Genomic DNA, 66,832 nt, shown 5'->3' with positions numbered 1-66,832 from the left:
TGTGTTGTATTAAAAGTACATCGCTTAAGCTATAGGGGGTATTAAATGCAATTGGCACGTTTATGAGGATCGAATGACTCGCTAGGATGTGTCGGGTAACGTAAAAAGCTGCTGACAAAAACGCGATCTGTCAGTTCTGGTATTCGTGAGTGTCCCGTTCAATCGATGGCCCATCTAGCTGTTGATGGCAATTTAATACGACGTTCAATGACGTTACGCTCGTTCTCGCGTTGTTTTCTCTTTCACATATAGCTCGTATTAAGCTTCACCTTAACCGTACTTGAACAATTCCATTTTCTTTTTATATCAACTTTTGGTCGCTGGAGGCCGATCTTCTTTCCATTTTCTCACCATCAGGATGTACGTGAGTTTCATTTTATTCCGAGAATGGGTGGGGGAGAAAATTGCGCGGCAGTTTTAGCTTTTTATATCGAATAAAAACAGCGACATTTCCGTCTAGACTAGAGACAATTTAAGAGAAACCAAGAGGTAAAAACGTAAAAAGGGCGTCTTTTCTTCAATATAGGATTAGTCGACGACGCGAAACCTTGTCGAAATACCAACCACAAGACAAATTATAATAATAGGCTCAGATTGATGTATTAGCTCTTCAGAAATATTTTTTAAGTACAGTATACACGATAGTACAAAAAAAATTTTAACTTAAAAAGCTTCATTACGAATTTCACTTTTGCAATGTTGGAATCTTGGAGAAGAGAGGCGAGATGGAGCAGTAATTTCCATATAACTTAGCCTCTGTGTCCCCATCTACTGTAACGAAGTCCTAGCATTTTGGTAGAGATGTTCGGTACGAAAACGTTGATAATGCCAACTGAGTCTTGAAAAACGAGAACTAGCATCTATTTAAATGGCGCTACAACTCTACGTACCTTTCATTGCCGAACATGCTACTCCATTTCACCTCTCTCCTAGTTGGAAACGACTTCAACGCAATGAATTCAGCATCACTTCGCTTCAAATATTGAACTGATGGGTTTAAAGACTGAAATGGGGTAAAATAGGCCTATAAGCAGATGAAAACTAAGTTTGGTGGTTTGGCTGTGGTCTCCTCCGAATTGAAGCGTAGGACCAAGTGACCGCTCTAGGCTTAGAAGATGGTGCGCTGTGGAAAGGCGCTTTTTCCGACTCGTGCCACGTTTTCTTCCGGTTGGTACGTGCGTCGACTACCGATTTCCGAAATGTTTTTTATATTTGGTGGTGGTAGGTATATGGTCTCTCTCTCTCGGTTTCATTTCTTTTCTTCTTTTCGCATGGGCGACGCCGTTTCGCCTCACCGACTGCGGTGCGGGAGGGTCAACGTGTCTATTTTTTCAATGGGCCGCAAAATAGAGCCGTTCGGGGGATTCCGTCATGTCGATACCGGACCTAAATGGTTTTTTGAAAGACTTCTAACCAAGGTTCTCTAGCAGCCTTAGCTTTTTTGGGGTATCGCGTCACGATCGCCTGCCTTAGAAAACGAATACATTCCCTAACATTTCGAATGTATCCATCATTCCTAGACCACTCGGACTGAAAACAAATATTTGTACCCGATTTAACAATTGAAATCTTTGTTGCCCCATGAGGAATATTTCTAAACTGACGCTTCACTTCATATTGAATAGAGCTTAATAAATCGAGAGGGTTTTTAAAATTCAAGTAGCGTCTTGTATCAAAAGTGTATAAAAACAAAAAGTACATACCATTAACAATTCCCAGAATTACATGTAAACTGAGAAGCAAACTACCCTCCTCTAAACCCCCTACACGAACTGACCAATCAAGGACAACGAACATTGCCAATATGGTTTCCTTAAAATATGTTTGATAAATTAAATGATATTATGTCACGTGACAGTAAAATGGCGGCAAAACACGCTTGAGCGGCGATTTAAGCAATCGATGCGAAGGAATGAAGACTAGTCGGAATATTATCGGGGTCTTATTATTCTTTCTTGAGCTAAGACATCTATATTTTAATTTTTTCCCAGTTTAGTAGGGGATTATCGATTGAAATAAAGCTTCTATCGATGCTGAAGCATTCCTATTTTTTCTTTTGGAAGAATATTGCCCAATTACGATCAGGGGGCGCGGAGCTTGCAATGGTATATATGAACTAGAGAGGAACAAACCTGGGCCCAACCCCGTGGATTTTTTTTATGGGGATAGTATAGCTCGGGACTCATTTGGCTTTGACAAATGGTACATCGCATCCATTAAAGGTTCCGAGAGAATTTATTACGCTAAAGTTCCCGATTCACTTGCCAAATTACTCTTGGCCGATAATTTCCTCTTACGCCCCTTTAGAGGAATTTTTTTTCCAAGACCTTTACGGAATTCAATCTGCTTCCTAAATGGAGTCCCGTCCCAAAATGAGCAAAAAAATTTGGAAATTCATTGACCTATTAAAGATAACAAAAATTTAATATAAATTAACAGCTTTTTCAAATAGACCAGGAAATCGTATTAAGTCATTAAAAATTACTTAGTTTATTAATATTAAAAACTTAATCCAATATCATAGTATTGAAAGCACACGTAATTGTTAACATGAATTTATAAATAAAGAAGTATACAGTTGTAGTGACGATAGTTATTTTTCCTCAACCATTGATTTTAATACTAATCTGTTAAAGCCATCTGTGAGGAGTTTCTTTTATCATTGTAACAATTACGTAAGAATGTTTTTAAATAGGAAATATATTTGTACAAAGTATATTATACAGTCATTTAATTTTATTTAATTTGACGTAACATGATATGTATTATTTTAAAAAATACGTAAATAAAATTATCAATAGAAAATAATTTTATTTTTGCGCTATTTTTCTTTGGGTAATTTAATTTAGGCATCCAAAGATTAAATTAAATGATTTAGAAAAGATTTAATATTTTAAATTAATTACAAAAAAAGTTGGTGTATACGAAATAAAACTGGGTAGATCGCGCTTCAAGATGAACCAATCAATTTATTGATCCCTGAAAAATGAGATCAATTAAATAGTTTATTTTAATACTATTTTTATTATTGATAAAGATTTCAATCACTTGCAATATTTTTCAAAATTAATAATTTATATTATAAAAATAATGTAAAAATCAATATATCGATTAAAAGAAAATGCTCTTTCATGGCATTATTATTATCTACTTTTATGATAAAATAATTACGCATAATAATAACGCATTTTTTCTGTGTGTTTAAGTTGTTTGAGGAGATCAGATAGAGCTTGTACCGCATTTGAAAGAAAGACACCGCACGCCACCAATGTCAAAAATGTTCATAATTTAAATTTTCAAATGAGTAAAAGATAAGTTAAAATGGAAGTTAACATAGAAAACTTCGAAAGGCAACATGTAGAAGAGTATAAGAGTATATATAAAAGTAAGGAAAATGGTTTGTTGGGGCAGAAACATCCTAAAAATCTTCGGAGCATCGGGGAGAAGTAACGCAAAGAATATTGGACAGAAGCGTTCTAGATCCGTTTCTTCTTTATACATAGAATGCCATGGATAGTCTCATGGTGTCGTGTTGGGAGAAAAAACGGGTATGAACCAGCGTAGTGTGGTGGGTATGTAGGTGGCAGTTAGCTCTCGGTGCAAGATGTTCTTTATCCCTAAAAGCTTCTTCCGAGCGAGAAAGCATCACTTCCGATTAAGTTGTCAGCAAGTTAGAACGGAAGAGCATATACGTTACATTGCTCTATTTTACCCATTTCCTATATCCATAGGATCTACGCAGCTTACACCGCCTCTGGCGAAGGTAAAAAACGTTTTCTGTTTCTCTCCATCCCAAAGACAAGACATCGAATATTAAAAAATTCGGAAAGACATCCGTTCTGGCTGGTGATTTCAATGGACATTTTTCTTACTGGATCCATTCAAGAAAAAGACTATATTTATATTAAGTAATACGATTGCATAATATATGTTTAGGTAATGTATGTTTTCATATACATTACTTTAAAATAATAGCTTCGAGGGATCAATTTTCTATTGTTTACAATACGACCAATCAACATTTTCAGGTCAGAATTGGAAAAAAATGTGTTTACTACAATTCAAAGACATTTTCATAAAAAACAATATAAATATTAACTTCTATTTTCTTGGTTTCTCTATTTGCTTATTTGAAGAGATATCACATTAATGTTGGTGTCATAGTTTTGTTCAAAAATTTCGTAGTACTAAAGTGATCTAACACCCAAGTCACTCAGTGTCCAAGTGTCATTTGATTTGAGGTCTATAAAATGATATTTTTTAGGAAACACCAGACATATTTTCAAGTGCTTGTAAGGCTACTGCCAAAATGTACAGTAGTACAAATTTGGATAATTTTAATCGCAAAGAGAATCAAGGCAAATAGGTGGAGATAGTATATGCAACTCTCGGATACTAAATACGCCATGCTGGTTATAGAGATATTCAGCGAAATATGAGCTGGAACCGCTTAATCTAATCGTTCCACAATCAATAGCGAAGCAGGTGTATAGGCGTTCTTATCAACTTTTCCGCCTATAAGGATATACAGCGAAGCGTCCGCCCTTGAATGATAGATGAAGGGCTTAGTCTAATTGGCCTATAGGTACAAATCTGCCTTTTATCGGGATAAGGGCTATACTAATTACAATAAATACTATACAAGGCTGGTCGTTGCTCCTTCGCCTTTGATATACATAGACGGTATACACGGCTAGCGGACCAACGACTAATTACCAAAATTTGATTAATTACTCGAGAGAAGGTTCATTTGCCCGCGTGCCAAAATAGCCTTATAACTTTGGATATCAAAATTAACGAATTTATTTTTGTGTCTCATTGCGTTTGATTTTCATGCATACAACGTGGGTTGATGAGTCTATACAGGGTGTTTCAGATAGGTGTGCCATAAATTAATGGGGATGTTCATTGGGCGAAAGATTTTGAGAAGAAAATGTAACTTCTATCTTCATTTTGCGGTCCGGGGTCTCTGTTTTTAAGTTAAGATTGTCCAGAGTATTTTACGGATGACCCCTTAAATTCAGTTAAGAAACTGATTAAGACAATGATTTCATTTTTAATTAAGGGGCCATCCCTAAAACACTTGAATCATAACTCGAAAACCGTCGCCCGGACGGAAAATGGAGATAGAAGTTACATTTTTGACTCAAAATCGACCAAAGAACATCCCCCTTAATTTATGGCAAACTTATCCTGTATAATTTATCCAAAAGAATCCAATCATTGATTATTTTACAAGGAAAAGCATCATAGTAGATTAATTAAAAAGAAGGAAAAACTATAATATTAATCCGACCAATTAGGTCCACGAAAACATTATTCAGTTCAGCTTATATTCTCATTATATTCCTCTCCTTAAAAAAACTATGATAATCCTCCATTTTTTTTCCTTTTCAATCTTTTCGTGTTTCAAAGCATAAAATACGCCCTGCGTAATTACTATCAGTGATTGTAACGAGAAGAATAATCCCTGGGTTTTCCCTATCATCCTTCTATGGAATTAGTCTCGAATATTAATTTCGGGAGTGGTGTGTTATAGAGACGGGAACACAAAAAAAGGAACCAGGGTAATGGTAAGACCCACAAAACCTAATCTGGGTGGGTGTAAGTCGAATTACAACAGAACATCTCGCAGCAAGCTTTTAATCCTTACGTTATAATCACTCCGAGGGGTTCTACGTAGCCTACCTTTTAATCTCTTTGCAAAGATATATTATCACTAGGATTAATTTTAAATTAATACTTTCAATAATGAAAGAGTTTCCTGGAGAACTTGTTTCTCCATCGCATTAATTCCTCTTAGTTTTATTTCCCGCGATGCAATTTTCCTAACCCAATGTATTACGTATTCAAAGAAACATCCACTTCGTATAACACATAGCAACTTATCAAGAAAAATACCATTCCTAAGGTGGAAAAAGAAAACTTCTTTAAACGAATCACGTGGGATTTTTCCCCCCTCCCCCCATTTCTGGTTCAAGAGAGGATCTTTTTAAACGCGTTGAAAATAACAGAATTTAGGGAGTGTTTGATTGGGTTTTATATATTTTTGGCTGTGCACATATTTGTGAAAACATGAATATGTTAGCGACTCACGTGTGTAGTTATAAAGAAATACCATAAGTTCATATGATATGTTCGTTAAGTTTGTCACTGGTTACTGAGAGCGTGTCATAGATTCGAGGTAAAGCGACGCCTGGTGTGGCGCTGTCAAAGGCTTAGTACAAACTAAATAGTAAGATGGACTGCAAAATTAACCGAGTGTAGTCAATTCTCGCTTGTCGTTCTCGAACTAGCTCAGCATAGGTAACTTATGGAATATTTCTTATAAACATATGTAAATACCTCTGGTTTTCTTTGAATCTTGGCTAGAATGAAACCTCTCGCTTCATTGTACTATTCAAGGGTTAAGGTAATGTCTTTAACAACTTGTTTGCGGTAAGGGAATGAAAGAAAAATCCCTATACAGCCCTTGAACCCTAGATCTTCATACGAACCAAAGAAGATTATAAGTTTGGCTGGCTCTCCAGTTCTGTAGGTTTGGTTTTGGGGCCTTATATTCCCCCTTTAAGAGCAAAAACCCGCTTTTTCCTATCAGGAACCCAAATTGAATTTACCAGAATAATAAAATTATTTACATCATCTTCCTTTTGGGAGATAATTTTTGGAAAGCGTACTTTGGCAGCCCTCGCTTCCGAATTATGGATGATGAGACCCGGAAATTTAGTTTTATTCAAATATGAAAAGGTCTTTTGTTCTTCGGAGAAATACCATATATTTTAGTGCTAATAAAATAAAATAAAAATATTTGATTAAACCTAAATTAAATTTAAGGGTTTTTTTTATGCTAATCATGAATTTTATCAAAAAAGTATCCGAATTGCATGATGTTTGCAGAGATCTATTTTTCTACTTAATTCAATTCACACGATATCTAGCTTGTAGTCATCAACTATTAAAATGTCTGGCAGACCAGCTTTCCTCACATAATTACAATGATAAACGAGCTCCAGGATATATCCAACCGACTCGATAGCAGCTGACACAGCACCGCGGTTGAATATTGCGGGTCGTGTCATAGTTATAAGCGTCCGGCGTTTGGCGATAAGCCATAGCGGGAACCGTTGTATACGATTCTATGGAGCCGGTTTTCTTGGTTAGCGGGCCAAAACGCACGCAGTTACGGGCCCGTAAAGGGGGATCGAGGTTAGGGATGTGTAAGAGATGAATGGGTTGGTCCTTCGCCGTACATGCCTCATTAGCTACTGATTGCGCCGCTACATTCGCCATCCTTTCATTCGCATTTTCCCCTTCACATTCCGAAGTATCCTTAAACCCCCATACTCACAATTTTTCTAACAGCAACCGCTATAATGTCATCTATAAAAATGTTTCAAAAAACAGGGGCTATTGCCGTCTTGGTGTCTTGTTTACCGAGGTTAATGTCTGTGAGATTGTTACAGTTTTGTTGTGGAAAAACACCTTGATTTTACAGCTAAGGAAAGTAATAGTAAACAACGTTATTTTAAATCTTGAAAAATTATTGTAAAATGCCTAAGAAGCATACACAGATGCAATGCAGTATAGTACTTTTACAGGGGCCTATTGAAAATAGCTTAGGACGTTTCAGCCTGTAAGTTGGCTTCTCTCTGAAAGGATTTTGCCTGTAAAATTTAATATTTCTTTTTAATTTTATTCTGTACATATGGAATCTGTGCTCATCATAAATGCTATATTTAACTGTATTATGTGAAAAATACTATTTCAACGCGACAACTTTGTCATTTTTCGCATCGCATCTAAAAGCTTTATGGACATCGATTTGACCGGTCCAAGAAATAATATTGAAAAGTAAAATCAGAAACGATGCATGACGAGTGGAAATATTTCGATAGCACTTCCCAAATCACAAATATTTTTTCTTAAATATTATTTCATGTTGAGTGTATATGACGTTAGCTTTAATATATATTTAAAATATTTTCAATTGTGGTTTATAGAATGGTCATAAAAATCCTTGAAAACCCTTTCCCTATAACCCAATTCAATGGATAAATTGTTAGAAGCCTTGCCGCTCGATCTGGCATTACGTTAAATTTTCAAACTCTATCATTTTAGAAAGTGAAATTACTTTCTCTCCCTAACCGGCCATCTTACCATCATCCTTTTCGAAAACGTTAAATAAATATTCTGTTTGCGGTTAGCGATAAAAGCGATGATGGGAATAGTCCAAGCGTCTATCTACTCTCTTTAAACCTGGCACCTCAAAAGGCAGCGGCTGGAAACAACCTTTCCAAATTTTATTACTTTTCGCAGACGGCAGAAAAGGGATTAAAAGATTGAAAAATGTTGGTGGAAAAGAACATTCAAAGGCTTTACCTTCTATATAAGATATATTCCGTACTCTCTCTCTCTCTCTCTCTCTCTCTCTCTCTCTCTCTCTCTCTCTCTCTCTCTCTCTCACTCTCTCTCTCTCTCTCTCTCTCTCGTGTCTTTTGAGTATCTTTTATAGAACTATAAAGGGATTTTAAAAGATGAAAAGAAAGATGAAAGAAAGCTTTATTTGCGGCTGAGCCATGAAAAATATTTGCCTTTTGATGTAAGGTTAGTCTTTTATTTTTTCAGTTTATACTTTTATATTTCGTACAGGTGAAATATCTATCCAGAAGAACTTATCAAATATGGCCCAAAATATAGATATTCTGAATCATATTAAAGTACAGTGTTTTATGATGTTTTATTCATTCACCTGTCCAGGTAATTTAATAAATAATCAATAAAAGCTTATAAAAAGAGTTTTCGAAACAGCGGTTTAGATTTTTCCGTCTAGTACGCATCACGTCCTGCACCAGATTATATCTTCCAAGACCTGTCTGTCACTTAACGGAACAAAAAAAAATTAAATAAAAATAAGGTCCAGCCCCAACCAAAATCGATAATTTTATTATTCATTTTAGAAGTCAATCTCTCTACTCTTTTTATGAGGAAATTTTTGGAGCAAAACTCCTCTTGTATATAAAAGACGTCAACGTTCAAGAAATAATAAAGTGAAGATTAACAAGACGCTAGAGACTACTATAACAGAATACCCTGGTTCGTGAAAATTTCACAACTCGTGAAAGAAAAACAAAAATAATTTTGATGAGCCAATTATTCTGATTTCTTCATTGACTGAGTCTTATTAGTTTAAATTAGTAATCAAAGGACAAATTATCTTGCACTACAACATCATCCTGACATGGAAATTAAACGCAATTAGTATTCGCTGAAAGGCATTTCTCGTAATTACGAAACCTTAATTTTCTATTAAATTCGATTGTCTCCATAATTCGGTAAGAGGTTCTAGAGATATTTACGTCTTTGGAATATTAATTCGGGATTTAATCGTATTAATTCGGAATATTTGTTGAAATAGAATCAATACTTTCATTAACGCGATTAAACACATCCGAAGCCTAAACCACGATCTCACGTGTTTCTCCCGTTTCTCCCTTTGAGGATGAGTCTGAAAACTAGGCTTCACTTCATTAACGACCCTGCTTACGTGCTTCGACTATTTTAGTTTGAAAAGTTCTGACGGCAAGAAGATTTCGGAGGTCGATAAAGAGACAGGGACGAGAGCCATGCACCAACCTCTCTCTCCCCAGATAAAGGTTGGAAGAGTCGCCCACTTTCTATACTACGAACAACGCTGTTGGGTCCAAGGGTTGGGAAGAGGGGAGAGCTCTCTTTCTCTCTCTCCTATTAATTAGAAACGCGGCCTTCCGTAATTAAAGCGACTGGCATGAGCGCCTCCAAATTCATTATCACGCGGTGTGAGAAAGGCTATCGAGACGATGAAGACTGCCCAGGATCCGTACACTACAAGCACCGGATTACTTTGCTATATAAACGAATTTTCAAAAGCCCATTTTTGCGAAGAACACTACAACGTGTACACGTTGAAAGATACTAAAAAGACCAACCAAACATGTTAAATTACGACAGCGTTCACTTTTGTTTAACCCTTAAGAGGTATATCCACTTATGAGTAGTTAAAAATATACTTTAATTGAATTTTAAGACGATGACTACTATATATTATATTTTATAAATAAAATTATGGTACTTACAAGTTCAAAGCAATAATGATAACCAACTTAAAAAAACCTTCTAAGGCGATTTCTTTTACTACTGAAATCCCAGGAGTTCGTCGTAGACGGGGGTATAGTTATAAGCGAGCAAAGTAAGCTTACGCCCAAGAGGCAATAAAAAGTCGTGGAGGGTTATTAGCGTAGATGAACCTCATTACGCTAATCGAATTACACTCTAGCCTATAATGAAGCCTCTAATAAATAGTTTTCTATTGCCGGCTGGTATTCGAAATAAAAAAGCTGTTCGGACCATTAAACCAAAGTCCCTCCCTTATCTAAGAGATTTAAACTTCAACACTAAAAAACTATAGAATTATAATATTTTGTTGTTTTATTAAATTTGGAAGCGTTTTACTCATCTAAAAAGAAAGTGCCAGGAATAGGTCTATTTACGTCACAAGGTTAGCTTTTTTAATTATTTTTATTTATTTAAAAAAAAATTAATGTATAATTTCAGTTCAAAGGTTTCAATGGATAACAAAAGGCTTTGTTGATTTTCATCGAAATTCGCTTTTAATTTTGCTTTAAATAAAAAATTTCATCAAGTAATTCATGAAAATGAATTCTTAATTGTCTGTGAAACTTCTTCAGAGATTTACGAATTTAAAATTAACTTTTCGCAGACTATATGTAAATAAACGTTCATTTCTGACTAGAAAGAAAAATTTCTTAAAAGTTAATGATGTCTTGGATAATTAAGAAACAGACTGGAGTTATATAAGGGTAAGAAGCCCCATGAATGGTGTACATACAAGTAACCACAATACTTAATAGTTAAATATCTTCTTTGTAATGTGAAAAGTAGAATTTATTAACGTATCTTGGCAGTTCCATTTGAATTGCTTAAAAAAGGTTAAATAAATAAAACACCATATTAAATAGTGAGTCATCATAACCCTTCCAAGGTTGAGTCGAAATTATTTAATATACGAAGGGATGGAGATGATTTGCATTTGAATAAGGACTCCACTTTCTCACTCTCCCCTCTGAGACTCACACTTGAGTTAGCTAGCATCTTCCTTAAGAGGATTGTTTCAGCCGGACCTGAATTAATTAGTGATAGCATATATATACGAGGAGTTTCAGAAACTCAAAGCTTCTTCATCCTACATCAGAGCATCATCTTTCATCTTCTTCGTTTACTACTTGGGGAGATGAAAAAATTTCTTTTAATTTCGGTCTTCTAATTAGAAAGAAATCTTATTTCAGAGGTATTTGAAATCAAGATTATTCAATTAGAATTCCACTCGTGGAGTTTTTAGAGGTATGTCAATCCAGAATAAAAATTAGGAAAGAGAAGAGAGGAACTAAATTAAAGGGCTCTTAATTATGTCCAATTCCTTACAGCGTCAATTCTACCTACGTCTCGTTGTCACACGTTTTAATTTTAATTAAATATTCGGAACTAAATTAATGGGCTTTCTAGGAAGTCAAATTCTTTACTTTTAAACAAGTGTCATTTCTGCCTTTGTCTCGTTGTTTAATTTTAATTAATTATGCGGTTTTGAGACTGCATTACAAATTTAACACTATTGTCCCTTTAGATAGGTACCTACCTGAAGAGGCCAATTATTTTCAAGAACTACAAATGAAAATTATTTTGTCTAAATAGAGTTTTGGTAAGAAAAAAACATTGTTTCATAATAATGTCTGACAATTTAAATATCTGGTACTTCAGCCAATAGGTGGTTTAAAAAATGACGGTGCACCAGGTGTGCGTACATAGATGCGCGTTAGAAGAATGCCTTCCCCCACCCCATAGAAGACTTTTTAAAAGGGACTATTAATTTAGTCCTCTTATCTGTCACTTTTTCTAGTCTTTCTCCATAAAGACATTTTTTATTAATTATTATTGTTTTGGCTTGCCAGTATTTTTTTTCATATTTGAACTGACAAAAACACTTAAGAGGATCTCAGTTTATTTAAGGCCGTTGGAGGGGCTTTTTCTTTTATTTTCAGTATATGAAACATCGATAAAGGGGTGTCGGGTTTAGCAATAGATGTCGCTACTACGATCATTTCTCTGAGATTTTCAGTTTTATAGGGGCGCCCTAGTCGATGAAGGAAGCTGAGCGGAAGAGGAGCGCCAAGAGGCAAGGTGAGGCTGCGAGGTTGGGGTTGGGCATTGGGCCTCTGAGGGAAGAGATAAGAGTTGGTGTTGTTGTAGTCGTGTGACACTCGTTCACCTCGCCTCGGCAGCGAAGAGATGCGGTTTTGGAGCCTCTTTAGAAAAGAGCTAATCGCGATCAACTAGAAGAGAGGGAGAAACAGAAGAGTATGTGTGTGAGGATGAGAGTCGTGTTGGCGAGATGCTGCTCGTCTTCAGCCTGTTGATCGTCTCCGGCTGCAACCTTCCTTCATCAAAGTCTCGAGGCGATACCGGCACTCTCTTTCTTCGCCGCTGCCAAAACTAATGAGTGAAAGTGACTTCTTTGAAACCGAAATTCGATTAACCTAAGAGCTCTCTCAAGATGCCTTAGATTGAACAACTCTTTTTATCCGGTAGGTAACGTTTGTTGTTACATTCGATTTTCCCTAATTACGCTAGATTTATCACGTGGTATTGCCTTGATTTTAAAAGAAATACGATTCGGCATGCATGATGGAAAGTGCCAGCGCGTGATTTTGAAGGGTTTTAATTAACTTGAAAATTAGCGTATGTTCTGATGGGTGAATATAGATTTTTAAACTTTTAAGCCCTCCGGGCTATAAAGTAAAAGTTGAACTATGTATAAATAGATTCAGAATTTTGATGAAAATACGGAAATTTCATTGACACTCCGAGGAAAATTTTAAAATTCAATTGATATTGTCAGATTTGCAATACGTTGTAAGTGTATGAAAATAAATTGTCGGTTAAAGGGGTAATTCATAAACGTCGCAAGCAACGCAATTTAGTACAGGCGAAAGCAGGGCATCGTGCGCAAAAGGCAGGATGTTTGTGCACAACGCCCTGCCTTCGCCTGTACTAAATTGCGTTGCATCCGAAGTTTATGAATTCCACCATAAATTACAGCCAAAGCATTAAAAAATAGCGGACGACAATATCATAATATCTTTACAAAAAAATTGGCAAAAGTCACGTTTAAATGTTTAACTAGGCTTAAACTAAGAAATAAAAGTGAAAATTCAGACAGCCTGAAGATAAAAAACATCTAAAGATACAAAGTCTAAATATTATATAATTCTCCCATAAAAAATATACGTCCACAAAAGGTATCGCGTTCTGTACACACAGTAGATGTTGTAAAATTGTTCCTCTGGAATATTTTTATAAGCCTTACACGTTGCAGCTAGTCTGGCCAGACCTTACTATTTTTACTATGATAAAACTTGACGTTGAAAACGGGGAATATACTGGCGGAGCGTGATCAGGGTCGACAATAAAGGCTTCCAAAAAAAGAATAAAACAAACGAAAATTGTGTAAAAAGAAACCTAGCGGCGCGAAAATGTATGTCATTGTTCTCATTTATTCTTGGTTTTATTTCTTTTTTATTTTTCTACCTTCTCAAATCTCCGGCCTGCACTCTAAAATCAGCTAGGGTTGTTTCTGTGTGATGGAAGAAGCTCGTGACGACAAAATGTTGTGTCGCGCCTCCACGTTTTTGCTGTGGTCGACTTTAGGTTACGTATTTGCGGACTTTCTTAGCGAAGCGGAAGACGCTAAGAGAATTAAGGTAGATTCCTTAATAGCTACCGATTCCACCAGAACATTATTGGCTAGGAGAATGACAGCGACCTCGCTAATTAGAACTATCGCTCACGGTGTCGACGAAACGATTGATTCGGCGCACGTGGCTAAGAACTTGTCGAAATACACGGACCTTAATCGAAGTAGCGTAAGGAAATCCAGAGAAATTCGAAATAGCGAAATTGAATCGGGACTTTCGGTAGCTCGAAATAATGCCTTTGTAATCGCGTCGGCGGCTGTGACGGCGCAAGATAGGCGTTCCAGAGACATTCCTACCGTAACAGCGATTAGCGGACAGTCCGTTACAGTCACTTGTCCCAATGGTAATTCTAATATGAAAGCGGAAAGTGTCAAATGGGAGAAAGGTAAGGGACCTCAATCTTAATTGTCCCGCTATCCCTTCCCCTTGGTTTCCTTCCAATCTAAATAGACTTTTAACGATTCTCCTCTGTGTACACCGAGAACCATTAACACGCTTCGAGGGTCCCGTGTCCCTTTTTATCTCGTTACCTATCCGCTAAACGAGCAAGGGTATACCCAGATAAGAGACATCAGCGTATGTATTTAGTGGTCTAACCAGTAATCATAAAGGTAGGGGGCTTATTAATGGAAGATTAATGACACGAATGCCTTAAATGTATTAATTTAATGTTGATTATAATCTACAGGAGTCAGTTTTATAGCCTCAAAATTGATATTTCCGCCCGTAAATTTTATACTAGAGAGATTGTATGCTTATAAGGTTATCTAAGACCAGAAGTCCATTAAATTAGCCTAGGAAGTAACCGAATGGGGGGTTAAGGACTCCCCTCTCTTGTGTAGTAGTACTGAATAAGCCCGACACTTTCGCCACCTCGCGATATTTTATCTCAGACCTACGGGTTAGGTGCGACTCGTACGCCAAAACTTGCCCTATTGGGAAAAACGCCATTATGGGTGGAGCTCCGAATCTAACAGTCCAATAATATTTCAAAAAAAGGCTGCGTTCAGTGACACATGCAGTAGGATCTGGAAACTTAGAGACCCTACTGAATAATATTAGGCTTAGTCCCTATGGTTAATATCCGTGAACGCACTCAGTACCAGTCCAGTGGAAGGAGAAAAACTGCAGAGGCTTAGCCTGGTGTTGTTGAAAATGGAAGATTCGGGTGATATTTTAAAGTTCCTAAACGAGCAAGCAGTCAAAGAGCTGCACGTCAATTTATCTCCAAGTCGCAAAAACTGCCATCTCACAATTGTGAGTTCCAAAGCATTCTTATTTTACGTTGGTAAACTAGTCAAATTGGCTAAAGATGAAAACCTTTTAGGCTATCTTGCCAAGGCCAACGAATTTCGAAATGAATTCGCGTTTGATTTCAGTGAAGTAGAACAAGACAGTGATCTCAAAAATATTCAAGAGTTATTTAATTTCTACATGACAAACATTTTCAGGTATGCGAAGAGTTATTATTATTTGAGATTTGTAGTTATTTCAAAAAAAGAAACTTGTATAGCTTCGTCAATGGCAAATCTGACATACTAGAGTATATAGACTCCGAAGACGTAGATTATGTTGATGATGATGATGATGAGATGCATGTAGCTGCTAAAGAATAAAATATTCCAACAATGAAAGAGGTTGATTTTTCAAATATGGTTCAAGAAACCAAGAGTGGTTTGTTACGTTTAGGAGGTGGAACTATAGGTGAAATGTGGAAGCTTTCGAAACGATTGAAGGAATCCAAACGTTTAAAAATGGAAAACAGAATTGCTTATCGCCATGTGTATCGGCTTTGTTTTAAATTATCACTTAACGACGAGGAAAAGAAAGAGGAACTTCCTTTGGAACTCTTCAACCAAGATAAAGGAGGAATGTTTTTCCCTAAGAAAGTTTTTATGAAATTTATTGAAGAAGTTAACACGACAGTACGCTTACACGCAAACTCTGATGCTCTAAAGACACACGGCAAAGAGATGATAAAGGTATGATGTTTCTATAAAAATTATAATGATATTTTGGTAGTAAGTAAATATTCAACAAAAATATTAACTTATAGGTCTGTGTAAGAAAGGTTAAAGAAAACCAAAAGATACCATTCCTATTTAGAGAAGCTACCCAGTCTATGTCTGAAGATTTGGTATCTTTTTCTGAGGAGGCTAAGGATATGTTTTTTAAAATATGGCTCCGCAAACTGACCCATGGACGATTGCAAGAGTTTATTAGTACAAAAAGTGGAAGTTTGTGTAAGGGAGGGCACACCCTCAGAGACACTCTCTTCTCGCAGGTTTTAAAAAATAAGAAAAAAGTCCCCAAAGAGCAAAAGTCTCAAACTAGCGATTGCGAAAAGGTGAAGAAAGGAATTATGCGCCAAACGAAATGCGCCAAGAAGAAAGAACCTAGTCAAAAAGGAAAAACCAAAAAGGACAAACAAACAGGAATTTTGAAACCAAAAAACAAGCCAAAAGATGACCCACTTAAACAAACCTCGGCAAAGAAAATAGAGCGTAAAGGGAAGTGTCAAGTTCCTAAAACAAAGCGTCAAGAAACCTCATCCAACGCACAAACGTCTAAAAGTGCTGCAAACAACTAGTCATGCACTCTTCTAGCGCCAAAGTATATATCTCAGCTGTGATAAAAAATTAAGCAGTTTTATTAATTTCAAAAGTGAAACTTTCTCTAGTCAAGGTTGTGATAACAATTAAGGCTATTTTATTGATTTGAACCTCTTATGACTATGTTTTGTTTATACAGAATAAAATTCATAAATTTTATTTCTTACAGAAGTCCATTAAACTAGTGATTTTAGTTAGTATTGTAACTTAGATAAGTTTTAAGTCTTAAATTCTACACGGGGGAGTCTATCAAAGTTTTCAATGTTGGGCGCGAATTTCGAACAATTATTGATATTGACAATAGATTTAAATTTCTTTAGTAGTAGTATATAAACTCAAAACCAGTCTTAAAATCAAAGCAGTTCTGTTCAGTCGTGCTTAAAGCGCGAATTTTAAATTGTCGCTAAGTCGGTTTTTTAATCGCAGAAATCCAAGTTAACATCTCTATAGTCAGTATTTGAAAAGCTACCACTGTGGATATTTTTGGTTATTCGAACAGACTTTTGAGCAGAACTATAAGCAGTGCCAGAGAGCTTACTTCCTGATGCATACTTAAGCTGGGCAAACAAAGATTCTAGTGCACTGCCATTGACTCTAATGGGAGAAATAAAATTCCCAGGATGCCTTGCAAGGAAATCCTCAACAAAACCACAAAATCCAAACACTGTAATCCTTAACAGGTCCCAAGTCTGCCACGATAAAAAATTCCTCTGTTTAGGCGCCAGAAGTTTGACTTTGGGATTTTTGGATAATATCTCTGTTAGCCAATCGGAGAAGTACGAATAGCCAGTTTTTATAGATTCCATAGCTTTGTCTGAAGGTGAAAATACCCGCTCTTTAGTTAAAAATCCATTTTCGAAGATTTGACTGCATGCAGTCAAATAATTGTAACATTCGAGAGCTCTTTCCCTAGCGCCATAATCTGGTACACTTTCATCATGAGCGAAGGCGTATAGTTCAGAAAGTACTTGAGGCTGTTGCATGATTTTTGCTGGCTTCACGTTAAGTTTGGTCCACGCATCTCTTATAACGTAGCTAGCATGCATTTTTGGAATGTAACGAATCAAGCCTTGATTTTGTCTTTCAATTTCGCGACAAAACAAAGACTTAATTTCATTCCATCCAAAAGGAGTATTATTTCGCTCGAAACTTTTAGTTTTGTTCGGTTGGGAGGATGACAGACCATTTATGAGGCTTTTAAGTTCATGGGACGGGCATATAACCCAAAATATCTTTCGATTTGGGATAAAGGGATGTTCAAAATAGGGTTTAACCTCGTACTGGTTCCCAGCATCACTAAGAGTATATTCAAACATTTTGTTACCCCCCAGAGTCTTCTTTATAGTTGCCAAGTTTGAACTAGCTCCATCGCACATTATGACAGAAGTTTGGAATCCATAAGAGTTCAATACTCTCAAAACTTCTAAAATGCAAGGAAGAAGCTTACTTCCAACAACAGAGGAACTAAAGGTGTAGTATGGCCCAATTAAATCGAACCCTGATGTAAGGTCCCGCCACAAAAACTGAAGAACATACTGGGTGGGACTCGGTTCTGATATTCCAGTGGATATATCTTTTAGTAAGGGAAATTCAGACTCTTCCATTGCAAATCCCAGAAACTGGTGGTTCTTAGAGTTCCATATCAGTTTTTCTATCACCTTTACTTCATCGAATATAAGAACTCCATCACCTTGTGGAATAAGTTGCCCCTTTTCCTCCTTTTCTTTTGAAATTTGGTCATATTTTAGCTTTTGTTCCATGAGATACTTGTGATTGACTCCGGGAGAATTGTCATAAACTTCAGATCTTTTCTTAAGCGTATTAGCAGCTGGCAGTTTCAAAATATTTAAAGATTTTAAAGCGTGGTAGGCAGCTTTACTTCTTGAAAACACTGCTAAAGCAATACGAATGGTGATAGGGCTCCATCGGTTACCAGTACTTCCTTCTTCACACTTCTTTTGATCAGTGTAAAATGCTAATTTGTCTTCTTTGATTTTTCTGGTATCCCTCTCCCAGGCCATTCTTAACAGCTTTTCATTATCTTCTGAAGATTTGATTGCTTCATCTACATCATCTTGAAAATCTGATTTAAGCGTGTCAATCATATTTTGAACTTCATTAGATTGATCAACATTTAAAAGCAAATCTTTATGCTCTAATTGCGCTTCTAACATTGACATTGTTTCCGTTAAACTTCTCCTACTTTGTTTTATGTTTAAGAGTCTTCTGCGTCTGCTTATGGGTGTTAAACTTGATATTGGACATTTACTATCAGTTTTGCACCTCTTGGCTTTTATACTAGGCGTTACTTGACTATTTCTCTTTCTCTTATTCGTCAGTACCTTTGAAGCTTTTAGGCAACTTTCACACTGCCCTATTTTATTTCTGTTAGATGATTTAAATAAAACATGGCAAAGCTTTGACTGTACTCTTGGAAAAGGATCTTCAAACGCTTTGAAACTTGGGCCATTAGCTAAATCTTGGTTAGATTTTATACCAGGACAATACTTAAGGTTTTCCATAGAAACGAAGTCCAAAATATCATTGATTAAATCGTAATTAATGGATGAATCTTCCTGATCTTGTTGAATTAACTGCGTAACCTTGGTAGAGCGAAATGGTACTAACACAGTGCATTTTCCACTTTGCGTAAACGTTGCTATAACCGGGTCAACATCAACATCCATAAGTCCCAATCTTCTCGGGTTGGTAACAGTAATGTTATTTTCTCCACGATAATTTAATGAACACTATAAATATGTTAATTACAATCTACACTTAACCGGAATTACTTAAGAAAAGTGTGGATTTTAAATAGTACATACCCTTATGTGAAGCCGCAAGGACAGACTTTTATCCACAATGTATTTTAGAAAACTTGATCCAGTTCCAATCAAAACTCCAGCCTCGATAGAGTTTGTGACTAAATCGTCTGTTTGGCATGACTGACTTACACTTAATGTAAGTGTTTGACACATAAAATCTTTAATTTAAATATTATAAGCTTAGTTTCTTCTACAATTTCATTAATTCGTTTTGTCAAACCTCTCTTTTCCGGTAGAAACAAGCACTGCGTGATGGCGTTTTTTTTAATGATCTTAGTAGGCCTTGGCTCTTTCAACGTCTGAGTCCCGAAATTTACCTTTTTAACCTCACTCTTACGTTCAGTTATTGTTTGTGTCGCGCGCGCTTTCACGATTTTCGCGTAAGCGTTATGTTGGGTACTTTTATGCATTGGCATTGTTAAATACAACAGGTATTGTTTAATTAAAAAAGACGGCAAAGTGGGCTAACCTCGCATAAAAACTGCTGTTGCACGTTGTAGGCTTTGTAGCAGACAGCTTCAGGGAGAAAACCAGCTATTGGCTGAAGAAGTTACGCCCCGCTCTCGTGAAGAAATATTTTCAAGAGCGGAGGTCGAGATTTCAAGCAGGCTTCGGAAAGGGAGAAAAAACGAACCCCCCATCCATAGAGTTTAAACGAGTTTTTATCCCAGCAGAGACGTACGCTATACCTACTGTTGTAATTGTTTACTTCCTAGGCTAATTTAATGGACTTCTGCTAAGACTTAATTAACCATACCACCACATGGTTTTTTTGCCTTATATATTTGAGTATAGTATAATTGGGGTCATTTGAAATAGCTTTGATATATAAGGAATCCAATTCAATTAATTGGTTTATATATTTCTTTATTCATGTATCATATTATTGAAAATAAGATAGTATATGCAATATGTTATTTTTAAATTGCACGCTTTTGTAGCTTTGTTTTTGAAAATCAGTGCCCTGCGGAATTGGCTATAACCCCTAATTGGATAATACAAACGGAACTCGAAACCCTTAGGATATCACAATTCAAAATTTAATCACGAATTTTTCTCGAGAAATACTGACGATAATTGGATCCCTTATTCCCAAACGTGGATTTCGATCTCGTATAATCAACAGGGGACCCCCGAAACATATCAGAGATCTTCAAAACACGCGGCTGTTCTATTGGAACAAATGAAATTAGAAATATATATCAGTCCATATATCCCATTTTCAGATAAAGCCAAGTTCTGTAGTCGGAATTTCTCGTAATTAAATAAAAGGTTAGAAATGGGGAAAAGGCAAGGATGAAGTAACGCGCAAACTGCTGAGCTCAAATTCGTGGAAGATCTTTTCCCTTTCGTGGCCCGGCCGGGTCTCTAAGTGGATTAAAAATCGACAGATTTCGATTTCCAGGGGTCGGTATAAAGTCATTTTTGAAAGTCAGCGCGTAGCCCTAAGGGTTCCGCCTTCTTATATCCCTTTCCATAACCGAGTCCGTGAAGGCATCCACCTTTATTACGAACTGACAATCGACACTGACTTCGGAGATATAAGCTCTTCTTTATAAAAATCACGGAGGACCACGGAGGATTACGAAGAGCACTGCGGGATCTTTACTCTATATAAAAGGCAGCGAAAGGTTTAGCTTAGTGCTGAAAACCTCAAACTCCAAACAATTTTATTTTTCCACAAGCTAGCCGCAATCGCTGCTCGGCGTAATAGCATCAACAAAAGCCCCCTGTATGAATGAGATGGCCAAGATTATGGAACGACTGTGAAGAGTCTATCCCTGTATGGTATACTTCCCCGTTTATGTTGGAGGGGATATTAGAAGGCACGTCTGTCTCGATGTGAAAACATTGCCCTCTAAAAATTCAGGGGCGTTGCATCAACAAACTGACTCCATTAAGGGGTTGGCGAGGAATAGGATGCCACTTGGCCCAACGGAAGGAGTGGTACAAGTCAAAGAAAGACTTTCAAGAGGCAGGGAAAAGGCGCTATAAAATAGTCATGGAATACGGCGGGTTACCAATGTTAGGCTTAGCACTTTGGGGTTTCCTCTTTCGTTGCCTAATTTTGTTGGGAAGAGTTTGGTTTTACGTGACTTTCTTGCTATTCTTGGAGACGGACTAACTCCGTTTTTTTTCTTCATGTGTGGTTCCTTTTTCTTACTTTGAGCCTATTTTTTCGGTTGTAGCGGACGATTCTGGTTTGTCTCAAACCCATCGATGGAAGATACGGGATGGATTGCTGACCATAGAAGACGTGCGCCGAAATACTGACGCGGGAAGCTACAAATGCACTTTTATAGACAAGAGAGGAAAAACTAGAGTAGCCCTAGTAGCACTTAGAGTCTTAGGTAAGTTGTATTGGCGGAATTTCCACGTAATGCATGATATAGTAATCATTGCACGAAATATTTTCGAACTAATGTGTTTGCTTCACGTGAAGGGGCACTGTAAATTTATTATTTTTAGAAGTATATAATACTTCTCTTCGAGAGAAGTGTACAACACAAAGCGGGGTAATTGTAACGTGATTCTTCCCCACATCATTTTACATTTGGAGCAAGGTTACTAAACCGAATCATATACGCGATTAATAGTTCCCTCATCATTACTCTATTAGCGCTTTACTGTTTGCCAAGGTGCATACACTTGTGTATTTTTGTCCCACGTCAAGACAATCAAGATTTTTGGGTTGATTGCTGAGGATTTAGTACCAAAAAGTTAAAGAATTCACCCTATAGCACGGTGCGATGCCCATCCGGAGTTTGATGAGCAGGAGCGCAAACAAAAAGGGTGAGCCTGGGAAGAATCATGTTACATAACTAAAGTATTAGGAGGACACAGAGTGGCATCCTTCTTCTATTATCCCCATTCTGTTATTTTTGATTTACAAAATTAACAAGATAGAACCGCGAGTATTTATTGATTTTTGAGAAGTCCACTTTATCAAACCCAGTATGAACTATAATTGATATTTCAGGTCAACCAGTAATCGAAATGAATTATTCATCACTCGTCTAAATAAACACAACGTAAACATAACGGGGGACTTTCATATATTCCACTTCAACGCACGCAATTTAATAAAATTACCATCTTAGCATTCTTAACACTATTCTAAAGTCCCCGACCTGAACGCTAAGTAGATCAAGGAAATTCCCTGTAGAAATATGACTGAATAAAAAATAAGGATTGAAGCAGAGAGAGATTGAACAAAAAAAAAATAGGTTTTTGGGGAGCGGTGTGTATACATAAGATAGAATAGTTTGACAGCTAAGCTTTGAAGATTGTGTTAGTACATCGTCACTTCATGCAAACCAAATCTTCGCAAAATACCCGATGGCTTAAGGCGCGTTGGTTGCAAGCCGCGGGACATCAATATCAATATTCCAAAATCGATATTATAATCACTAAATCGATAAAACCCTTCTTAAACCTTTGCCGTTTTCCCCAAATATTTTTTATCCGTGGAATATCGTAGGAAACGACGAAGATGAGAAAAAATAAACGGCGAAACTTTTAAAAGCTCTCGGAATTATGAATAAAGCGTGCAGTAAATCGCGAACCGTAACCCTTAGATTTCTTATTCCTTTGATTTTTGTTTTCTGGTGAATATTTTAAGAACGTATCTCTTTCGGAAGGCTTCTAACGTGTACCCTCGAACCTCTAGAGATGTTTGCAAAGAATCAATCTGAAAAGGAGTCCATTAATACTTAAGGAAGAGAATATAACTTGCCGGGAGTGCTTTTACATTAAGTTAGATATGAACGTAAGTTTTCTGAATAAGAGCTCATTTCTGACTAATTGGTTCTGGCTTATAATGGACCAAAGTGAGAAGAATTTTACCTTAAAGTCAGAATGAAGCTATACCGAATAATCTAGTTTCGAACTCTCTCAACGCCTGGTCTATAAGCTTAATTTACAAACGATAATAATTGCAAACTCAAATTCTCTCCGTTCCGGCGAGTTATTGTCGTCTCTAATGTACCGTGGCGAGGTATATCCCTATCTATATAGCTTTGGGCCAGTGGCTCTCTCTTTGTCTTTCCAAACCCAGTATTACGAGTAATTTTGAGCGAATCTCTCGTTCTGCATCCCATTTCTATCAATAATATTTCGTCGAGTGGAATTAAAATGTACGCTTTATTGGGTTATCCAAACTGGAATACCAAGATGTAACTTCACCGTCTTTATTCTATTTCGTGCATTGTATATTGTACAAAAGCGGAAATATGTACATACGTATATATCTTTAGAAATATCGAGGTCGATTAGGGTTAATGTTAAACTTTGTATTATATCGCGTTGAAAGAAAGTCATCTCTAAATTTAATGGTCGACGTATGGTTGGCGTCATAAAGTCGGAAAATACATTTATGTATATATATAGTATATCACAAATTGAAAGGGTGTGTTTTAGAACGTTTCTTTGAAATAGTTTTTATGTTTCTTAAGCACGGAAACAATCGTGAAAGAACAGAGAGTTACGATTACATTTAATATACTTACGCTTGCAAACGTTTTTGTTTTAGTTTTAGTTCACTTAAAGATTGCGTTACCTTTTTAGGTATAAAGAACCTTTAATTTTTGCCGAAAAGTTTTACTACTAAGCTAAAATATTTTTTTTCTTGTACCTAGAATTTAAATTTCAAAAGGTTATTCTTTTTGATGGTTAAAATGTTAAGAAAAGGAGCGTTTTAGACTAGAAAATCCTTTTTATATGCAAATTATTCGTAAGATCTTTGAATGTTCATTCCTTAGGGAGCTTTTACAGTTTGCGCTACAAGATGAGATATTTATTCGGTTGTATTTCTTTCATTTAAGTTTTCAAAGCTTGGAAATAACTCGGATCCGTACCGTAATATGAGGGAAAGAAACCCACCAGGGTGATCCATCTAATGAATTTTAGGGTAACGCCTGTATATGCGTTTCAACCGGTACACATGTAGGTATAGGGGCTATATCACAAAATTTCACTTGCTTAATTTAAAAACTTCTGAGAAAACTTGTGAAGTTTAAGACACAGACTAAGTTCATGTAGGTACAAACTAATTAGATTTAAGTTTCCGATGCGAAAAAAGGGTTTACTATAATTTAACTAAAATTCAAGGGCCGCCGTGCGATCCTTTGAAATTTCCTAAGGTTCTTCGTCAAGGATAAGGGGATTTTAAGATATTCCCGGTGTTTTCTTGACGGGAAAAAGGGCAATAGGGCTAATTACATTTTATAGGGCGCGACCAAGGCCCGATGTACTCGGCGTTAATAAGAGAGACTTGTTTTATAGAGTGTAAAAGAAGAAGGGGTTAGTCCCTTACTAAATTGGATTATTTTCTTCTTGTTCGATACGTCGACTAATAATTAATGGATATCGGGAAGTAGGTGACGTATCGGTGGCGTATACGTGTATATAAAAGGAAAGTTGCGGCCTTGCTCAAACGTCTCTGTCGGGAAGGAAACTCCATTAAAATTAAATTGATAAGTGACAGAAACACGCCACGGTCAATACATTAATTCAGGCTCTTTTGTCTCGAGCCCTCTCTCGCTCGTCTTTCGATAAGAAAGGAGGATAGGGTTAAACGAAAGAGGAATTGGAAACTCCTTAAGGTGATCGAATAAGGAGAATTATAAAGTTTGCTCCTTTAATTATTCTCTTTTCTTTCGGACTTTGTAAACTTTAAAGGAAAGGCGAGACAGTCTAGACTCGAGACGAAATTCGATTAAAATTAAAGGTCGAACGAATAACGTTTAATGTTTGCCGGCTGCCATTTTAGGGTGTTCGTCCCAATAGAAGCGCAGATAAACCAAGGACCCTTTCCTTGTTTGCTTCTTGTAGCTGTTGAATAGTTAACGCTTGATTGCATTCCAACTAAACTTACTTACGTAACAGGATACTTATCTACATGTCTATTGTTTGTTTATTGGTTGAAACGTTATCCTTGAAGTTTTAATTCCGTGTCTCTCTTAGGATTTAACTGTCCAAATTGTCTTCTCCGACATCGACGCAAAATTACAATCTGTTGAGGGAACGTTTATTTAGAATTGAAGCAAAGTACTAAAACTTGATTATTAATAAGAGTTTGACAGTTTTGAAATTGAAAATGGATATCGTCAAGTCTTCTTAGTTATCAAGACCCTTAGTGCATACAAACCTCGCTGCAAAGGGTAGAATTTGAAATAATAATTTGGGTTGCAAATTTCCTAATTGAGCTGCCACCTGCTTAAATATGAATGTCCGTATTACTTTAAGTAACTGTAACTGAATATTTTAAACAGTCTATAGATTCGTGGTTAACATTAATAATTTATTGAGCCATCATTCCGAGAAATTAATTATAGAGTCAAAAAATTTACGCTCGGTTTTTAGTGCATGACTCTTTTAAATTACGTTGTCTCTTTATTCCTTTTGAAGAAAGGTACTGGTTTTTTAATTAAAATTAAATCAGATCTTGGTTCTACACTACATTGATTCTTGAACTAAGAGCAATTCGAGTTAATTTATTTTGATGTATTTCATTTTATCGTTGAATTAAACATAAAGTGGGAGATATCTGTTGCACTTTATTACAGACCTCCCGTCCCTATCTCCCTTCGACTTTCCGTCCGACATGCAAGTAGGGATGCGACTTCGCGCCATGTGCTCCATCATTCGAGGCGACCCGCCTTTCAACTTTTCGTGGTTAAAAGATGGGGTACCATTGTCAGCCGAAATGGGACTGAGTGTGCAGTACTTTCGAGACTACAGCATGATATCTTCGGACAGCGTTCAATTGAAACATTCTGGAAATTACACCTGCTTGGTCAACAACGAAGTTGGCTACACGAGTCACAGTGCCATCTTAAAGATAAATGGTAATTAAGTTTCTCCATCCTCTACAGGCGAATATTGCACGTACCGTTTGTAATCTAAATTTAACAGAAATGGCAGAAATAATTGCGAAGAGACTAGGCTCGTATTGTCCTCGAGCAGTTTATAACGACAGCCTGCATTTCTAATTAAATTTCCACATACATATATGAAGGCGGTTTTCCTATATCCATGGTGGATTAGAACCCTGAACAGAGGCTTACATTGTCCTTAAAGGCCTTTTCGTATTCACGCCAACAATGAACGTGAATTCCTTTTGAGTGTGGGTACCTCTAGAATGATCTTCAGTCTCATACAAAATAATATTGGGATAGGATAGCTTTACTTTCCCCATAATGTTACGGGAGCTTATAAAGGGATAGGCAATTACAAGGTATTTGGTTTGTTATTTCAGCTCCCCCATCTTGGATAATGGAACCTCGCAGCGAAGAGGTCGTCAGTGGTAAGAGCGTCGTATTAGCCTGTAGCGCGGCTGGATCACCCACTCCGTCCATATCGTGGAAACGCTCAACAGGTAATTGCCTTTACCTTTTAGAACCGAACACCCCTGTTTATTCCGTACCTTCCTGGAAAGGAAGCTTGAAGGATTCGCTAGAAAAAAATGAGAAAGGAAATTTCTGATATTAAAAGTGGAAAGGCGATACTATATATATTTTTTTTTTTTTTTTGGTTGGAGAGATTTTTTAATCGAGATAAGTGTAAAAGCTTCCTGATTTTTTCCCCACTTCTTTCCTGCTCTTTTTTTAAAGGAACATGCTCCAATAATTTTTTAATGTAAAGTTTTCGAGGACGACAAAATCGATAGATAAAATTATCCAATATGGGTTTCATAAATTTAAATTTTGACCTTTTTATTTCGTAAGTTTTAGAATGTTTTTCTTTATTTGAGTTTAAAGCATTTACCCTAATCCATTGTTAGGTGTCGCGAAAGGCTTAAACATGAATAGGACGTAATTAAGTGTTGGCATGGAGTTCGTACAAAAATAATTTCCCCAAGTTTAATGACATTAAAATTCAAAACTGGGGCAGAATTCACCTTCGTGGAAGTCAATTTGAAAGAGAGATTGTTGGAAAGGGTAAAAATAAATCTAATTTATACAATAAAACTGTACGCTCCAATTCCCGTTGGAAGTTAAATTAATTTCACAAGTGTCATTAGCCTTTTCGGCAAGGCCTAATTAAAGTCCCTGATGCCGTTTGAGGCGAACGCCCTTCCCATGTCATAATCGTTATTAGCCAGGGCTCCATACATCTTTGTCGTTATGAATCGCTAATAATCCCAACAGCGAAGCTTAGTCTTCTCCGTTAGGTCTTTTAGCCACCGTCTTACTGAGATTTCTGGGTTCATACCTAGTAAGAATGGTCCAAACAAAATTAAAATCATAATAGACTTCATCTAAGTGTGGTGACTTAAATTAGGGACTCTGTGTTTGGGGTAATTAAGAATTTCGCGTACGGCGGAGTACAAAGTCAATGAAGGTTATTGGTTTTCTCTTTTGACTCGCTCAGGAGAATCCGTAGACAGTTACAGTCCCGTTTACAACAGCCACAAGTACACGTTGAATCTTAATGGCTCTTTAACGGTTAACGACGCGAGTCCCACTGAGTCCGGATTCTACATGTGTCAGGCATCCAACGGTTACGGTGGTCCTATTAGCAAAGTCATCTCTCTTACCATTAGAGGTAAAATGTTCATTACCCTAACGCACACCGAATCTTATTAGCTCAATAACCTAAGCTCACTTCCCGTTTCTACATCTCTTGATTAGAGCCGGCCAAATTTGAGGTACCGTTTAAAACATTGTCGGTAAAGAAAGGAGATAAGATCACATTGACGTGCGAGGCTAAAGGCGACCATCCGATCAAGTTCAGCTGGAAGAGAGATAACGAAGAGCTTGTCCTTAATCACCGATTTAGGTATGCATTGAGTTCTTTTCTTCTTCAAACATTGGCCCATAGATCTCTCGTAAGGGCGGGTTGAACGCAATTTCTATCCGGGTTTTACCGGGGCTGCTGTAGGGTTCCCTCGGGGTCCAAGTAACACGGACCCCTCCCAAGATAAACCTACGCTTGTCATTGAGTCAAAGGATGCCTAGCTTTCATTCCTAAATAGTACCAGGTAGAAAAAAATGCCCCGAGATCGGTTGGGCCGCGAATCCCCATTGGTAGATAAGGGAAACAAATAGCGACTATTTTTCCAACTTGGGGATTTTTCGAGTTTCGTGGTCATTTTTCATTTCTTGGTTTTCGATCTCACGTAGAGCCGAACCAGCCCGAAGTCAAGTCGGCGGTAATCTGGCCAAGGCGGAACTTCACATCAAGTGGACGACGAAGGAAGATGCTGGCATTTACACCTGCGAGGCTAAAAACGGATTCGGCAAAGACGAATGCAGGGTCAAACTGCTAGTTCAAGGTAAGAAACGTTTCGATCACTTTACCTCTCCCTTTCTCACACCATCCGATTTCCTTTTGGCCATGTTTTACGAGAGAGAAAAAAGATCATAGTTCGGTTGGCTGCGAATCGCCCATAAGCCGAGTGATCGTAAATAAGGAACAAGCTAAGACTTATACATTTGTTTCGATACGAAGGTTGGATATAAACTTCAGTATATGTTAGGCTATAGGTGATTTAAGAAGCGTGGTATAGTTTATTTCAAGCCTGGTTTGGAGGTCACAAACTTAATCTTTAATACATTTTTTTGGACTGGATGAAATATTTGGTGGTGGGATTCAGTGGCATTTCCAATTTCGCGGAATTTCCGAGTAAGTTATAGCTGCACGTTAGTTTTCTTTATAATAAGTTACTGCGTTCAAAACATGAGCAATGCATTTAATGGCAAACAGCTACAACAGAAAAAAATACTCTCAAGATATTCAATTTTCGATCTCACGCTCATCCTTACATTCTTGTTTACTCCATTGGAGAAAACACGAATACAATTTAAATGTATCCAATCCTTTCAATACGAAAAGATTTTATCACGAAGCACTTAGCTATTTATAGCCTGGCCTGATCTTTTTCTCGTAAAGCGAATTCCAAAGGCCCTTTTCCGCCTTAAACCCGTTGGATTTTGTCGTTATTTTTTGTGCCATCCGCTTATATAGATCCCTCCTTTCCTCGACCTGAAATCCCTATTCTTTCCCGCCGTTCCCCCAACGGATGGAATAATAACAGCTTTCTCAGTTTCTGTCAGAGGTGCCTAGTCCGCCGTCCAACATCACTGTCGTCAATGTCACCGGGAGAGCGGCCCTGCTGACCTGGAGCGAGCCCTTTAACGGCAACAGCCCCGTCTTAGGATACGCCCTGGAATACCGAGAAGCCGCCTTGACTAGCGGTAAGATCTTACTTTCTCTCTTTCTTAACCCTGACTCCTAGAGTCTCTTCCCAGTGGCGCGTACGTCCCTAGCCACTCCACTCTTCGCACTCCGTCGACTTTCTATCTTTTCTTCTTTTCCCTTTACGGATCTCGCGACGCTGATAGGCAAAGACTACCCTTCACTTCTATAAATCACGGCTTCTTTAGCTTCTCAATGTGGCACGGCGGCGAAAGAGATGATATCACAACCCTCTCTTTCCCGCTCTCTTAACCGATCAATGACAATCATAAAACAATCAATAATTCATTTCTATAAATCAAGAGATGAAAAAAGCATCATCCTTACCCCTTTCCCCAATATTTTAAATGAAAGAGGGATATTTTCCTATTTCTTTATGTTTGCTTAAAACGATAACATTTTTCAGCGTCTGTTTAATAAGTAAAACGTATTAATTTGAATATATAAACGATAATAATTTATAAAATTCATAGTAATTGATATTAATGAGACGATTGATTGATAAAATCCATTGAAAACTGACCAGATATTCGGTTTACATTCTAAATTTTAGTAATCAGTATTGTTTTTTGAGAAACTTAATTAATTTTATATTATTCGCTTTTTATCTCCCTGTATTAGTAATTCAAACAATTAACGTCAGTCTCGAAGAAACGGTGCGTAATTATCTGTTGCCGAGTTTATCCCCAGCAACTCGCTACAATCTCTGCGTCAAAGCTTTAAATAGCGTCGGATGGAGTGAACCCAGCGAATGGTTCACATTCCTCACCGACGAAGAAGGTAGGGTTAACGAACATACTCGATACAACAATAGGCTTTTTACGAAAGAGTGTGAGAGTCGCGAACTCGCACTCTTTCATCCTTGCTCCATCGAGTAATGCAATGGAGAGATCGATTTTCCAATTTCGTTGAATATGATGCAGTTTCCTAAACAGAGGCAAGGGGAAAAGTACCTTCTCAGGGTCCTATTCCTCCTCTTCTTTCTAGACCTATCTAATGTATCTCGAAGGAGCAAACGCGTTCATGCAAATTACCACCCGAGCAGGCAATCAAAAATGTACCTCTTATCTCTTCTTTCATATTCCACTTTCTCCTCACAACTATTTTTTTCTTTCTTTTCCTTTCCGTTTTCGCTTTCTATAATACAGCTCCTAGTGCGTCTCCCACAAACATTACGAGCAAAGCAACGGGCCCCAATTCGGTGAAAGTTTCGTGGACAGTAAGTATCAAAATATGTTACTATACCATAACGCGTTGACAAGAATCTTAGGAAAAGGGGGGTAGGTCTAGTAGTTGAAACGACGAGTGTGGATCTAGAAATAGTAGGATAGGAGTTTTTATTCTTTCTAACGGAGAAGAATAGATTTTTCTTCATAAAATTTTCGACCAGATGGATAGAGGAGAGAGAAAAGGGGGCGTGAATGGCAAAGATGCATAAATTTTCATTAGACGAAGAAGGAAAAGAAAATCTCAATTCAGTCGGAAAATTTCAGTCCCTCATCCGGAAAAAAACGTCGAGCTTATAATTCCCATTGCGTGAAGTAATCCCGAAGTCAAATTAATGTCGCTCTTATTACACCTAGCCACGATATTTCTTTCGAGTAAATTTACTTTCTATATACTCCTCCGGTAATGGACTTTTTATCGTATACCTTTTTTTCTCGAACCTCCTTCGCTTTTCACCGGATGGTCTACTACCTTTTTTCTCCCAAAACTTCCTTCCTAATGACGCTTCCCCTTTTTTTCTCTCTCTCTCCGGCACCATACACCGGAGTTTTTCAAAGATAGATAATTTATCGAGGGGAAAAGTTAATGGATTTCTCTTATATGGAGAAGGAGAGAAAATTGGCTTTCTTATTATTCAGGCTCCTTTGAAAGACACGTGGAATGGAATTCTGCAAGGATTTAATTTGGCCTATAAGCCAGCGGATAGTGACGATCCACTTTCGCAAAAGATGGTGGATTTTACAAATGGAGAAGATAGATACGAAACTCATTTGACTAATTTAAAGAGAGCCACTATCTACGTCGTCAGCGCTGCTGCTTATAACAAAAAAGGTGTAGGACCACCTTCAGCCGAGATTAAAGTCAAAACCCTGGATGATGGTGAGATATTATCATTCTAAAATAGTATCATCAATTCGTGTCTTGACGCGCCGCGAAGGTGTGCCGGGTGTACATTCTTTACCAGTGTCATTTATTTATTTATTTATTCCAACATAGTTCCTCCTAGCGCACCCGTTATGGAAGTCATAAAAAAGACCAGCGATTCTTTAACTCTCAGCTGGACGCAGCGAGCCACTTTCGGAAATCCAGTGACTGGTGAGAGAAAAAAAAATATTTCCCTTCCTTTTTATCATAATCGTATAATCTTGGTTGAGGGGGGAAAAAGAAGGATTAACGTCAGTTCTTTCCCCTTACTACTTGTCTTCCTCCCTGGTAGAATACGTTTTACATCACAAAAAAGAAGGCGAACAATGGAGACAAATTCCTATCTCAACGAGCGAACAAAAATACGTCGTACAAAACTTGGAATGCGGCACGACGTACAAATTCTACTTGACAGCGCACAACAGTGTTGGAAAAAGCGAACCAAGCGAAATTCTGGCTAGCAAGACCGAAGGAGCCGGTAAGTTTAATTCAATTTTATTTCATTCCTTTTATCTCCTTATCTTTAGTCGTTTTCTATATAATGATGTGTCACTGTAGAGATTACACTGTTTTCCCGTAAAATTAGGAAAAAAAATTACTTTCTTGAAAATTTAGTGCACTGAAAGTAATTAAATAAAAACAGGCTAAATCCTTGAATAATTAAAAATGGAGTTTGTAAACTTAAGGTTCGATTAAAACGTATAACATCTATATATACTGCATGTTGGGTTAAAGTAGCTAGAAATTTCGTATAACAGAGAAGACTACATTTAGGGGCAAACGATTCCATGTATTTTCTACCGAATGAATGAATGAATGAATGATTTATTGACCCTTGAAAAATTACAATCCCTTTTGTAACAGGGAGGAACCCTCTTATTTGGGTTCACAGGTCCGGAAAAAAAATTAAATAAACTAGAACAAAATTATGAAAGTATACTAAACAAAATAACTCTTTATGACGACAATATACCACCAAATCACAGAACAGGTTAAGGGGGGCGCTGGAGGCGAGCATTTGCCCATTTTTCGAAGAGAGATTTGGTTATACCAGCAATTTCAATATCTACAGCTACATCTACATTAGCACCAAGCGACAGCCTATCAGCCAGCGTAACAGCCCCAAATGTCTTGTACGGTTCTCTCTCTGTACTTAAAGCTGGACAATCTAGCACTACATGCGCGACATCCTCCCTATCCGCTCCACAGAGCGGGCAACTACGCTCTGCATGCCCAAAGATACTGGACAACCGTTCGGCTGTGGGCAGCGCCCCAGACCGAGCCAGGAACAAAAACCCACTAGCCCGAGAGTTGTCATAAAAGGGTTCTATGCCCGGGCTACTCTTTAAAGCGTATAGGTTCAAGCTCGGATGGCGAGCGAGCTCTAACCGCCATCGTGTCTGCGAAGACTCAGCCACCGCCTGATCAACTCGGCTGTACCATAGATGTAGGGAGTCAACAGCTCCTCGCGACAAACCGGCCCCATATTGCTCGTGTAAATACTCTACGCGTTTTAACCACGGTGTCTTGCGGGTCATCGCCCGGACGTATATAAACACCCGCTGTGCAACGCGCGATTCCGCCATAAACATAAGCCTACCCAGATACCGGAGTTTACTTTTTGCCTCTCTTTCTTCGAAAGTAGACCAGGCCATTTCACCTTTTACGGCGCCATAAGAGGTCATAAAATTTCCACCCAACGCAGCCTTTCCCACGGAAAATTGGGCCTGATCAAGTCTGCGACGCGTAGCAGTGCTAAGACACAAAACCTCATTAGCGTAGGTAAGGGCCGGGACCGCCACCGCTTTCCAGAGGGTCCTTATTACGCTATATTTATTATAAGAGTGGTAACCCTTATGTTTGATAGCGCCCGCCATACGGTTTGCCTTCGTCGTCAAAAAATGCTCGTGGCTCTCGAAAAACTTTCCCACATTTGTCAGCTTGACCCCAAGGTATGTCACCTCAGACACTTCTGACAAAACGCTGCCCTGAAGAGAAATGGGACCTGACCCACCCTGCAAATGATTTGAGAATACCACACATTTTTCAGAGCTAAAAACCAACCCATACTCGGCTGCATAAGACCCACAAATATCTAAAATGGCTTGCAAACCTAAACGGGACTCGGCTGTCACAAAAATATCATCCGCAAAGAAACCCCCCGGTATTCTAAGTTCCTGATTTGCGCTGCCAGGGTAGCGAAGAGGGAACCCAAAATTTGATGTTCGCAGGGCCCTATCTAATGGTTCTAGGTACAAAGCAAAAAGAAGCGGTGAGAGAGGACACCCTTGTTTCAACCCTACTCTGCTAGGCATGAAGTCCGTGACTACGCCCCCAAACCAAAAGCGATACTGCACGTGCTCGTAAAGTGTAGCCAGAAGGGTTACGAAAGGAACTGGAATTCCCAGGGACACTAGAACCGACCACAAACGCGGCCGGCTGACGCTGTCGTAAGCCTTACGTAAGTCTAGAAAAGCAAAAAACACCGGACGTTGCTCAATTCTGGCAATGTCCATCAACTGAGACACTACAAAAATACTATCTGCCAGCGCCTGTAGAAATGTTTAACCCGCAGCACACTGATGTTCAGGGAAAAGCCTGATTCCAGGCGCTACCAAAAAATAATTTTATGAAGACTGATTTTTCAAGGTGTTTTAATATTAATTTATTATTCTGAATAGACATATACCTATTTTATAAATTAAATATTAAATATAAATCCTATAACTTAAAAACCGGACTTACGTCGAGTTACGATTTTTTACTTCTCAGGTAGTATAATAAACTTGTTAAATCTTTCTTCATAATGTCAACGTCATCATAAAAACCTGGTAGAAAAAATAAGGATCCTGTTATATATAGACACACTTATCATCAAGTAGCGGAGTATATGAAGTGGATAGTGACAACTTAATCTAATGGGTTTTTTTTCTTCTATTCTTTTTCCTCTCATCCTTTTCGCTTCGTCTCCTCCTTCGCTTTGCTGATGAATTTTTGAACAGCACCCGTTTCTCCGACGCGCGATGAACTCGTCACTGTCAACCAAAGAGAGGCTATTTTGGGTCTGCGTCATTGGAAGAGCGGTGGCTGTCCTATTCAATCATACACAGTGAAGATAAGAAACAAGACTCAATGGCCGTGGAAGACGCTGGCTAACAATCTTCTGGCAAATACCACGCAATATGTCATAAAGAACCTCATTTCCGGAACAGATTACGAAATTCTAGTTGTTGCCCATAGTTCTGCCGGTTCTACAGAGGACACGTACGAATTTCGTACCTTGGACGTGATGCCTACAAAATTGCCTGGTAAGATTAAACTTCAATTCAATTACACGTGTCAAAACCAAAAATCGTTATGTATTCGCGAACGTGTTAATTCCGTTGAAACCCAAATAATTTCGAATGAAATATAACCTACGAACCACGACGAAGGAAATTCGAATTCCAAACGCGCAGTAAATTACAAATGGATTTGGGAAAATTTTCCCCAAACCACTAGAATTTGCGGTCATATTATACTTTCTCTCCTTGCTCAGCTCGTATTTCGAAAATTTAATAATCCAAGCCGAAAACTTTAACCCCCCCCCGCTTTCTCTCATCCAGGATTTTACGAGGACTTTCGCGCAAAAAAGATCCTAAAATTCTGAACTTCCGCCAGGCGCTGAAAAGCTACCCCGAATACACCATATAGATCACGAGGTTTTCCCCAACATTATGAACTCCCCAAAGTTCTTTCCTGGGGTATAGGTGAAAGCTAGGAGATTAGTTAAGGCTAGGAAAGGGGGAGAACGGAAATATGCCTCTTGGTCGCCAGCGTAACGGATGACCACCCGTAATTACTAATATTGGAACCGTCCTTCCTTTCCTTGGCGAGGTGGGCGAGGGTATATACTACCCCCAGACCCCTTACGCCCGGACGCATCCAGGGACCTCCCGGCCCTTAATTTATCTCTACGCCGCCAAAGAGGATTCAAAACGTATAAGGTACCGACGCGTTATCGAACCCAGGGTCTAGGGTAGATTCGAAGGGTCCACAGGGAGCTCTATAACGCGCTAGAGTCCGGAGTACGAAGAGACAGGATGGCAAGAGGATTTGCGGTTTAGCGCCGTGAACTCTGTAGTAAGAGTGGGAGCGGTGGGTGTAATGAGCCGTGTAAAACCAAACTACTGGCAGCCAACCCTCCCTTTAATATCTTTTCAGGAAGATGTATTCAAGCCTCTCTCCTTCTCATAAGCGCTCGACCCGTTGGACGGTCGATGCTTACAGCAATATCTCGCTATGCAAACCAGAAATGTATGGGTTGGGAATAATAGCGTAAAGTTACCCCTCGATGATTGATCGGAGTTTCTCCTACACTATCCTCGGAAGGTCTCGAATTTTACCAGCATCGACCCATATAGTTCCCTAAACAGCTTCTACTAATTTATACTGCGCGCATAATTCACTGCGAATTAAAAGAACCTATATAGAGTTGCTCAGCTACGAGAATACTCTGTCCGTAATTGATCACTACTCCAATTTGAACGGCGTGAAATTCCAGTTGATTTCTATGTAGAACATTGAATTAAATGAAATTAAGCCTAGTACGTACCACCTTCCTTGGTTGGATCTTATTCGTCATGGTGTTGGAGAGTTGGTTGGGTTTTATATTAGATTAATCACTCAAGGCGGGAATCCAACGCGTCTGATCTCATTGCCCGAGAAACTGCCGCTCGCTTAATTTAGACCTATAGCTATGCTAGAAACGTAGGAACTGGAGGAAACCCTGATTGGGTGCGTGGGTTTATGAAGTGATCAATCTATGGACTCTTCAAAACAGTGCTGTGTTTATATATATTGAGTTAGAAATATTGGGAAATTGTGTTTTATATTCATTGGAATTTCACGTAATTTTTGCAGGAACAGCACATGTATCAGACGCAAATTCGAAACAAGCATTTCTGGCGACAGACATTGAAATTATTCTTCCCGTTATCGTTTCGGCAATCGTCGTTCTGGTCGTTCTAGCCGTGGGTTTAATCATGTGTTCCAAAGAGCGGCAATGTTTTCGACCCAACAGGGAAGGTAAGCTATTCTCTCTCTTAGCTTATTGCGTTAATAGAGTCTGGCACCAAGCAAAATTCCCCTCTTCTTTTAGCACGTCGTCTTTCCCTAATTTTATCAAAGCTATTCTTCTGATAATAGTTGGGCTCGGCCCGCGTGTCGTGTCCCCAAGGGCTATTCCCGCCATTTAAGAGCAATTTGCGTTTCCCCAAGCTCTTAAAGTGTTGCTAGCGCTTTTAGTCGCGAATTAACAGCGGCGCTTCAATTCCGAGCACGTTCTATTTTAGTTTGTATTTCAAATACGAATATTCTAAAGAGCCGATTTGCATTAATTCTACCAATTGCGTGGCATAGAGATAATAGGCAACTAAAAAATAACAAAAGAGATAAACAAAATGGTAAGGGACACAATGATTTACTGAAATAATACAATAACCATAGCGTAAGTCCTCCCAGCATCCTCACGGAAACGTAAAGGACGCCCCCTCTGTCTTAAAATAGAATCTAATTCTCGTATAAATACAATGGCGCTACGTGGCAGCACTTAACAATCACCTACCAAAGGGTAGGGACGTGCGCAAGGTTTTCTGGGAGAACTTCAGGTTGCCTATCATCATTTCCACTCCATCTTACCTCATTTCTCCTTGACCAAAGTGGCAACCGTTGCACGAAATATGAAAGAAAACCAGTGTTTGTCTCTTGGTATGAAATATTTAATGAATTTTTAGATGACTTAGCGAGACAATTACATCAAGACAGACCAAAAGCAATACCTTTCTTAAGAGGCAAAAGTCGCAACCGAACCTAAAAGAACGTATCTCGTTGTTTCTCTTAAGTAAAGTTTATTTTAGCTTCTCCGTTTCTCCCGCTTTCCTTTTTTTTATTATTTTCACCAGCGTCTTTTTAAAATTCCCAGCGCGATCTGAAAACTCTCTTTTTTTATGCTTTCATTTTTCGCTGCCCATTTTATCCGGGAATAGATAAAGCCAGGCAGGATTTTACTTTTAAAAATAATAAAGTACATATAAACCACTAGATTAAATAAACATGTAAATGTTATTCACTAAAAGACTGGTTCAGAAGAGAAGCTATATAAGAGAAACCGAAGAATGTAGCTATAAGGCCAGGGTTGAAGGAAGGCAAAACCTTTATTTCTATCTTCACGGTATAAATAATAAGCAGCGAGGATACATTTTGAATTCGAAATCACCCAACCACGAAGCCGGGGGAAAATAAATGAACGAGTTAGAAATAGATATAGTTGAACCCCCGTAATTTGGGTCCGCGGCTGATCGAGAACCTTGTATTGGTATAGGCCGGACGTTAGGGGAATGCGTGAACGGCTTTCGACGACGACTTATAAATGATCGACGACATTAAACCTCGACATCAAAACCTGGTACGGAATTTATGATGGGAAACGATGGTTAGTCACGTGAAACGCCCGTCGTATATCCCGATCTAACCGATTTAAGATATAATATAGGTATAAATAGGCCAATATGTGTGCTTGGAAAACGCTTTTCGATTGAACTTTTGACAAGTATAGTAATTTAGTAAGATCTGCGGGTTTAAATTGAGATTATATGGTTTATTTCTCAGATACCTTTGAGAAAGGTGTTCCTGCGTCGATATGGGAATTATTGAGAATGAAGAGGCGTAATTCCAACGCCTTTATTATCCGAGAAAATTTATCTCCTTCTTGAAGTTGCCTAAATGCTTAAATGAACATACATGAATATTTTCATTTAGAATACTTAATCTACAAATAAGAAGAGATTAAACTAAGTCACTAACAAGCTAATCTAAATTGAAATTATTCACATTGAACTAGTTAGTTAAGCCTTGTCAAGTGTAAAGATCAATCCCTAGTCGATTCTCGGTCAAGACGAACGCGGTTGGTTTAACTCGAGACACGACGAGTGTGTTTACCAAATATGAGCGGCTAGCTAGACCTCGATAAATTAATAGCTCCCTTACCGCAGGCTGTGTACGTCTAAGACGCAGACGTTTATCTCACGCTTCAACTATCCAAAGTTTCAAACCCGCTTTGTGTACTTTACCATCTGGGATTTTACAAGATTAATTATTATAATCTAATATAACTCATGTACGCCAATAAGTTAATTAGATCTTTTTACTGCCCGTCAATTCTTCAGGCAATAAATAACATTTATGAGTACTAGCAGAAACGGTTTTTGAAGCGATGACCTAAGGAAATAGACTAGAAGATTCACGACTTTTTATACTGAAAACAAAATTGAGGCGGAACAAGAATAGATGGTGAACGCTCACTTTGTCAATGAGACGCTTGGTCTGTGAAAAAGAAAACGTTGTAGATAAGAAGACGGATGGTTTATCTAACTCTCTCTCAGTTTAGCGCGTGGTATGGATTTAGTTTTACTCTCGATTTGGGCAACGCCATCGTGACTCGATCTTCAAGTTTTCTTTCTATAAAAAAGCCAACAGAAAAACGGGCTTCTCGTATAAGGTGTTATGTCTTAAATCTCTATTCATCGATGCTCCAAATAAGAGTTAAACATAAAAGAAAGATAAGAGGCATGCACTTGACTGGGTGAAAAAATGAAGTAATTCCAATTTTCCTAGAATAAAATATATCCTTTATCGAACTATTTTGAGATAATCGGTTTTTGCATTCAAATTTAAGAAAAGAATTCTGTCTCCTTCTATACGGCGTAATGTAAACCGAAAGAAAGTCAGCATCTATTGCCTATAGAAAGAGAAAAGAATTGGACAGATACACGGTCTCTACTTAACGCTATACAACCGAATGCACTTTCGAGTTGGGTTTGCAGGAAAACGAGACTACAGGGAGAAAAGAGAGAGTAAAAAGGAGCTGACATAAGCCAGGATATACAGAAGTTTCGGGGTAGTTCGTAAAGTCCATTTTGCCAGTCGGTTTTTAAAGTTAAGCCCCTAACGAAGATGGATTGGGCCTGGCAAGACGGTGTGGGCCAACGCGTTATTCTATTCAATTTACGTTATACAACGGGATAACGAGTAATTCACCTAGGCTTCCCAGGGTTTTTACGAGATCTGTAGGGAAAAATAGGTTTAGCCTGTAGCGTTTTATGATTTTAAGAACAAAAGCTATTAGCAAAGTTGGAATCCGTAAAAGTTTAAAATATTCGAGCCATTGTAGTAAAGTTTTCTGTTGACTTTTGTTCACTCAAACATTTAACTTTTCTTCTAAAATTACCAGACGCTTTCATGAATATTTAAGGAAACTTTAGATTGTAGTTCGAAAATCAACGGCTAGAATTGCGCGACCTCCGTCTCGCAGACGTAAACTGTCCATACTCCTAAATTAATGACCTCTGGCAAAAATTCCTAAATTAGTAGCAAACTTTTCCTCCCAAACTTAATCGATACACCTTCCTTTAAAGTTCCCCCCTTCGTTGTGTTACTTTCTTTTTTTTTTCATTGTACTTTTGGTGGAATGAAAATGGTATTGGAATTTGGTTGCAGCTCCGGCGGCTCGAATTCCTGTCAAACATACGTGCGAGGCAATCAATATGAAAGAATTAGCTGGGATGCAGCAAGAGTGTGGCTACAGCGACGATGGTACTCAAAGATCTTCGTCTCAATCCACTTCCCATTACCACGGTGGTCCATCCGGATATTTCACCCGCATTGGTAAGCTCTGATTTTTCAAAGAAAATCTATATTTTTCTTTCTTGAGTCTTCACCACACATTTCTTGGGTTTCTTTAGTTTTTTTTTAAGAAAGATAGTTGTAAAAAGTGTAGGAAAAGATTAGTTCTTGAGGCGGCGGCCTTTTAACTCTCTATCTCTCTTCGCGGATTCAAAATTTGATTTCCAGTTATCGAAACGTCCTTACCAATAAAATTTCTCTTCTAAAGAAAACGATAAAGACCAGCTCTCTCTCTCTCAAGCGCTAAAAGAAAACACACTCAGACTTTTCTGTCCGTTTTATTTTATATTTTTTTCCCATTTGAGAAAGGGCTTTTCTTCGAAATGAAAAGTTCACTCGACTGTAAAAGTTGTTTTTAAGTTTAGTCTCCATTCGCGGATGGGAAATTGCCAAGGCTTACGGGATTTTTAGTTAAGATTTAAAATGAAATCGATGAATTTAAAATTCGAGTTGAGGTAGGTTTTAATTTTTACGGAGTGCATTGAAATGGAACCTTTCAGGAAATATACAATAGTTCGGCTTTTGGAAATATTTTAGTTTTATGAAAACAATCCTCCTTAAGTATTATGTAAATAATATCCTCTAGGGCGTTTTACGTTATTCAAAACCAAGATACTATGTTCCACTTTATGTTATACAGCCTTATCTGAAGATACTTTTCAATTTCAATATATTTGATACCCTGAACATCGTTTGCTTTATCCATTACCCATAATTGTTATCATTATACCGTCACTATACGTAGGTACACTTCGAGAATATTCTAGCCATTCCCGTGAACGAAAAAAAGGTAATAGAACTTCGTAATACAACATCCCTAGTGTAATAAAATCCAAATACAATTTAAACTCAATCTCCTTTTCAAACAACATAAAGAAAAGTAATTCTGTCACAAAAAAAGGTAAAGAAAATACGCCAAGAAAATAGTTCTGATGTCTTTTCTTGTCCCCGCGAAGGTTTATTAGAAAAATCTAGTCCGACGTTCCGAAGCCACCAAAAACCAAATGCAATTTCCCTTTAGGATATATTGTTTCAAATATTACTTTTATTCTGAACTGCATAGCGAAGTTGAACCATTCAACTATTGCAGAAAAAATGGGCCTGAATGTATTTAACACCTTTATGAATATTGAACTTTGCATCGAAAGTGTAGGCCTACATTCAATCTTTTAGAGACAACTTGAACTTGTTAGTTACATCTTAAGTTTATAACAAATGTTCCATAACTCTGAAACTAATGCGAGAAACTTACTGAGAGCTAGTTAGATTAGAGAACGACACGAGAATTGAATGGCTACACTCGGTTAATTTTGCAGTCCATCTTCCTATTAAGTCTGTACTAAGCCTTTGACATTGACAGCGCCTCACCAGGCGACACTTTACGAGAATCTATGAGCTACGTTGTCACTTCATGACAAGCTCTCCTTAACCAATGACAAACTTATGGATGAACATATCTTATGAACTTATGATTATATCCTACATTCTTTGGATATCCGAATACATCCGCGCTTTGTTCTATTTACTGGTAATGTTTAAAAGAAAGGATAGAAACATATAGTATAGAGGGCGTTGGAAAAAAAGGGAGCTGCATTGTGTTTAGATAAGAGAAATACGATCTTAAACCGAGTAGGTCGCGCGCTCGCTTGGGTTCTGAAAACCCAAGTAAGAGCAACACCGAATAAGAATAAAAGAAAACGTATATAGAGAGTGCAATCTTTGGTCGTAGGCTGTAGAAAGAAACGAAATATTCGTACAGAACGTAATTGAAATGCTAGTCGCGATCTCTTCTCAATATAAAAGAAACCCAGGATGAAAGAAAAAAACTATGGTTTAACAGGAAAAGTAAAACGAAATAAAAACAAGGAGACCTTCCTGATGTGTATACTAAACTAGTAGTCACGTACAGTATACGCTTTTACTGGGATATGAAGTAATATAGCACTCTTTTTAGGCCTAAAAGGTCTAAAAACCAGTGGTTTTAGGTTTCATATTACAAAACCAACAGAATAGTAATGACTCTGACAATTTTACAAGAAATATGTTATATTTTTGGTTTCTGAATGAGGTAGGCTGTTAACATCTTGGTTATACTGTTAATATATGATATCCACAACGAAAAAAATGTCAATATATTTCACCAGGTAGATATGGTCCCTACTAAAACTGTAACTGTAAGAAACTATCACAGGCAGGCGTAGGGATACATTCTACATTGCATATGGCATTTAATACCTTTTGGCCATGGGGATAGGACGTACAAGCACTAGTAGTTCTGTGGAAATAAAAGAACAGCAAAAACAGAAAAAAGAGCTTATAAAACAAAACAAGGAAAGGCAGAGAACCAGTAAGGGCTTTTAAAAAAATACGCAGGGTGCTTTTGACCAGCCCCTTTTCCATTACAAATGTAGCCCGGAACGTTTTGTACTTCGATTACGCGCGAACCCTGTTTCCGCCCGTGTCCGAGGGCGATAGTGCTAATGGCCGCATTTGGTCGAGGTCAGATAGACCAATGGCTATTTTTTTCCATTCCTCCTTGTGTCTCTATATAAACTACTCGGCATTGCTCGGGCCTTAGTCAAAGTATAGACGAAGTAGAGCCTACATGCACCGTAATTCTTCAGTCATTATTGTTATCGGGGCCCACGTTGTACTTTGAAGTTCTTCACCAATTTCTATCTTCTTCTCCCAGCTCATAGGGATAGATTTAGAGCTTTATGGATTTCCTAGGAGGGTAAGGATACCCCCCCCCCTTCCTAAGAGAAAGTCGAATTCGATTTAAGGTAAATGCCGTGATTTTTTTTTCTAGCATTTTTTCCCTCCCATTCTTAAATCTATATTTTGATTTCTTATATCGGCTTAAGTTAAGCGGATTTGGTATCGTAATATAAATTCAAATTAGTCTCGATTCAAGGCGGTTTGCCGATATTATAATTTGCAAGACTGCTGCTGGCTGGCGGCACCAAGATTTTCGGATTGGTATGGTTTAATAGCAGAAATTGATTGGAGTACATATCTTAGTGTCCTCCGGGCTGACTACGAATATCCTCATTAACGTTAGATAGTTCGGAGTAAATTTAAGCTGTGAGGAAATTGGAAACGATAAAAATATATTTTGCAGTAGGCATGAACTTTATTTATTGCATTTTGCATATTGGATCGACTGAATATTGGAATTATTGCTATGAAAATTTACGGCAAAAATAAATCTTATAGAACCAACTCCTGTAAGTTTATATGTTCAATAAGTATGACACTTGTTATACTTCGTAATGCTAGAGAGTTAATGAGAGCTAGTTCGAGAATGACGCGAGAGTTGACTACACTCGGTTTTGCAGTCCATCTTCCTATTTAGGCTGTACAAAACCTTTGAGAGCGCCTCACCAGGCGTCGCTCTACAAGAATCTATGACCTACGTCACTTCGTGACAAGGTCTCTAGTAACCAATGACAAACTTATGGAACCTATCTTATGATCATATTATGGTATTAATGTTACGGAAACATAAATTTGGTCGTGATTTGATTATAATTACCTGTATTACAAGAAACTCTACCAGGTGAGTTCTCGTAACGTGAAGAGAGGGTTGTCCCATCTTGCGCATTCCGTGTTATAACCGGACGTTGGACAAGCCACTGGTTCCTGGTTCTTCGCTCCATTTCCTTTGGGGGTTTGAAAGGAAAAAAGGCGTATAAAGGAATTCCCTCGAAAATGTTTTAGTCCCTGAAGGATCAAAATAGTTTATAGCTTTATGTGGGTGGACTGTTGGTAAAGGGGTTATAAACGAAGTAAAGGATAGAATGGCCTTAGTGCTCGGGGATGGGAGGGGTCGCCCTGGATTTTCTTCCAATCTAACCGGATTGTTTCCGCAGCACTTCTTTAATGTTCTTATAAAGCCAACCGCGTTCTTCTCCGAATTAAGCTCCAGGCTTCGAATGAGCCAATTTCCAGATTCTTTTCTTTTGTCTTCATCATTGCAAAGTCGAGCTAGGCCTAACCTTCTAGTCTCGAGACGCAATTTGAGCGCGCGCTATCTCCTCGTTAAATTCTACTCGATTCCCTCGAGACAATGAAATCAAAAAAATAAAAACGTCCATTAGATTTCACGAGGTCTAGTGGCGACCGACGCAACCCTACATTGTTATGGGTACAAATTAAGGTTATTTTTATTTCTCCTTCAACTTAATGCGATGACTCGAATTTCTCTGGCAGAAAAAGAAGGAATTGAATCTTGGTCGGTTTAAGATTTCAAAAAGTCTATAAATTTGATACTTCAAACAACTTTGAAAACGTAATATTCCTATCAGCTCCCTAGAGTCAAAATGAAAAACATTTCAGCTGAAATCCTGGAGGCTAGCCGGAGCGAGATATTTTTTTTCTTATCATAAATATTTTTTCCGGCATTAGAAAAGTATTAGTCAAACCCAGTTTTTTACGACATCTTTCGGTTCCAAATTTATTCACAGAGGGAGTTAAGGTAACAAGCCTGGGGTATAAGGGACGAACAGGACGTTATTGTAACGATTTTTCATCATCGGATTTTCTTTATCCGGTGAAAATTTCAGCGAGAAAGAGAGGAAACTCCCTTCTTAGCGAAGCTGGGTGTGAAAAAAAAATGCTTAATATTTTGGACGGTCGTCGTTTGGGAGAACGTCGCTTGACAGACGCTGTTTTTCTTTTCTTCCATCGAAACGTATGGCCTGGCAATCGATCTCCTTAAAAAACCAGTATCCCTTCACCATTCTTCATTTGATATATGACTTTCTTGTTTGTGTCCTATTGGAGAGCGCTAAACTCTTCGCCTTTCCATCGGAGAAAAAAATAAGATTTACAAGGCCCACCAAAATCCTCAGGCGTTCGTTCGGGGTCTCAAGGAATCGGGCTAAATTTTCAGTTTACTACGTTTTTCTTCCCGATACCTTTATTCCGATAGATGACAACCTTTCGAGGTAATGATAATATTTAGACGTTTATGGGGGTGATAAATTATACTAGGTGTATGCATTTTTCTGCCTCGGGACAAAGCCATTCACTTAAACGCATGCTACCTAAAGAGGAATATATTTGTCCCTAACCCTAACTCGTGTAGAACGTAAGCCTTTCACGTAATCCTTGTGTTATGCTAATGTAAAGGCCGCTCAAAACTGTTCATTGACTTGTGTAAACTAGGCAGGACTGATGTTTGTCCACGGTCTTCAAATTTGGTAACAACTACGCACCTCTGGTGAAAATTTAGGCATTCTGAACGTTTATTGAAAGCGAAACAGCCTTTAATTGTGTCAGAGATGTAAAATATTACTCATAAACTCAAATATGTACGGTTAATCTAGAATTTAGGAGTTAATTCGAGTCATTTATTTTGCCGTGTTAGTCTAGGACATTTGTATTTTAAGTGAGTAAACAATCATGGTTGATGGAATAATTCTGTACTATGTACGTTGTTAGATGAAGACTCTCATCCATATGCCACACCCTACGACATTCTACCTGTTCCTAACAACCACCAACTCCCCGAGTATCCCACAAGCGGAGATGCCAGGGAAACATTCGCCCGAAAGGTTCGAGAGTCCAAATCAAACAACATTTACTCCACCCACAGGCAGGTACGCTCAATGACTTTATAAGCATGCGCTATGCTTGACCCCGCACCAATTTGACCCTTCTACGACAAGCGGTAGTCTATGCACGATCGGGTCAAATTGGCCCGTGACATTAAACTAATTGATGCATGCTTGCCTGTGGCTGCTTTCAGGGTCCAGACTATGAAAAGTATTTTATTGCTAAGCCTATTTAGTTACGTAAGGGCTACTGACTCTCAACTGGAAACCTTTGGAAAAAATGATAAATGATAAGATGCACTTTTCATTTCAAGTTAAAGGCTACAGGGACAGTTTTGTTTCCACTATTCCCGTTGATGGTTTTAAAATTGGGTCACTAGCCCTTTGGTGATTCTTTTTGGCAATTTTATCCTCGATATTAATGATATTTACAGATTGTTCAATTGAAACTTCAAAACTAAAGTATGCCGTATTTATTTTTTTGAATCCCGGATTTTTTTTTATGAAAACATTCTGAATGAAAAATCTTCTTAGCTTCCCTATAGAGTCGAATCTTTTATTTTTCTTTCCAATGAAAAATGTGGTTCAAAATTTCCATTAAGAGCCACAAAGTAGACTGAAGGAATTTCTTAAAAGAACATCGAATGTTATTTTTAGAAGAAGACTGGTCAGGTTCTTTAAAAAAATTGAGGGAGCCAAGCAAGCTCCACTTTGTCATTTTATTGAGTAAAAGCTATTTTTACTTAAGAGCTTCGGAGGGTGGAATGGCTTGAAGGGAGCTGAAAAATATCGGCGTTTCGATATTAAGGCTATTTCTTTCTTTGTCACGAAGGAAACCAAGCTATAGCTTCCTTTTTTCCAGCCTCTCCATTGCCCAGAAAACCACTAAAACCAAAATCTACCGAAACTTTTTAAAGGATAGAGTTAAAAAAACTTCCCCTACCCCGGAACGGCCAAAAAGCACTTTGTGTTCTATAGATCCGGACCAGAGACGCTCTAGATTTTTCGTAAGAAAAAGCTATAAACTTGCAGCTTGGGCTCTGTAGTTTGTGTATCGATTTGATAACCTACCAGCTATTCACTACTCCATTTTTGTTGGCGTTTTTATTACACTTGTATTTTACGGATAAAATTTAATCGTTAATTTAAATTTGCTGTAAGAGGAAGCTAGTTTATTAAATTACCAAATGAGGCGGCGTTTCAAACCATTAAAGGGAGATATATTTAGCTAACAGGAAGTAGGCCAGTTTCGAGTTAATTTTCTTTTTACGCAGTGCTTAAGAGAAAAGACCAAGACAGTATTTCCTTACATCCTTTTTTGGTCAACCACTTGAGTTTCGAGTTGAAATACGATTCCTGTAAAAGTTAAGATTTAAAAATTCGTAAGATGATAACGGAATGGGAGTTCTTTCTTAAATAAAAAGGATCCAGTTTTCCACCTTATAGAAACCTCTACCATGCACCATCACGTGCCAAAGCGCTCTTTTAGTAAGCCTTCTCATTTTACCAATCTATTCGTGGGGAAAATTTGACTCGAGTGTCACCTCTTTCTTTTTTCTCTCTCTCTACGGAGTTTGCCTAGGGAGTATACTAGCCTTCAGGAAAAGACGTAAAAGGGTTAGAAGTATAGTACGAGAAATAAAGAGAAAAAGGGACAAGCCAACTAAAGGCAATGCGGGTGTCGGTGTTCCGCCGCCTTCCCGGACTGGGACTCATCAATCAAGCGGAGGTCACGATCGGGGTCTTCCTCTTTTAGCTCCGCGACTTAGACGTACAGAGACAGTAGAGATAGAGGAATAGGATCGAGGCTGGAAGCGGAAAGATCCCCCGACGAGAACGACACGAGCTATCTTTATCAGAGTGATGTGGAAGCCCAGGCGTATCGTGGTTCAACCCACCTCTCGATAAAGTCCAAAACTGATTCGTTACGGCCACTATCTTATCGAATATTTCGTCTCTTTCGTAAATGTCAATAGTTTTATGCGACCGATTGCTACAGATGGATTCGTTCATACCTAGCAGAAAAATTGCAGCCCTCAATAACCATATTTCGAATTTCTTAAATATAATTGCGACTCAATGTCCGAAATTATCCTGAAACCAACCAACGCGACCCTTAGTCCAATATACAGTATTATGGTTCTGTTTTACGGATTGTTGCTACTATGAACAAGACTTAACCCTATCCCCTTTACCACTTTCGTTCCATTCAGAATTAAAGCCAACCTTTTTCTCCTTCTTTCGGTGGGTCGGCCTATCGGTCGATCGATCACGATCATATCCAGGGTTCAATTCGAAACGATCGACTGCGGAACAAAATTGGCAATCAATTCATATCCTACTACCGCTCGCTCCCGTATCAAAACCATTTCATACACTTTGTTGAATGGAATACGCCATGCAGTACTGGAAGAACTCGCGACAAAAAGTCAATTAGAAAAAAGTCCATTAATCAGCTGAAACGAAATCTCGTGTCATTAGAGGTTCCATTCAATTAGCAAAGGCCCTGATATTAAACGGAAGGAAGAGGAAGCTCCCTGATAAAAGAGACTGTAGTTTACGAATGAAAATTCTGATTGGCTACCAGTTCAGTGGATGAAACCTAGTTTATTAGCTAGTTCGTGTACATTGAGTGAATTATGAGTTATTTATTTTAATACGTTACAATTAGTTAAAACAACATTTAAAATTCTAGATTATTATATAATAAACTTAATAAGTAAATTCTAATATAAACAGCCAATCTTTCTCTCTCTCTCGCTCGTTCTCCTTGACGTTCCCCGTCTTGGACTAATCTTTCAGGGGAACCGCGGAAATAAACCAATATAGGTGGAACTATATTATAGAACAAAAGGCGATTATTAAGCATATACATTCCTCGGTATATGGCATCTATGGCCGTAAAGTTTCCTATCCCCTACGGGCAATATTTATCGGCGGTCTTAATTCCCTGGCGTCTTATTTGTCAGAGGCGTCTATTATTAGTCACATTTCTCAAAGCTGTATGGCTTAGCGAAGCGAGGGACTCATTAATATATTCGCCCAAGGGGATGCGACCAAACAATGGGCTCCTTAGGCCTATTTCTGTTAGGGGAAAGGATTGAAGACTCGCTTTGAGGGAAACTAGGCTTAACGCGGCTCGACGGTAACCCCCAATTACTCATTCACAAAAGGGGCTGCAGTGTACGAAAGCCGTCTATCGTTCTAACAATCCCAATCTAATTTGAGGCCAGCTCCTGTCAATGCCAAGAACGCGCCACCTAGCCTTCAATTAGAGGAGGCGTCGAAGCTCTGTTCTCGAAACCAATATTACGACCAAGCGGAATCTTGGAAGCTATAGCTACCATTCCATCCTGGATTGCTGTGGGAGCAACCGGCTTGCAACGAGGGAATGTCGATAGAGCAAAACCTATTTACAATGATGAGCTCATTTTTCTTTTGGCCCCCATAACACCAACGTTCTATCCCTACCAACGTCAATAGGCATACAATAAATCGGAAGGAAGCGGAGCTAGGTCCAAAAGGTGTCTTATAGGCTCGTGCCGTATCAGTCTGCACCCATCCCTCGGCAACATCCAAGAATCCTATTCTCTTAGAACGAGTTGTTTCTTATATCGCCTTTTGTTTCCTTTTTAAACCCGCGCATCACAAAGGTTCTTAGTTTTATTTGGACGATGGTAAACCCCAATAGCATAAGTTCATAAGATATATTAACCATAAGTTTGTCACTGGTTACAAACTGGAGCTTGTCATGAAGCGACTTGGGTCATAGATTCTCGTAAGGCGCTGTCAAAGGCTTGGAGTCAGCCCAAAATATTCCTAAACCAAACTTTTCACCTTTTCCATGTTAATTAAATATTGCTTGTCGGTCTTGTTTCTTTTTCTTTTTGCAGGATCCTAGAGACAGACCGTACGAGGCTTTGATGGTGTGAGCTACAGCCGGTAATTGGCAAAGAAGATTGGAAAAAAGGGGGGAGAAGGAATACTAGAATGTTATTTGTATAGGAAAGCGCGGGATACTCTTTCTTTTTTCCTCTTCAATCTTTTCCCAGGATTGAAAGAAAAAAAGGGTATACGCGCTATTTCGGGCCTTTTTGTTTAACCAATAAAGCTTATTCGCGAGCCCGAACCTCCCTCAACTCGTGACTCTGATTGAACTCTTTTTACACAACGATGCGATAGAGACAAAACTCTATACACCACTATTTGGTATATATCAAACCATCTGTCTCCAATGATTCCCCGGATGAACTTCTTACTGAAAATTAATGAAATACCAATCTAAAACAAAAGGTCTACACTTCCCTAAAATGAACCTATCTCATTATACGAAGTTCTAAAAATGTTAATTTTAAAAGAGACACGATTGAAAAATGATTCAATCTCATAATTCTGCCGTAAGTTGTTTCGTGTATATTAAATGATTATTCGAGTTTCTTTATTATTATTATAATCAATCTAAGAGCTATATTATCTTTAATGTTTCCAAACAATATTTGGCTTAAAATTGTTTTGCGTCGGATGTTTTTGTACATATGTGTACAAAAATGAAAGTGTGTGACACATATCTGATTGTATCACAGCTAATAAATATTGTACATAAATATTTTGTTTATTATTAGTTTCAATAACTTTGGTAGTAATGGTTCAAAATACGCGCGTAAATGATGCAACCAAAGCGTCATCTACTTCTTAATCGAAAAAAATATGTAAATTTTCTCAATTAGTAGAATTCTTCCCATTTTTTTCCCAAATAGTAGAATTCCACCCATATTTTTCTCAACTAGTAGAATTCCACCCATTTTTTTCTCAATTAGTAGAATTCCACCCATTTTTTTCTCAATTAGTAGAATTCCACCTATTTTTTTCTCAATTAGTAGAATTCCACCCTTTTTTTCTCAATTAGTAGAATCCCACCAATTTTTTTCTCAATTAGTAGAATTCCACCCAGCGCCTGAACAATGACTCATTCTCTCCAAACGATTCCCTGGTAGAAGCCACGTTGATTTCGGTTAATCTTTTACGCCATTCAATCATTCATGTCTACACGCGACGGGTATTATTTTTTAAAGCGGTTTTTTTTTACGCGTAGTTAATTAAATATACGGCATATTTAATTTACGACAGCAAATTTATTCATCAAAGAAATCATCGCCAGATTTGAATCGAGGAGGCTTGGTAAGTAAAAATTAATTACATATTAGTTGGCTTTGGTAAAAGGGGAATTTTTTAAGCTGGTCCGTGGATAATTTTTATTAATTGGTGATAATAATCTTTCTGATAATAAGTGACTGTTGTACCACGTCACACAAAGAGAGGGTGGGGGTGTGAAATTTTCGAAGATTAGAAAATTAACTCACGTCACAATTTTGAGGGTTTTATTATGGACTTTGTATAAGTGACGAAAAAAGTCGTCATTCTTTCCCCCCCCCCCCGAGATCAGAGCATTTTGGAATACATCTGATTTACCCCTTTGAAACACTGCTTCGAAATTAGAATTGACCTTTGAACCAAGGCTCCCTTTTTTAGCGCCGTGGTTATTGTAGTTCCAAAGCTCCCAGTTTTTCCCCTATGAAGAAATTATAAGATCCATGAATATACTTTAAAAAAAACGGTCTATTGCATTTTTTAGCTTCAAAGGGGGAGGATAAAACCAACCCCTCGCGAACCTAAGTACGAGTCTCAAACGAGGAGAAAACGTTAAACGTATGCGAATTATAAGATCCAAGATTTAATTAGTTAAAAAAATGGCCAATTGATTTTTGTGCTTCATTTGAAATAAGGGGAAGGAAAAAACCAACCCATTTCGATCAAAGGAAAAACGTTACACGTAGGCCTACTAAATGAAAAAAAAACTGGCCTACTGAATATTTCTTTTTGAAAGCGTGCATTAATACGTATGAAATTCACATTTTTAAAAAAACAATTACGCTTAAAAATCGTGACTACACATGGTGGTAAAGCTTCTTTCAAGTTCTAGATTAAGATAAAAAAAGTAAATCATTTAGGGCTGGATAGTCCAATTAAGAGGCCATTTTCCATTATCGCCGACGCGTTTTCTTTTCAATGGAGTGTCGCTCTAGCTAGAAGGGGGCGGAGAGTTCAAATAAAAAAGATAAGAGAAGGTTAGATGAAAAGGGAAAACTACATCGTTCGCTCTTTGTTCTTACAAGAAAAGCTTTCGTCGATTAAGTGTCATTATGCGCGGGCACAAAATGAAACGACGAAAACCCCAGAAGAAAAATGAGCTAAACCTTAGCCCTGAGGCTTCTCAAAACGAGCGGCGGCAGAGAGGAAGGGGGGCCCAAAGTAGGGGTGAAATTAATAATTCATGTAACTAAGAAAGTAGGAGCAGCTCCTGTTAGCTGCTCGGTAAACCAAATTAATTGTCTCACTCTTTTGGACTTTCTTCTCCCTTTTCCTTACTGAATTTTTGCATAAAGGGGGTCATCACTGTATTACGTTTAGTTGCGTTTGAAAGTTCTCTTATGAGGAAGACTCTATTATACAGGGTGTTTCTGATAATTAAAGGCATGTTCTTTTTATTGATTTTGAGTCTAAAATAATCAAGGATATTTTGTCGTCCGGCGCACCGTTTTCGAGTTTTGATTTGAGTGTTTTAGGGATGCTCCTTAATTAAATTAGAAATTGTCTAAACCAGTTTTATAATTAATTTAAGGGATCGTCCGTAAAATACTCCAATCTTAATTTGAAAACATTGACCTGAACGGAAAAATGCCAAAAAAATGTTTCTCATTTATAGCAGACTTACCAGAAATTTAATACTCTTGCGTATAAATTTCATTATAGATTAAAAAATATTTATTATTCAATAATAATCAAATAAATTTACCGATATCGAGGGTCGTACCACAACGTGATGTTTACTTAAATATGTGTAAACTAAATTTCCACGTCATTTTTGAACGGCCCCTTCCCTTATCTGAAGTCAAAGCACGTAATTAAGCAGTTAACAAGTCCATAATTTTGTTTGTACTAAGAAATCCTTAAGAAACCTGGGCTGCATGGTTATATCCTTTAAGGCACGAAGCAACCATTACAAAAGATTAATATTAGTTGTACTAAAGACTAGAAGAAGTCCAGAACGCGACTTGAATAAATTTATGTTTGGTGCTGGCCAAGTACCATTAGTATGCTAGGCTCAGTATGCTCCGCAAAAAATCACTGGTCCTCTAGCTGTTATTGAAAAAAAAAATTGTAGAAAAAGAATCGAACTAATTGGTTGGTAAAATGTAAGAAGGGTTTTTGTGCTCTTTAATAAAGGGGATTTCACTAAATCTACAGCGTCTAGCTATCGTAAAAATGATCTTTAAAAGGCTAAGGCAAATTCGGACACGAGATTTTAACGACTGTAGCGTAGAACGGAGCGATTATGAAAGATCGTTAGCTTGGGTTAGGTAAACAGTGGGGTAGAATTCCCTAGACAATGTAGATAGAGCTTAAACCCGTTTTATTATTTAATATAAGGAGAAAGGGGAATTAACGCCTTCTGATGTAGGAGTAACGTTTTTAATGTTCATCGTTATACGCGAGTCTTTGCGTAGTTAACCTTTTAGGTCTCGCGTCCATTACAGCTTGACCTAAGTCGGCGAATTATTGATCCCCTCCGTTTTATTTAATGATTTCTCAAACATACTTCGCGAGCTTGTTGGCTCTTTTTTTGGAAAACAATTGGAAAATTTCACGTTCGGAATATAGATTGCTTCGAAATTCTATTATTTGAAGAATTTATGTGAGTTATTGAAAACAATTTCTCAATGTGTATGTAGATCTGAATACAAAAGAGCGTTTTTCATCTTCCATTTGTAAAAAAAAGTAGAAAATAGAAAATGGTTTATTTGTATATATATATTTTTTCGCAAGAGGATAGACCAAAATAACAAGAAAAAGGTATATATTTTCGAATTGGAAATTATGCATGAATTTACAAAGATATTTTCAAAGTTTGATATATTGATTAGAGGAGATGGCGTGTTCTGTAACCTAAATAATATATTCATTTCGCTTTTTATTTATATAAACAACAGAGTTTAGATGAAAAACTCAATTCCCTATCCGTTCAAATGTATTCGTGGACCTAATATAGTGTTTTTGATTGAAAACAAGCTGTATTCATTAATTATGCAGTCGAATTACCAAGCCTACATCGTGAAGTAACGTTGATACGTGCATGCACTGTTTAAAAATTAAGGATGTTTTTCTAACTCGTGTTTAAATGAAAACTTGTGAAATTATCTGCAATTCCCAATAGATTAAAAATCTAAACTTTATTTAAACTAGTTTGAGGTTAGCCCAACCTAACCGAGATTAAACTGAAAATACACTTTTTTATTCAAAGTGCCTTAGTAATGTAAAAACTAGCCTAAATTATAAATCTCTCTACAGGAATTCAATTTCCTAAGGAAACTTCGAACTAAATTGAACCCAATCATTAAATTTTAAGGCTAGAAACAACCAGGGATTAAACTGAAATAGAATTTTAAATTACTCTTCATTTGAAGGTTTAAGACTTACCATTAAAGATAGAGAAATAAAAAAAATCTATAAAAAGTTCCCAAATCTTTATCGATTCCTCTTCATGCCATGATGTAAAGAGAGTTCTCAGTTTAAGTTATTTACGAGGGGCAGATTCTAGAAGGAAAAAAAGAATATAAGAGTAAATAAGTAGTGTAGGATGGGTCCTCTCTATAAAGCATCATTCCCCCATGCATCGGATAAAATCGATGCTAGTAAGCAGTTTCCTGGCAAGTAGCTTAAACTTCCGCTTGGAATAGTAAGGGAAGAAGTTTCCTCTATGGTCAGAAAAGCGTGCTAGATTCTGTATGGTCAAAGGAAAAGGATGCTACGGGTGATGGTCACTATGGTACACAACATTGAATGAAGAGATGCTAGCAACTCCTTCTATTTTACATCCGTATCCGGATACTCTTTCACCCACGCATCTATTCTTACATGTAGAAAAAGTCAAAGATCTAGCCGATGTAGCGAAAAATAAAAAATCTAATGGACAGGAACTAGTTCACGATGTCGAAAAATCGAATGTACACTAGCAGCGTATGCTAGTTTTATTTAAGGATACTCAAGTGGAGACTTAGTTATCTCGCGGACAGCCTCGGGATTCGAGCGCATGCCTTATACATTTTCAAAAAATAAAAAAATGAAAAACACTCGCAATTTTCGCTGTTTCTGATTTTTAGCGTTGCACTCGTGAAGTTGCTCAAAAAATAATAAGCATTTCCATTTCTCAAGTATATACTGAAAGCCAGGGCAAAAAATAAAATAAGAACTTCTCCTAGCTTTCTTACTTTTCGATATTTCTAAAGCCGAAGCTCTCAGCGTCTGGTTTTCCATCTACCTTTTTCTATTTTCTGGGTAAAGAAAGATACCAGAGTTGCGCTACAAGGAGCATTCTCCCTTCTTTAAAATCATAGAGAAGGAAAAGAAAATTTTTACTCTTTTATTTCGAGTAGTTTCGTTGAGCTGAAGGAAAAAACTCCTTATTTAACAATAACCTTTTCATAAGAACTCTTTAGTATTATTATTTTTTTCTTTATAAAGTGAGGGTTAAACATCCTAGGCTCTCTATCTTGCATAACAATGCTATAAAAACAAGAAGTGTATTTGCTTTAAACACTAGTTGCACTCTATGGAATTATAAAATAGTACCTAAGCCTTGGTCGTGTTTGAATTAAATGGAGTCCCACTATGCATTGAAATAATACATCCGTCAAAGCTAAAATAGTTCGTTTTGTTTACGAGCAAATATTCGAGAGACCTTTTTACTAGATATAAAAACAGCATGGAGCGTATCTTCGTAAGGGTGAAAATAAATGCGATGGGAAAGGGTTGCCTTTAAAATCAATCGGAGAAAGCTCCTTTGTCTGCGAAATGTCAAGGAAGCTGTTCCCATCTTGGTCCGTCACTTCTTACAGAAGAGATCTTCCTCATCCTCGAATTCATTCGAAAAAAAATATAGCTAGCGATGTTGGCTGGTGTTAGAAAGAAGCAAAGGCCTATGGGAGAAAAACATTGGATGGAGAGGGGAAAAAAGCGATGAATTTACAACTCCCACTTTTCAACGTCTTTCTCAGCGAGGATATTTTCCAGGCCTTGGGTCCGTGTTACCATCGCCTCGGAAAGAATCCTGGCGTGAAAGATGGATAATGCGACTTCCAAAGAACCGCGTACGCCTCATTAAGTTGGGCGAGAGCCCACCCCATCTTCAGCTAGCTTTGGACCCTCTTGGGTCTCCTTTTCACCCGTTACCCCAGGGGCGTAAACAGTTACTACGGGGCCCCAATGTCCGATTACAATGTAGGAAACCCTGGGCGAGCAACTTCCCGAATATTGGGTGATCGATGAGTATTTCACTCCTTTTTGCCCATTTTAAAACACAGCGCTTTTCTTCAACCATTTTTTCATTCTTTCTATAATCTACCATAGATTTTTTCCCGACAAAAATTTCGTGATGGAAACATGCCCAAAAAACGCCATACACTGCTTCCTCGATTCCAAATTTCACTTCTTTAAAAATTTTGAACTCTTCATGCGCGGGTCGTTAAATAGACTTTTTTTCCCTTTTCCATTCCAGGGTCGATTTCCCTGCAACATTTAACCCTTTACTGCTAACAGTGGGCCCGTTGTCCCATGTTTAAGTATTGAATAAACCGCCATCTCAAGTCCATTACTTGAAACTATCCCAAAATTTGATAATCTTATTTCCTTATCAGATAATTCAGAGTGTTAGTTCTAATTGCATCCTAATGTTCAAAACGTTTTGACATCCTACAACTTACTTTACATATTATTTCAAATAGAAACTTAACATACATCAATATAACTTAAAATTAGTTTTCAGGGGTTAAGGCGTTCACCTTAAAATAAAAAATCCAATATAATTCCACGCGTGATATATACGGATCCCTGGGCCATTTTAAACCCTAAAGGGTCTGGGGTATCGAAACGGTACTGTAGATAACAAGACATTAAAATCGTTCCTAGGGTCCTCCTGGAAGGAAAAACATTGTCTACCATAGGCTATTGAAGAAACTAAAAATTTTAAGTCCACCATTAAACTGTTTTACGACATCATAAACCTTTTTTACATATCAGTCGTTATTTCACCTTAGGGATATAGTTCTTGTAGGGTCTGAGCATAAGCATACTGGCAACTCTTGAAGTCAAGTGAGCCTTTCAACCTGTAGAGTAAAAGGCAATTTCCTTAGCAATATAAGTTAAGACAAAAAGTATAGACACTATAGCCCTTTTGAACAAGAGTAGGAGATCAGATGTGAATATTATTTTCCCGAAATTGTTATGTGACCTTTGGACGCCTTGTTCCCTTTTCAAAACCTCGCGCAAACTTCAAGTTACTGGGACATATTCTGCATGACATTCATCTTATAGATCCGTTGGTTTGACCATTTTAACACGGTTGAGCCAAAGAAATTTATGTATACATGTTTGATTCAACTAGTTCGGTTGTAATTTCAGAGAGTTTGAACTTTTTTACTCTTGGGCTACAGCGCAAATATCGAACTTACAACATAGGGGAAAATTTGAAGTCTTTTTGACGTTACACCGTCCCTTGTAGGTCTTTTCCGTTTTCTTTACTCTATATATATAAGGGGAAAGGTTTCGTTCCATGGTGCTGCAATAAGCGTTTGGAATAAATCACCAATGTGAAATCGCCGTAAAAACGAGACTTGTATGTAGCGAGGCTGTTTTGTGATGGATGTGTAGTATAGACGGAAGATCGGTATAGCGAGCACCAGGTTGGAAGAAGGGACACGGAAGGGGGGAAGCAAAAATCAATCACCTAGCGCCTACGGTCACCTGCGTATCCAGGAAATCCCCAAATTACCTGGGCCCGCTCACACGTATACAATAGATGGGTTCTCGCACCCTTATCCTGCCCCGCCTTCGTTTCGTACCTAGGGCAAGGCACCCAGGGTGGGCGGGATCTTACGTATCCATCCTTCGGCCAAAAGACGTTTCTAAAATTTGAAAGGTGATTTATGAGGTGCCAGTTTACGTTCGCCAGCAATAACACTTTGAAAATTGTCCTATTATATTCAATTACTGAGCCTGCATTGGTTCTCCGTGCAAAGTGTATACATCAACACGCGTCGCACTCACTAAATGGCCGATATGTGCCTTGATCGCCTTAAGAACCGTGAACTAAAATTTTATAAATTTTAAGTAGGTGTTTCAAATAATTATGGCTTGTAAAATTTTTATGTTCCTGAATTCTTTATGTTTGATAACAAAATATTTACGATAAACTATAGTCACTTAAGCTGCGTTTTCACGACATACTTTGAAACTGTTTGGAATTGTCCAGATAGTACATTTTGCTTTTAAAGATAGAGATATTTCATAAGAAAATGTAATTGTTTTGAAGAAAGAATAAGCTAGGCCTTTCCAAAATGGTTGCAATGCATCTCGTGTAAACTCGTCTTAGAAATGCTTTTAAATCAACCTAAAGATGATTAAAATTCACATAAACCCCCAGAGAATACTTCAAAAATCAATTAGCTAAAGAATTTTTAATATTCTTTAGCTCCTTGTTGCTGATCTTTACGGCTTTGTTGAATTTTTCACGGGTCTGTAGATGTAAAGGTAATTTAATTTAAACTCTAATTTATTGAAAGAGGGTAAAATTGTTGCAGGGCGAAGGCAAGGTCATGTTAGTTCCTTTTGAAGATGCATTGAGATAGAATTATATGTATAATTTCAGTAGTACGAACGTATACACTTTGCCCAGGGTTATAAAGTTTAAGCAGTCAATTTGGCTCAAAAGGCTTGAAGAGAAATTTTGCGATCCAGTGAAATGTAATATAAATATAATAATAATAATAATAATAATAATATTATTACACAACTCGGGAATTTTGACAAGGCTTTGTTTATATAAAGCCTAGCTACCTTTCGAAATATGCAGATTAAATTTTGCGAAGAGCAACGTACAGTACGTAACGCGAATTCACGCTTTGAACTTAATTAAGAAAGATAATTAAGTTTATGCGGAGATGAAGTAAGGTCAACTCTCTTTTCATTTAATTTTTTTCATATTAAATAAGAATGCTTTCTACTTTTCCTTTGCACACCTTAAATTAAGCGCATTTAAGAAATTGTGTCAACCACAAATTTAGGATCGTATAGCGTATAACGAAAAGTTGGTTTATGCTTGGTGAACAAAATTTGTAATTTCATTACACTTCATTTTTCTTGAAAAATTTTACATTTTAGAAAGGTGTTGTTTTGTAATTATAAATTTAGACATTATTTCAGCACTGCAACATTCCATTGTTACAAACCATAATTTAGGTTTTGCAATATAAATTCCATGCAAGCCATGCAATTTCGGTCAAATCGAATTTGACTTAAAAAAAAAATTAGTTTAGGTATGTCTACAGCTTACGACGCCAGACTTAAATTCAGAGTGAGCAATTATAGGAAATTGTCTTCATCGTTTAAAGACCACGTTCCAGCGCTTAAACTTTAAGATCTACTAATGATTCTTAGAGCTTAATGTTTCCGAGACTGTAATTTTCAAACGCCCTAGCAAAATAGACTTTAAACAAAGGGGAAAAGGGGGAAAAGCTTAGTATAAATCATGCTGGAGAGAAGACTTAGGAGGGAAAACCTTGATTCTCCAGGGAAATTCTCGTGCCAGTTCCTAGTCTCGACATTAAGAGGTTGATGCAAATCGGTTCGGTCATTGAGATGGGGTACTAGTAGATTCAGGGTAGGTACGCTACTCTTAAACGTCTGAGCAAGCAACGTGGGAGCAATTAAAGGGAGTAGCAACTAGGAAAGGAGCTTAATCTCTCGAGCACTTTACCGTCTTCATAAAGCCATAGATTACGAGAGTTTCTCTTACCCTAACCTACTGGCTTAATTTAACCATTAATACTAACGGCCTGTTTCTTTGGTCGATCAATTTTTAACCATAATACACGAAACTTTGTATACACTTCTCATATTCATTTTTAATGACAATAGACCATTTCGATGTAACCAAGAGGGGAAAGAGACGGGGATAAAACTTTGCCTTGCATTTCCCGATATTGAGGGTTGCCTACCCATCTTTTTTGTCGAAAAGGTCTATTGTTTTTGACTCGCTTCTTTTTCGATAAAATTAAAATTGAAAAAACCGGAAACAAAGTAACTAAACGATTATAAGATTAAATGGTTGAAATTGTGTTAAGCACAGTTCAGTTCCATTTCGGCGCAAAATCATTATGCCTCTTCGAGTTTATCTTAATTGCCAGTTGCCTATTGTTTTTGAAGCAATCATTCTAGACAATGAAGCTCAAGGAGACAAAGAAAAAAAGGCGTAATGTGAAAAGAAAACCCGAGGGTAAGAGCAGAATGAACGTTGTCCGAGTGGATACTCCAACAATTTACTTAGCAAGGCACCTGTCTTGTCGAAGCAAACACTTGTTTCGACCACTCTAGATATAGCTGCTCCTTTTTTTCTCGTGCCAACCAATTTTCTTTCGGTATACATTTCGGTATAGCGGAAGACAATGGTCCGAGGTCGACCCTATCCACTTAGGATAATTGGTCGTCGAAAATCCGGGACACAAAAGAACAGAGAACTGTACGGTGACGGTATACTGAGCCCACATTGAAGCGCGTTACATCAAACAAGACCCTTATTCGGTTATATTACCACCAGTCTTTCTTCTCTTGAAAGAGGAAACTTTTTCTGATCTTTGTTAGACTTTCCTTTACGTATCGCTTTTACCTACTTTTTGTTCTTTTTTGCGTCATCGTTAAAAGAGTACTTTTCTCGCACTTCCGAGTGCGTGTGCCTACAATAAAATACGACTTTTTGTGTGTTCTTCGACTTAAAATGAGCCGCTAAGTTACTTTTACAACTCTTTAGAAACAGTTGTATCTTTTTAAGTTTGAGGAGATCTTTTGGACCAACTCACATTTTATATTAACTAAAACCCAGTTTCATGTGTCGGTCGTGGTAACGCTCTGAAGGGTTTAATTAAAAAACATGGTTAATATTAATAACGTTAGTGATATAATAAGTCCATGATATTTGCTACTAATTAAGAATATTGGAACCAGACTCCTTTAGAATGTAAAAGAATCGTCAAAAAATATTGTACTTCGTATGTCATTGAACTTGAAACGTAATTAATTAACTAACTTAAATAATCAGTAATTATTATTAATTAAACTAGAACCCAATTTACGCCTACTTTCCGATAAAAAAAATTGCCTAAAAATATTTAAACCTCAAGGTTTTTTCACCCCTTCCGAGGAAGACTTAAAAAAAATAGCGAAAAAGTTCAAAGCTTTTTCTCTTCTAATGAGGAGCCTTTTCTTTCTTTCATACAAAATACTGCTTAATTATGAAGAACCCCTATTTGCTTCAAAGTTCCTTAATTAGGCGTAGACTTAGACCAAAGAAATTTCCCAAGCACGGATTGTTTAACCTGATGAACAAAAAAAGCGTAGGAAATCTTGCCTGATTAATAAATTTTTTAAGCTTTAGGCCTAATCAATATAGTTTTTTTTAAAAAAAGAAATGGTTCGAAGCAATTTAGTGGGATTAGGTGTCTTGTTCTTCTATATAAGAATTGGGCGTAGAAATAAGAAGTTATAGCGGAAGAGCAGCTATCTCTACATCTGGGTCTCACCTATACTCGAGTAGTTACATTGTCCCTGGGTTTTTTTTACAGAAGTTCGACAACGAAAAAGGGAGCGATCGAGCGTATTTTTAGACTCTCGAGATGGGTATGGAGCTCAAACACTTATATGGAGTTGAAACGTCAGAATAGAAAAACGTTTTGGGTATTTACTTTTAAGGATAATGTTCATTTGAATATTTGATTTTAATATTGCCGTGTAAGCAAAAGAGCTGACATTTAAGGGGTAAAAAAAGCATTGGTTTTTCTATGAGTGCCTGTACAAATACTTCACCCGCAGGTGTTCAGGGGAAAACTGATTTCCAGGATGAATTAAAAATATTTGTAAGCTAGGCCCATGAATGAATGAATATTTATTTTCTCTCCATTACTACAAATGGATCCCTTTTGGACCAGGGAGGAACAATGATAACTATAACCTCGTGGGAAAAGCCAGAATATAGGGGCAAACCTCCCCATCTTATTTCTACGAGCGCCTGTAGAAATGTTTCACCCTCAATACACCAGCCGACTAAGTGTAATTCAGAAAAATTATTATCTTATTATTTTAATTGTCGATTAGACCAAATAAGTACCGTCATTAAAGATGGTATTGGTCATCTGAATGGCTATAGTACGTCATGAGTTCTTAATATAACTTAAAAAGTATCAGCGGTGAAAGGTAGCGAGCGTAACTATTGTAAGGGAATTGGGATATCATCTCCAGGGGATTTAAGGTATTAATACTCCGTGTGGGGATTGTATAGGCTGAAAAAGCCGCACGGTTGGCCAACCAATTAGGTCGACGACTCGATTGCCATCTAGACCCGCGTATAAAAGCCGAGAGTTCTTTTCTGCCGGACCCCTAGGTTTCTGTGGAATCCTCTTAAGTGTTACTGGGCAGATTCCTTCTGTGAGATTTTTCTTCCTCTATTCTTTTGTTCCGAACTTTTTTCTTCCTTTTTTTCTCTTCCGTTTTTCCCCTATCTCTACTATTTTTTTGTCCGATGATAATCGATTGAATCATTCTTTCCCTTTTATTATTTTTTTTTACTGGGTTACCTTAAATCCGAAAAAGCCCAGCGTTTGACACTTATAGAGACCATCGATTGAACCTTATCCCTTGCATGTGAGGTTACTTTTTCTCCCCCATACGGATTCAATGCTAAAATAACTGTTACACTAGAAAGGAATTCTTATCCTAAAGGAATTTGGTTTGGTATTTGTTTTTCCGAAAGAAAGGGTATAACGTAAAAAACGAGACGTGCCTTTTAGTATATTAAGTGCCCCCCAACTTTCTTTTTATGGAACAAGAAAGAATTGTAATCTCTTGTTTGTCCGTTTTTGTGGGTTTAAAGTTAATATGAATTTACATTTTCCTTGAAAGAATTCAGTGTTTTGAACTATTTGTTGTATACCTTGCGGCCATGCTTGTTTTTTATCAAATCTCGTGCTGAAGTTCATTCAATATAGAAGAATCAATAAAGAATTATTTTATAATCCTTTTTACCTGCCCTTTAACTAAATAATAAATTATGTTAATTTTAGTGTTAATTTTGAATTAGACAGTGGTATTTAATTTTTCGCAACTAGTTTTATTCATTATTAATTGGAGTAGAAGAAGAGAAGTATATACATTATAGATAAAAAGAAATCTCTTCTAAGTTCTTTTGGCCCATATGTTCATTTCATTTGAGATTCTCTTTCGTTCCATTTTCCTTATGGAAAGGAATGCTTGGCCAAACAATTAGGTCGAGCTTGCCACTGCGGAATCTGTCGGAATCTAGTGAATCTCGGAAAATGCGAGAAAATAGAAAGAAAAAATCAGGAAAAGTTGGCTTTTCTAGGTAGCCTAAGAATAGCTAGGTAGGTAAGTAAAAAAAGGCGGGGGATAGGAAACTAGGCAGATTGTATAGTAAGAAAGAGAACTAACCCGAGAGTTTTCTCTCCGAGATTCTAGGATGGTCTTTTTGTCGATTCGTACATGTAGACTTCAATCTTTTTTCCAACTGAATCGATGAAATGATCCTTCTCTTTTTTCCACGTTGGTATATTCTGCTTGAAGCTAGCGTAGTTCTCCGTTTTTCGGTTCGCAGTTGCGTTTTATTCATCGTTGGAGCTTGCGAATCGTCTCAGGTGCTTTCCCGTTAAATCGATTTAGTTTCTTCAGTAGATTCTTAAATTACCTCGAGAAAGAGTGAGCTAGCACTGCAGCTAGAAGAAGTAGAAAGAATGAACGCTACGCTCTCTTTGTTAGATAACTCTATTTACGACGCTTTAGAAAAGATGCGCCTTATGAAAAAAAAAATGGAAACGCTGATTATATAGATTTGCTCGCGACCCGGGCAGAATCTTCTGGATGCTAGCTATCTGCCTAGTTCTTTTTTTCTCTAGACTATACGCTTTTCTTCTGAACTATTTAATTTATCGTTGGAACCGCGATGCCTCTCGACTTTATCGATTTTAGATAAAGGGGGTAGAATTTTGTGGAGCGAAAGACATCGATTGTTGTAAAAAGAACTTTTATTTTCTTTTTTTTTATTTCTTGGGTAACGTGTAAGGAAAGAGCTATAGGTGTGAAACCCAAGAAGTGATTGATACAAATACTTTTTAAGATTTTTATAAACTTGGAAACTGCGGTGTCGTATAACTATTTTTAAGATGGGGGGTTAAAAATCATTAAATGTGAATGGATCCAAGTTTTATATTGCAGACTTTTTATCCCATATAAGTTCATAAGATATGTTGCATAAGTTTGTTACTGGTTGCTGAGAGATTAACATGAAGTGAGGGAGGTGAAACTTCATAGATTCTCGCAAAGCGACGCCTGGTGAGGCACTGTCAAAGGCTTAGTAATGCAGCCGACGTTTGTCGTTCTCGTACTAGCTCTCAGTAACTCCCTAGCATCATATTTAAGGAACATATCTTATAAACTTATGATCCCATATATAAAATTGCTTGTCTTCAATTTTGCTTCGTATTTCAGTAATTAAGTCCAATATTATTATACCCTATAGGCATGAATACCTATTGATAATTTAGAAACTGTGTACTTTAAACCTTTAACTTTTCAAGTAACCGCAAACATAATGACAAGACATTTATTATTCCTTGATGTTTGTTCATTTTGTTGAAAGTAGGGCGTGAAACCGCGAAGTAATCGATTTCCATATATATATAGCGAGCTTTCACTCCCAGTGAAAATCCCTTTTTCGTAAATGACAAAGCCTCGTAGCTATTCGGGCGAGAGGAAAGATTTCCCGCAATTACTTAGGAGTTACAGAATAAACATAACCCTTTGCTCTTTTAAAAAAGAAAAATACACCATACCAGGGGCGTTCGAAATCAAACACTCTAGCGAAAAGAGGTTCGCGCGCTGTATCGAAAACTTTCCTGGTGGTGAACTCCCATAGTTCCCCGTTATTATAATTGAAGTTTTTATTTTTGGACGGTGAAGGGGTCGTATGTAGCGCGTGGAGGTGGCATTGATTGCTTTTGTAGAATGAAAACGTCTCTCTCTCTCTCTCCGGGCACACACGCTATTCGAAACGCGTACTCTTTCTTGTTTAACAAGTGTACACGCGATGAACCAACGCCCGTCCGCGAATTAATGTTTGAATAACCTCCAGGCCATCTTTAATCCAGGGGGAAATTTTTAGTTGAAGGGGGACATTCTCCTCTTTCACCCCGATGCTCGATAACAAAATCCTGTCCTAAGACAAACAGGCGCGATGAAAACCCCTGGTGGTGCTAGAACCAAAGCGAAATCTTAATTACAAAATCAGAAGGCCAGAAACGCGTAACGATGTTTACTTTAGGGGGTGACCAGACCCAATGGCGTTTGGGGGCTTAAGGCCAGCTTGCCATTCTAATCCTCGGAACCTCGTTTCGTCGACAACCGCTAAGCCTACCGACGTACCTTTCCGTCAGAGTCGGTTATCATCTTGGAGTGATACTAACTAGGGGTGACTATCACCATGTGTTCGCCAAGGTCATAAGCATGGTTTGTTATTTCAACCTAAAATGTGTTCTATGTTCTATAAGTTGTTATCTATGTGTTTAAGAAGGACACTTCGTAATGCTAGAGGCTTACCGAGAGCTAGTTCGAGAACGACAAGCGAGAATTGTCTACACTCAGTTTTGCAGTCCATCTTCCTATTTAGTCTGTAATAAGTATTTGACAGCGCTTCACCAGACGTCGCTTTACGAGAATTTATGACCTATATCACTTCATGACAAGCTCCAGTTTGAAACCAGTGACAAACTTATGATGAGAACGATGGAGAAATGAATGGGAATCCATGTACATTTTGCATTATTCCAAGATTCTTACTGACTATAAGTGTATTCGAGAGGATGGATTTTCCAGGAACGAATCCAACTCTCAGTCGAGTCCGATTGTAACCGAAGAACGATATTCTGTCTGCTATAAAGCTTGTCCTCGCTTCTAGCTGATAGCGGCAAAAATCTCATTTCACAAAGATAAATCCCGAACGTTGATACCTTTTCTTTATTTCTTCTTTTTTAGGACGGCGCTTCTAAGATATAGATACAGCGTCTTTCTTCGTTTCCATCTTTGATGGGGGGATTAGGAATTAGATAGTTTCGCGTGCTTGAGGGGTTAAGGGTGGATTCGGTTGGGAGCGAACGAGCGTGGAATTAACGTTTCAAAATGATAAGGGAAGCGGCGCTAGCTAGATTCCTGACTGGGATTGGTTGGCTGTTGGGAAAAATTCTCTTTCCGATTTTTCATCAAGGTTTACACAATATTTAAAGGATTTAGCATGCCCAAACCTTATATCGAGGTTCAAATTAACCGATTTTTGTTTTTAATTATACTTTTAATTGGTTTTTGAAAAGATAGTTTGGGAAAACAAACTGCCTTCATTAAAAGTTTTACCTTTTGAAAAATTTCCTTGTATTTACGAAAAGTTCGCCTGATTCTAAATTTAATATTTAATTAACTGAAAGACATTGAAGTCCCGTTAAAATAAATACGGTTTCTTAAGTAAACACAGAAAACACTCAAACCTAGGGTATTTTTAAAATAAACTTAAATGAAAGTTTTGCTTTGCTATTAAGGTTTTACCTCTCTTAAATATAAATACTGAAACAGTTTTTTCTTTAATGATTTTAAAATGAATGTAAATATTTTGAGTATTTATTTACATTAGAGTAATATTAAATGATAATTTTACGTTACGCTTGAAGTGTTGAGATATATATCTAACTGCGTATTGTAGGAAAATCTGGGGTTCTATTTGAAAGCCATTCAGTTCTGTAAAT

At 37.6% G+C, this 66,832-nt stretch overlaps 3 protein-coding genes and 1 long non-coding RNA gene across 13 annotated transcripts; 2 read left to right on the top strand and 2 right to left on the bottom strand.

Moving 5' to 3' along the window:
- The first annotated feature begins 12,185 nt into the window (after window positions 1–12,185).
- Window positions 12,186–50,478, top strand: LOC149651045 (cell adhesion molecule Dscam2-like). Of its 4 annotated transcripts, none has more exons than XR_016371035.1 (19): window positions 12,186–12,635; window positions 13,673–14,190; window positions 21,432–21,593; window positions 25,809–26,090; window positions 26,501–26,620; window positions 27,616–27,789; window positions 27,876–28,023; window positions 28,368–28,519; window positions 29,301–29,441; window positions 30,064–30,222; window positions 30,591–30,661; window positions 31,308–31,548; window positions 31,666–31,764; window positions 31,886–32,071; window positions 34,596–34,901; window positions 36,496–36,660; window positions 40,129–40,296; window positions 45,760–47,360; window positions 47,446–49,744. XR_016371035.1 is itself a non-coding variant. In XM_089847809.1 (19 exons), exons 2-19 carry the CDS (start codon window positions 13,692–13,694, stop codon window positions 49,794–49,796), a joined length of 3,258 nt encoding a protein of 1,085 aa, XP_089703935.1. In that variant the 5' UTR covers window positions 12,186–12,635; window positions 13,673–13,691; the 3' UTR covers window positions 49,797–50,478. The 4 variants fall into 4 exon arrangements, 3 of the variants coding, with proteins under 3 accessions (XP_089703935.1, XP_089703934.1, XP_089703936.1); XM_089847809.1 differs by lacking the exon at window positions 47,446–49,744 and adding an exon at window positions 49,766–50,478 and having other exon boundaries at window positions 45,760–45,913; XM_089847808.1 differs by lacking the exon at window positions 47,446–49,744 and adding an exon at window positions 49,766–50,478 and having other exon boundaries at window positions 45,760–45,917.
- On the top strand, window positions 15,343–16,747 carry LOC149651048 (uncharacterized). Its single transcript, XM_089847087.1, has 2 exons — window positions 15,343–15,787; window positions 15,862–16,747. Exons 1-2 carry the CDS (start codon window positions 15,434–15,436, stop codon window positions 16,393–16,395), a joined length of 888 nt encoding a protein of 295 aa, XP_089703213.1. The 5' UTR covers window positions 15,343–15,433; the 3' UTR covers window positions 16,396–16,747.
- LOC149651047 (uncharacterized) lies at window positions 16,834–19,798 on the bottom strand. Its single transcript, XM_089847158.1, has 2 exons — window positions 19,243–19,798; window positions 16,834–19,167 (listed from the first exon to the last, which is right to left on the bottom strand). Exons 1-2 carry the CDS (start codon window positions 19,393–19,395, stop codon window positions 16,834–16,836), a joined length of 2,487 nt encoding a protein of 828 aa, XP_089703284.1. The 5' UTR covers window positions 19,396–19,798.
- Window positions 25,938–30,069, bottom strand: LOC149651046 (uncharacterized). Of its 7 annotated transcripts, XR_016371042.1 has the most exons (10): window positions 29,770–30,069; window positions 29,454–29,689; window positions 29,010–29,376; window positions 28,545–28,950; window positions 27,563–28,468; window positions 27,267–27,456; window positions 26,477–26,697; window positions 26,310–26,395; window positions 26,135–26,230; window positions 25,938–26,076 (listed from the first exon to the last, which is right to left on the bottom strand). It is a non-coding gene; the product is annotated as an uncharacterized LOC149651046 (long non-coding RNA). The 7 variants fall into 7 exon arrangements; XR_016371041.1 differs by having other exon boundaries at window positions 26,135–26,293; window positions 26,377–26,697; XR_016371039.1 differs by having other exon boundaries at window positions 26,135–26,395.
- Window positions 50,479–66,832: the final 16,354 nt, after the last annotated feature.

Source organism: Phalangium opilio, unplaced genomic scaffold (genome assembly GCF_054372755.1).
Source record: "Phalangium opilio isolate 3A_F unplaced genomic scaffold, DU_Popi_V2 ptg000082l_1, whole genome shotgun sequence".
NCBI lineage: Eukaryota > Metazoa > Arthropoda > Arachnida > Opiliones > Phalangiidae > Phalangium > Phalangium opilio.
This window is presented reverse-complemented; position numbering and strand designations above follow the sequence as displayed.

Bases quoted from the DNA above. Each gene is read 5' to 3' on its own strand.
- LOC149651047 (XM_089847158.1), bottom strand. From the start codon at position 19,395: ATGTGTCAAACACTTACATTAAGTGTAAGTCAGTCATGCCAAACAGAC. The intron at 19,168-19,242 runs GTATGTACTATT...ACATATTTATAG, and splicing joins CCTTGCGGCTTCACATAAGG to TGTTCATTAAATTATCGTGG.
- LOC149651045 (XM_089847808.1), top strand. From the start codon at position 13,692: ATGGAAGAAGCTCGTGACGACAAAATGTTGTGTCGCGCCTCCACGTTT. The intron at 28,024-28,367 runs GTATGCATTGAG...GATCTCACGTAG, and splicing joins GTCCTTAATCACCGATTTAG to AGCCGAACCAGCCCGAAGTC. The intron at 36,661-40,128 runs GTAAGCTATTCT...ATTTGGTTGCAG, and splicing joins TTTTCGACCCAACAGGGAAG to CTCCGGCGGCTCGAATTCCT.
- LOC149651048 (XM_089847087.1), top strand. From the start codon at position 15,434: ATGAAAGAGGTTGATTTTTCAAATATGGTTCAAGAAACCAAGAGTGGT. The intron at 15,788-15,861 runs GTATGATGTTTC...ATTAACTTATAG, and splicing joins ACGGCAAAGAGATGATAAAG to GTCTGTGTAAGAAAGGTTAA.